At 46.4% G+C, this 71,927-nt stretch overlaps 2 protein-coding genes across 2 annotated transcripts; one reads left to right on the top strand and one right to left on the bottom strand.

Moving 5' to 3' along the window:
- Positions 1-13,972: 13,972 nt before the first annotated feature.
- On the bottom strand, positions 13,973-16,840 carry LOC123105605 (60S ribosomal protein L24). The gene is made up of 6 exons (XM_044527694.1): positions 16,712-16,840; positions 15,927-15,970; positions 15,744-15,819; positions 15,542-15,643; positions 14,844-14,992; positions 13,973-14,311 (listed from the first exon to the last, which is right to left on the bottom strand). Exons 2-6 carry the CDS (start codon positions 15,935-15,937, stop codon positions 14,164-14,166), a joined length of 486 nt encoding a protein of 161 aa, XP_044383629.1. The 5' UTR covers positions 15,938-15,970; positions 16,712-16,840; the 3' UTR covers positions 13,973-14,163.
- Positions 16,841-19,400: 2,560 nt separating this feature from the next.
- Positions 19,401-39,181, top strand: LOC123105604 (isoleucine--tRNA ligase, cytoplasmic). Its single transcript, XM_044527693.1, has 29 exons — positions 19,401-19,761; positions 20,105-20,392; positions 21,776-21,841; positions 21,922-22,065; positions 22,898-23,094; positions 23,574-23,736; positions 24,056-24,190; positions 24,657-24,754; positions 25,097-25,175; positions 25,614-25,772; positions 26,043-26,132; positions 26,884-27,017; positions 30,409-30,568; positions 30,764-30,847; positions 31,129-31,341; positions 31,445-31,535; positions 31,743-31,777; positions 32,124-32,261; positions 32,356-32,459; positions 32,861-32,924; positions 33,229-33,317; positions 35,015-35,156; positions 35,476-35,539; positions 35,623-35,690; positions 36,117-36,236; positions 36,320-36,385; positions 36,790-36,895; positions 37,033-37,124; positions 37,201-39,181. Exons 1-29 carry the CDS (start codon positions 19,492-19,494, stop codon positions 37,582-37,584), a joined length of 3,843 nt encoding a protein of 1,280 aa, XP_044383628.1. The 5' UTR covers positions 19,401-19,491; the 3' UTR covers positions 37,585-39,181.
- Positions 39,182-71,927: the final 32,746 nt, after the last annotated feature.

The following is a 71,927-nucleotide window of genomic DNA, read 5'->3' as shown; positions in this document are numbered from 1 at the left end:
GACCTAGATCTACACTTCCACCAAAGGATATTTGCTTCCCCCATACTTTCTTGTGTGGATTTTGTTACTCTTGGGTGTTTGAGCACCCTAGACGGTTGAGGTCACCTCGGAGCCATATTCCATTATGGTGAAGCTTCGTGGTTTCGTTGGGAGCCTCCAATTAAGTTGTCGAGAGAGCCCCAACCTTGTTTGTAAAGGTTCGGTCGCCGCCTTCAAGGGCACCAATAGTGGAATCACGGCATCTCGCATTGTGTGAGGGCGTGAGGAGAATACGGTGGACCTAGTGGCTTCTTGGGGAGCATTGTGCCTCCACACCGCTCCAACGGAGACGTACTTCCTCTCAAAGGGAAGGAACTTCGGCAACACATCCCCGTCTCCACCATCTCCACTCTTGGTTATCTCGTGCCTTTACTTGTGCAAGCTTAGTTGCATCATATAGGTTGCTCACCTAGTTGCATATCTAGACAACCTACTTTGATGCAAAGTTTAAATTGTTAAAGAAAAGCTAAAAAATTGTTAGTTGCCTATTCACCCCCTCCTCTAGTCAACCATATCGATCCTGTCAATTGGTATCAGAGCCTCGTCTCTTTATTAAGGACTTTACCATCCGAAGAGTATGGTTGATACCGTAGACGGTGTGGAGGAACACTCCGGTACGAATCCGACCTCGTCTGCGGGCGATGGGGGAACCTCAGTCTCTCGTGAGGAGTTCAATGTGGCCTTGGAGACATTGAAAACCTCCATGACCACCGAGGTTGAAAGCATGTTTACTAAATTCCTTGAGGGGCTTAAACTTTCCACCGCACTGTTAAAAGTGGGTGATCCCACCGACAAGGTGACAGATGCTATCTCCGATAAGGGGGAAGCTAGTAGTGAAAAGGCTCCTTCTTCTAGTGGTAAAAATGGCACCGGCATTTTTGCTCATGTGGAACCACCACTTGTTTATGGTGGACCGGTTCCCTCCACTCATTTGAATCATGCCGGTCCTCCCCCTAAGATTGTGAAAAATGAGGACTTTGATTCTTGGGTTTACTGTTTTAAACGTCATTTAAATCATGTGAACACTAACCTTTGGAGGATCATTGAAGAAGGTTTCTATCCGCATGATCCAAGCAACTTCACTCCTCGAGAAGCCGCGGATAATCAATTCAATGAGAATGCTCTCTTCATAATTCAAGATGCAATTCCACCTGAAGACCTACCTCATCTTCGTCCCTTCGCCTTGGCCAAAGATGCATGGCATTGTGTTGTCTCTCTCTACCGGGGAAGCGCAAGCATTCAACGCTCCAACTATGAAGTGGTGCAAGATGAGGCCGATGAGTTTGAAATGAAAGAAGATGAAGAACCTCGTGAGCTTTATCGGAGAGTAACCAAACTCGCGGTCTCACTACGAGATCACGGGAGCAAGGACACGGATGACAATTGGATCAAGCGCAAATTCCTCAAGGCAATGATGCCCTATCACAAGGCCATGTCCTCTGTCATTCGTCAAAGACCGGACTTCCACACTTTGACCTCAAGCGAAGTGTTGGATGAGTTTGTGGCCATGAACATTTTGGACAAGACCGCCAACAATGCGATGCTTCGTTCTCAAAGGGCAAAGAAGCCCAACCTTGCATTGAAGGCCAAGCTGTCCATTGAAGAAGAATAAGAGGAAGAAGAGGAGAGCAACCCCGAGGATACAAATTATGCATATCATGAACACATGGCACTCGCTTCAAGGCAATTTTGGAGCAAGAAAAACTCAAGGCCAAACTTTAGCAAAAACAACTCAAGTGGCACGAAGAGCAAGCAACGTGTAAGGACTTGCTACAATTGTGGCAACGTGAGTCATTTTGTTACGGAGTGCCCGTATGGGAAGAGGGAAGACAATGGTGGCAAGCTCATCCGAAAGGACAAGGCCAAGTCGTTCCCCAACAAGAGCAACTTCACCAAGAAGACTCCTCCCAAGGCATTGGTGGTACAAGAAGAGTACAATGAGGATGATGATGATGATGAAGGTGATGAGTTGGTTGCCATGGCCTCCGTTGCCATTATGACGACTCCACGGGTGTCTCTCTTCGACTCACCAAATGAGAGCATCACCGCCAAGTGCCTCATGGCTAAAGCTACCAACAAGGTAACCCCCAACATCAAAACTACCATCATTAATCATCCTTCTCCGACGGATAGCATTAATGAACTTGAGGGAACTAATGTGGAGGAGAATGAGTTTGAGACCTTTATGGGTAAACTCAAGGGCAAGTCCAAGAAGCACTTTGTTGCTCTCTTGGAACAACTTGGTGAAGCCAATGACATGATCGACGCTCACGCAGATACCATCTCTAAGATGGAAGGGCATAGTCGTGACTATGCCGATGAGATTTCGGATCTTTCCAATGCTCTTGAGGAAGAGCGTGGTCTTCGTTTGGCTCTTGAGGAGTCACACAACGAAGATCATGCTAAATTAAAGAAAGATCTTGATCATGCTCTTGTTGTTTCTCGTGTGCTAAATTCTGAGAGGGCCGAATTTGGGGTTGATCTTGCTAGACTCAAAGAGGAGTATGATATACTTGACAAGGCCCACAAGGCCTTGAAGGGTATTCACGCTAGTCTCAAGGAGTCTCATGATCAACTCCAGGTGAAGCTAACTAAGGAGAAAGCCACATTTCCTCATATGGTTTTAATTGATAATGCAAATGCTACTAACCCGTGTTGTGAGTATATACATCTTGTTGAGGAAAATGCTAAGTTGAAGGAGCAACTTGAGAAAGGCCTTGTGTCATGTATACAAGGTGAGAAGAACCTCAACGACCTTTTGAGTAGTCAAAAGGAAGTCGTGGCCAAGGAAGGGATTGGGTACGCACCCAAGCCCAAGAACAAGAAGAAGAATGACAAGGCCAAACGACCTCCCCCTCTCAAGCAAACTTTTGTGAAGGAGGGAGAGGGTGCATCCAAGGAGAAGAAGAATGATGCGAAGGGTGGCGGCGCCGAGAAGGGCAATGCCACCCCTCCAAACAAAGCCGACGACTTTAATCCTTCTTATGTGTTATGCCGTGCTAGTGATGGGCATGTTTATGCCAAATTTGTTGGTTCTCCCTATGAATACATTGAATGGTCTATCTGGGTTCCTAAGACCCTTGTTACTAACATCAAAGGACCCATTACAAAATGGGTACCTAAAACCAAGCATTAATCTCTTGTAGGTGTTTGCTTCCGGTGGGGGATCATGGTTGCTCGATAGTGGAGCTACAAATCATATGACCGGAAGCAAGGACTTGGTGGTGGACGTGCACAAGATTTCCTCTATGCCCACCAACGTCGAATGGGGTGATGCCTCGTCCTCTAAGGTATTGGGACTCGGCAAGGTTGTCATTTCTCATGATCTCATGATCGAGAAGGTCATGCTTGTAGAGTCCCTTGCATACAATTTACTTTTCGTTCGTCAACGTGCAATCATGGGCTTTGCCACCTTCTTTGATATTGATACCGTGGCCCTCTTGTGGAGCAAGACTCTTAAAGTAGCCTTTGTTGGGCATGTCAAGAACAGTCTATATGTGATTAACTTTTCAGAGCGACCCACTAAGACCGCGACATGCCTAATGGCTAAAGTTGATGTGGGATGGCTTTGGCATCGCCGTCTAGCCCATGTCAATATGAGATCTTTGCAAAGTCTTCTCAAGGGGGACCATGTCCATGGACTAACAAATGTTAGTTTTGCTAAAGATCGTGCTTGCAGTGCTTGTATCGAAGGAAAGCTACATGAGAAGGCTCACCCTCCCACGACTATCATCTACTCAAAGAGGCCTTTGGAGCTCCTTCACATGGATCTCTTTGGGCCTCCATCCTTCGATAGTCTTGGGGGTAGGAAGTATTGCTTGGTGATTGTGGATGACTACTCAAGATACACTTGGGTGTATTTCTTCAAGAGGAAGAGCGAGACCCAACAAACCGTCATTGACTTTGCAAATGAAGCACAACATCAACACAATGCAAAGATCTTGACAATAAGAAGTGACAACGGCACCGAGTTCAAGAACTACACCTTGGATGAGTTTCTTAGTGATGAGGGGATCAAGCATCAATACTCCGCACCTTACACCCCTCAACAAAACGGTGTTGCGGAGAGGAAGAACCGGACGTTGATGGATGCGGCAAGGACCATGATGGCGGAGTTCAAGTCTCCGTACAACTTTTGGGCCGAAGCCATCAATACCGCGTGTCATGCATCCAATCGGCTCTACCTCCGCAAGGGCTTGAACAAGACTCCATATGAGATACTCACCGGTAACAAGCCCAACCTCAAGTACTTCCGGGTGTTCGGGTGTAAGTGTTTCATTCTCAAGAAAGGTGTTCGGTTGTCTAAATTTGAGGCTAGAGCTTATGAGGGCATATTTGTTGGTTATGCTACAAACTCTCATGCTTACCATGTCCTCAATAAATCCATGGGACTTATTAAGGAGGCGTGTAACGTGGAGTTTGATAAGAATAACGGCTCTCAAGTGGAGCAAAGTGGCACTTGTGATGTAGGTGATGAAATTCCTCCCCAAGCCATAAGAAGAATGGGTGTTGGCTTTATCCTACCCATTGAGGAACCCCTTGTGGTCGAAGGAGAAGGACAAAGCTCCACTCAAGTGGAGCCATCACCAACCCAAGGCCCACACGCTTCCGAAGAACAACATGAAGGCCCTCATCCTCAAGAACATGACCAAGGGCAAGATCACGCTCAAGATGGTGTTGACACATCAAGTGATGCCCAAGGTCAAGTACTCTCCTCCGAGCAAGTCCAAGAACAAGAACAAGCCCAAGACAACGCTCAAGATGATCAAGTGACCACTCCTCGTCTCACCCCCGAGGAGGAATTAGAGCGTCGTGCGCCAAGGTTGCTTCCAAGCTCTCCACCAAGGATCATCTCATGATGAATGTGCTTGGAAGCTTAAGAAAGGGGGTAAGCACTTGTAGACAATTAGTAAATTATTGTGAGCATCACGCGTTTGTCTCTTGTGTGGAACCCCACAAGGTCTATGAGGCGCTAGAAGATCCGGATTGGCTCAATGCCATGCATGAAGAACTCAACAACTTCGAGCGCAACAAAGTGTGGAGATTGGTGCCAAGACCGACGGAGAACCACAATGTCATTCGAACCAAGTGGATATTTAAGAACAAGCAAGATGCCCATGGGATTATCATTCGCAACAAGGCTCATTTGGTAGCACAAGGCTACTCCCAAGTCGAGGGTATCGACTACGGTGAAACCTTTGCTCCTGTTGCTCGTCTTGAATCCATTCGCATGTTGATTGCATATGCTTCTCATCATAACTTTAAGTTACAACAAATGGATGTGAAGAGTGATTTTCTTAATGGTCCCATTAATGAATTGGTTTATGTCAAGTAACCCCCCGGGTTCGAGGATCCCTACTTTCCCGATCATGTGTATCAACTCGATAAGGCACTCTATGGCCTTAAACAAGCCCCACGTGTGTGGTATGACCACCTTACCAAGTTGTTACAAGATCGTGGTTTTGAAGTTGGGCTAATTGACCCCACTCTTTTTACTAAGAAGGTCAAATGGGAGTTGTTTGTGTGCCAATTATATGTTGATGATATTATCTTTGGTTCCCCTAACAAAGCTTTCAATGAGGAATTTGCCGCTCTCATGACCTCAAAGTTTGAGATGTCTTCCATGGGAGAGTTGAAGTTCTTTCTAGGGTTCGAAGTGAAGCAAAGAAGAGAAGGAACCTTCATAAACCAAGCCAAATATACTCAAGACATGCTCAAGAGATTCAAGCTAAGTGATGTCAAGCCGGCTTCCACTCCAGTGCCCACCAAGTGCCAACTTGACATAGATCCCAATGGTAAACTGGTGGATCAAAAGGTATATCGCTCCATGATAGGTTCCTTGCTTTACCTTTGTGCATCTAGACCGGATATCATGTTGAGTGTGGGAATTTGTGCACGGTTTCAAGCCGCACCTAAGGAAAGTCACTATGTGGCGGTCAAATGAATCTTTCGATATTTGGCTCATACCCCAAACTTTGGCCTATGGTACCCAAGAGGAGCAAACTTCAAGCTTGTAGGGTATTCGGATTCCGATTGGGCGGGAGACAAAGTGGATAGGAAGTCCACTTCCGGAGGGTGCCAATTCCTTGGTTGCTCTTTGGTAAGTTGGTCTTCCAAAAAGCAAAGTTGTGTGTCTCTCTCGTCCACCGAAGCGGAGTATGTGGCGGCCGGTAGTTGCTGTGCACAACTCTTATGGATGAGGCAAACTTTAAAGGACTACGGTTCATTTGTGACAAAGTGCCTCTTTGGTGTGACAATGAAAGTGACATTAAGATCTCTCTCAACCCGGTGCAACACTTCAAGACGAAGCATATTGAGATCCGGTATCACTTCATCCGGGATCACATTAGGCGAGGAGAGATCGAGCTCAACTATGTCAACACTCATGATAACCTTGCAGATATCTTCACGAAGCCCTTGGATGAAGCAAGATTTTGTGAGTTAAGGCATGAGCTAAATATCATTGATTCGAGCAATGTTGCTTGAACCCTTGCACACCCCACCATACTCGACGTGGTGTCTTGTTAGATGTAGGCATGGACATAGGGGGAGTGATGTTCTCTCAATGAACTCTCCCTCCCCCCATTATGCATAAATTGATCAAGTCTTTCACATTAGCCATGTTTGATGGTACTTGTGCTTCAAAGACGAGTTTTGGTCATGGACCCAAGGATAATTCTTCGCGGTGCCATACCAATTGACTCAAACATGGGTGGCTCCGGCCACCGTCCTCTCTTGGGGAGGTTGGAGTTAGCTTTTTGTTCTCGTGTTGTTTTCTCTCGTTCTTTCTTTGCTCTTTGTGTTGGGTTCTCCTAGGGTGTTGTTTCTCTCCTGTTTCGTGCTCTTTCTTCCCCTCCTCGGATTGCACTCATTTGATCTTGGCTTGGGCATAGGTGGTCGGGCGGTACAACCGGGATCACAGGCGGTTCTACCGCTGGTACCTAGTTGTGCCGTCCCAATGGGTCTCCGTTCGGTGCTTGGGCGGTTCCATCGCTCAAACCCATGGTAACCTACGTCCGGTACTACCGGTGGACGCCGGGCGGTACTACCGCTGCCTTCCAAGCACCGGAAGTATTGCCTCCAACCACCGGTCTGTACCAGACGAGCGGTACAACCACTCCCCAGAGCGGTACTACCGGGGCGTGTCTACGGGCCTATATATACTCGACGGGGCTGAAGGGTTTTCTTTTTCCCTTCGCCCTCGTTCCTCTTCTCTGTGCCCTAGCCGCCGGCCCTCTTTGCCCCTGCCCCGGAGTGCGTCTCGCGCTTCGGATCCTTGGGCTCTCCGTGGAAGCCTCCCGATCTCTTCCCATGGATGGTGGTAATGCCTCGTGTTCTTTGCTCCTAGATCTTTCTAGGGTTCTTCCTTTGTCTAGGGCATTACTTCACTTTCCACGATTAGTGTTTGAACTATGGAGTAGAAGAGATCTTTGTTTGCCTCCTGTCTTGTTTGCAGCACTTAGAATTTGGAATATTACTTGTGTGATTAGTATGCCTTGGTTAGATCTATCTCCCCTGGTAGTGCCATTGTCAGCGGTTCTACCGCCCCTACGGGCGGTACAACCGCTGAAGTGGTACTACCGGCGGAGGATCCGGTACAACCGGAGTATATCAACCACCCAGTATTGTTCTATCTTCTCTGTTGCCGCAACATGTTCCTTTTCTGCTAGTGTGTGCAATCCTCTCATCCTTGCTGGTTTTTGTGTGCTCTTTTCGTGTGTGTGTGTGTGTGTGTTCAGGTGGCTCTAGTTCTCGCTCTGCTCCTCGCAAGACCAAGAAGAGTGAAAGAAGGACCTTGCGCCCGGTTGCGTCTGATGATGAATAAGAAGTTGTGATTCCCACCAAGCCCACTCACCGTGAAAAGTCTGCAGCTGCTAAGCAACGTGTGGTTAGGCCGTTGCATTGTTGGAAAGCCAAGGAATGGGAACCCTTCCGATCGAAGAATCCGTATGAGGTTCCCATTGCTCCTCGTTGGACCACCGTTCAGTTCCAGAATGAGATGCAAGTGTGGATTATTCATGAACTCTTTGAGCACAACAAGAACAGATATGCCAAGAAGTGGACAATTGATCTTGATCATTGGAGGAACAACCTGGAGTATTTTGGTGAGGCGCTGGCTCTCTGCGAGGAGATCTTGTCAAGCTCATGTCAGTCAACTGTGACTTTGATGTTCAACTCATCCATCAGTTCTATGCCACGGTTCATTTTGGGGAAGATGACGCGCGCACTCTCACCTTCATGTGTCATGATGAATTGTTTCAAGTTCCCTCGAGGGCATTCTGCAATGCTATTGGGTACGAGGATACCGGTCTGGAAGGAAGGGGTGGCATTCGTCCTCATGACTTTCCTGAGTCCATGCTTAAGGAGAAGCTTGTCCCTCTGTACATTCAGGGCCGTGGGATTATTGGAGAATCCAAGGATTTGGAGAAGGTCTATGACATCATGCACCAAGTGTTCCGCAATGTGCTCTTGCCCAAGGTGGGCAATCAAGATGAGATTCATGGTTATCTGGTTGATTTGATGGTTGCTATGAAGACCATGGTGGGGACAGGGGCAACGTTTGATGTGTCCAATTGGATGTGGCATGAGATGTACAACATGGTCATCTACCGTAAAGTCCCAATCTATGCTCCGTTTGTCATGTGCTTTCTGAACTCTGTGTGGGCTGTTCGTCGTCCTGTAGAGCTCCTCACTTCTCCAGACAACCTCACTGTTCATGAGGTCAAGCTCCTTAAGAAGAAGAAGCATGCCGAGCCTCGCTTCCCTGCCAATGATCCTGAGGATGTCTATGCTACTTCTGACGATGAGGACTTTGAGCTGGAGCCAGGGGCCAAGCCTTCATGGGTGGCCAAGCTCACTGCCAAGGTGAAGAAGACCTTTTGTCTCCAGGCTGACATCCAGAAGAGGATGTATGAGGCACATGTCAATGAGAAGCTTGCACGACATTGCCAAATTGCAATGATGAAGCACCTCAACATGCCGGTTGAGAGTGGCTCTGAGAAGAGCATCACCCCGGAGGAGCGTTGGATATCTACCCATAGCACCTGGACTGATGATGAAGCCCCTCCCCAGTCATCCTCCTCGTTTGCAGCAGCTGCCAATGCCATGGAAGAATCCGATCACGATGACGATGATGACTCTGATGATGAGGATCCAGATGCGACCGAGGAGTCAGAGGAGGACGCTTGAGCTTTGGGACGCTAACTTCGCTCTTTTCCTTTTTGGTGTCTTGATGCCAAAGGGGGGAGGGTTCTATAGGTCTCGGGGATTTGCATGGGTTTTTCTTTTTCTCGTTTTTTCGTGTTGGTCTTTGTTCGTGGACTTGTTTCGTTCCTTGCTGTGTGTGAGACTTGTTACTCCTGTTACCTTTCCGTTCATTGGTCATTATCGTTATTATTGCACTCTAAGTATTATATTGTCTCTCTTTTTTATGCTCAGAGTGGTGAGTCTATAAAATCTAGGGGGGAGTCTAGTCTTGAAAGTGTGCCCATGCTTTTTAACAGCTAGTTCCTATTGGGGCACATATTCAGGGGGAGTTCTGTCTAGATTTCATTGACTTATCTCTTGCAAATCGTGTTGTTGTCATCATCCACCAAAAAGGAGGAGACTGAAAGGGCATTTCCCTACTTTATGTTTTGGATGATAATGACAACCCTTTGTTGGTCTAATCGTGTGCTATATGTTTCAGGTTCTCGATGCTTAGGCTTACATCGGATTGCTATTGCCTCTCATAGGAAAAGATCGAAGACGTGTCCTCTACGCTTTTATTTTCTTTGGTCGTAGAGTACCCGTACTATCAAGAGGGAATCCTCATTAGGAAGCTCTGGGAGAATCTTTTCACGTACACTTTCCTCACCACTCATTTGTCTTCCTTAGTTGTGAGAGAGAGTGTTCCCCCTATCTTTCCTTCTGTTTTCTGCTCTTCCCAGCGGTTGTACCGTTGGACCTTGTCGCTCTCCAGCTTTTACCGAGCGGTTGTACCGCTGCCTCCGGGCGGTGGTACCGCCACCTTGCTCAACAAAGGCTAGGGCGGTGGTTCCGGCCATGCACCGCTCAAGTACCGCTCAAAGTTCTGTTTTGATGCGGTTCTCTGGCGGTGGTGGCCCGGTTGATCCGGTCGATCCTCGTTGACCGGTACCACCGGTGGTCTGAGCGGTTCTTCTGCTCAGAACTTCGCCGTCCAAGAGCTCAAGGCCATGTGGTTGTTCCGGTCTTGCACCGCTCAAGTACCGGTCGCGTCTTTGTTCTGAGGCGGTAGTTGTGCGGTGGCTGTGCGGTTGGTCCGGTCATTTTTCTTAACTGGTACTACCGCCCAGTGGCCCGGTTGTACCGCCTGGTAGGGTTCTGCAGCTACACCGTGAGTCCCGGTTGTACTGGGACAAGGACCGGTTGTACCGCTGCGGGGCTGAAAACGCAGCAACGGCTGGATTTTTAGGGTTGCTATATAAGAGTGTTTCTCCCACCTACCACTCTCACCTTTGACCTCTCTCACTCCACCATTAATTCACTTCAAGCTCTCTTGCCTGATCTCTCTCTCTAGCCACTCAAACTTGTTGATTTGCTAGGGATTGAAGGAGGAGACCTAGATCTACACTTCCACCAAAGGATATTTGCTTCCCCCATACTTTCTTGTGTGGATTTTGTTACTCTTGGGTGTTTGAGCACCCTAGACGGTTGAGGTCACCTCGGAGCCATATTCCATTATGGTGAAGTTTCGTGGTTTTGTTGGGAGCCTCCAATTAAGTTGTGGAGAGAGCCCCAACCGTGTTTGTAAAGGTTCGGTCGCCACCTTAAAGGGCACCAATAGTGGAATCACGGCATCTCGCATTGTGTGAGGGCGTGAGGAGAATACGGTGGCCCTAGTGGCTTCTTGGGGAGCATTGTGCCTCCACACCGCTCCAATGGAGACGTACTTCCTCTCAAAGGGAAGGAACTTCGGCAACACATCCCCGTCTCCACCGTCTCCACTCTTGGTTATCTCGTGCCTTTACTTGTGTAAGCTTATTTGTATCATATCACTTGCTTGTTTGTGTTCCTATCCTTGTTGCATCATATAGGTTTCTCACCTAGTTGCATATCTAGACAACCTACTTTGATGCAAAGTTTAAATTGTTAAAGAAAAGCTAAAAATTGTTAGTTGCCTATTCACCCCCCCCCCCCGCTAGTCAACCATATCGATCCTGTCACGCTTGCTGCAGCTCCACCTCATACCTTTTACCCTTCCTTTAAGTTTAAATAGTCTTGATCGCGAGGGTGTGAGATTGCTGAGTCCCCGTGACTCACAGATACTTCCAAAACCAGCTTGCAGGTGCCGTTGAATCATGCAGGTGACGCAACCAAGCTCAAGGAGGAGCTCGATGAAGATCTTGTCCTTTGTGTTGTTCCGTTTCTAGTTGATCAGTAGTGGAGCCCAGTTGGGACGATCGGAGATCTGTGTAGCATTTGGGGTAGTCTTCTTTTATTTTGGTTCCGTTGTCGGACCTTGTGTGTATCTGGATGATGTAATGTTATATTCATGGGTTGTGTGAAGATTACCTCACTTGCGACATTGCTTTCAATGCGGTTATGCCTCTAAGTCGTGCTTCGACACGTGGGAGATATAGCCGCATCGAGGGCGTTACATATCCCCAACACTCTTTCTTGTCAATGATGTGTTTTTCCCTTAACTCGATGTGTTTCCTCGATTATATTTCATTTTTCCTTCGCCAAACGATGAGCCTAAAGCGAAGACATGAAAAGAAAATTATATGATGCTCCCATTTTCCCAAGCTTTTGCTATTTTACATATAAATTACTAGTACGGCAATAGCTATATACCCGTTTGATTATTGTCAGTTGTGGAGCGTCGGGCCTGTTGCCCCATTCGCCTTCCTTGCATCTCATCCATGTACATCCGTGTTCCCTTGTCTTGATGAGGCCCGAGTATTTGGTTGCAAAGAGAACTTATTATATGACAATGCCCGCACATTTCTTTATACTCAACTCCAGTTGTGGTGCACGGCCATTGGTTCTGGATAATCATCTGAACATTGGCTAGGTGCGTCATCGAAATCATGCTCATCGTCATCATCATCATGTCCAATCAAATCATCATTTGGGTCTGTATCATCCTGATCATAAGGGCTATAGGCAGTACTTGTTGGAAAATCATTTCTTGCATTACCATGACTACAAGATGGAACATGTGACATGTCAAAATCACGAGCACATGTACTATAATCCAGAGATGCACCAGACGGGGTTTGTTGCAATGATGAACACATTGCACTTCCGTGTACCTTTTTCCTTCCCTTTCAATTCTAGGTATGTTGCTTCCACCGTTGAGTTGGCTCAATGTACCTCGATTTGGTGTGAACTTAACATATAACTCTATCGCTTGCCATGTTGCTTGGGACCTAGTCTTCTTAAAAATCATGTTCCATCCTCTTTCCTCATATACTGAAATTAATTGAAAATCATGTTCCATGTTGCTCGGGACCTGGATATTCATGTTCTATCACTGCTATTTCCATGTCTAAGTCCTTGACATAGATTCTTGATATCTTGAAAAGTTGTTTCCTCATATGCTGGAAATGTGACTTTGGGAGGAACATTATACTCCACATTCATGGATCCATGTTGCACTTCACCATCAACATACGTTAGAACAATTAAGATGTTCTCGGATTCACCTGCAGACATGAACATGTAGAAAGTAAAGATTAAAATATTAAATTGATTTACTATCGACTCAAGGTTGCATTTTTCACGACCTATCAGTTCTCATAAACTAGACAATTACCAATTATATTACCAGGAATAAAAATCCAATCATCTATACATTGTACGCAGTACACTTGCAACCATGGAACGAATTATACAAAAAAAACTTGATAGAGGAGATGCAATATGGCGTACAACTCACATGCGCCAACTACAGGTCAAGTGGACGATCCTAAATTCCTAATGATGAGCGGCCGGTGAGACAACACGACTCCCATGATGATTGTTGATGTTGGCCGCTGGAGCTTGCTTACGAGACCGCGAGATCAAGAGCGACGGCTGCATGCGTATTAGGGTTTGCATATCAGAAACTGTTACGTATATCAGAGAAACGAAAAAAAGACTCGGTTGAGCCTAATAAGTGAAACCACATAGCTAGATGTCGTGTATAAGAGCGTCTATAAAAGGACACACTTAGCAATGGCGTCCAGGTTTGGACGCTCCTCTTCATAGCGTCCTTACTATTTTGACATTTTCCACCGGCCCTTTACCACTTCCGTAATTACAGAGTTCTTATTTATTATTAATAAAAAGATCAGGATGTTTTATCTATAAAGTTAGCACAGTGGCCCTCCTAAATGCGAGGGCATCCTACCTCTTCGCTGCATAACACATGATAATTTAGACACTGATACATTTCTATATGTGTATATAGACATCTGTATTACCTATTATTTTCATATATCTTTTGTGGATATTATTTCCATATTTCTAATCTTATATACGTATATACAAAGAGACATACATTGCTTGAAGTCACTGAAATGTATTGATTTTTAATAATTGTAACTATCTTCTTTTTGTTGATAAAAGAAATACAATCAACCCTAGAGAATCCAATAAAAGAGCATGATGTGTTCAACCATCTTGAAATTAGTAAAGTTGCAGTTAATTATTAGAGTTGTGATTGCCGATGGATTTTTTCAATATCTTGAAAGCAAAATCCACGGGGTCAAACTTTCACTTAATCATTCAATCTTAAAGGCACGATCGGCGGCCACGGCCGTTGAATTAATAACCAGCTCAAGGTCGCGTTATGACGGCCGTGCGCCATATCGATTAACACCCAGTTACAAGGGCATGAGAAAGGTTCTACGGGGACGACAGACAAACATGCACAATGTGGTGCGGAAAAAACACCAACTAGACAAAAGCTGAAACAACAACCAGATAAGCATAGAACAATCTCACATTGATGAGAAACATAAAACAATCTTTCACACTGATCCACCACTGGTTTGTGCACCCAGATGCTGCATACCGACAGCAACAGCTGGTTTGAGCAAAAAACTTCCTAAAAGATACGGGGTAAGACATCATGCAACTGGTTCAAAATTTCACATTGATCGTAAGGGACTCCATCTAGCGCTTCCCGCCACCACCGCCAAGCTTGGGGGCCTTTCCAGGTTTGGGGGCGTTGCCTCTGCCGGTGGTCTTCTGGGATTTTGTCACCTCCACCTTCTTTGCTCGCTTCTCATCCTTGGTCTTCTTAATCCGCTCCTTGATCTCACTGTTATAGAGCAGTTACCTCTGTAAGTACCTTATATAGATATATTACATTGGATAGAAAAACTAGGTACCAAGACTGCCCAGATGTTGTACGCTTATTAAACATGAACAGAAACACGCAGGTGCATATTACGCGGATGATGTTCAGTTGACAGGTGTGATCTAAAAAAACTAGCCTCTCAAAACTCGAATTAGAGCAAACCTTCTCTAATGCATACCCCCTCCGTCCGAAAAAGCTTGTCCCTCAAATGGATGTATCTATCACCAAGTTAGTGCTGGATACATCCATTTGAGGGACAAGCTTTTTCAGACAGAGGGAGTACATAACTAGGTATTTCTTTCAAATGCTGCATGAGCCATTAGAAGTCAGGCATTAAGTCACCACATAGTTCAATACTAACTGAGCCAGAATATATATAGCTATCCTAGTGTGAGTGTAACATGCAACATAAAAATATGTTTGTTCATACCAAGTTTCTTGTTATAACAAATCACAATATCTAGGAGTCAAAAAGCCATGGAGAAAGTATTACCGCAGAGCTGCTTCCCTGGCTGCATCACGGACCTCCGGCTTCTCAGCTCTCTTCTTCTGGATAACTTCAAGGGAAGCACCTACAATTGACCTGGAATACGGCCTCTTGGTGGTGCGGCGCCTCTTCTTTGAAGCCTCAGCATGAATATCCTGCAACACACCACAAAAAATTATAAGCCCGTTAAAACACAAGTAAGCAGAGATGAGAACTGCGCAGACATCCACTTGCAACAGAGCAAAAGGAATGAAAACTACACATGATTAAGCAATATATATCATTTGTGCTGTCAGCAGAGAGCCGACTAACTGACAATGTGGTAACCAAATTATTCTTAGTCCCGGAGCCTGATTAGATATGTCACTTTCTTTTACCGCCACTAGCTACCGGAAAAGAAACTATCAATCAAGGCAAATATTTAAGCAGGTCAGCAGAGCCGACTAACTGACAATGTTGTAACCAAATTATTCTTAGTCCCTGAGCCTGATTAGATATGTCACTTTCTTTTACCGCCACTAGCTACCGGAAAAGAAACTATCAATCAAGGCAAATATTTAAGCAGGCCAATTAACTACCAGGTCATTGCACTTATACTGCCTAATAAGATCACTCTAATAGGACATAGTATTAAGATTATGAAACATATGCTGAACTAGTATATGGAGTATATCTTTCAAGGGAATTGGCTTATCAATATGTACCTTCTTGTGCTGCTTCCTGTACATGGCCGTCCATGCGAGTTTAGCTGGCTTGAGACGGTTGTGGAAGTAGCTCTTGCACTTTGAGTTGGAGAAAAGGAAGACCTGATTTTGGGCACGTGCGAAGAACGTACAGCACAATGTCAGCGAATTTCCACTTGGTTTTCATTCCATGCACAATAACAACAGGGGCGCACAAGCTTACTTGAGAGTCTGAGCGGATGAATCTGATACCCTTCCCTGGGTATATCTTGGCACCGCTGAAACGGCAGAGCTCTGTCCTGTATGAACACAGTAGCAGGAATAAGTAAGATTGTAGCAAGCAGTTTTACAAATCTTTAACATCGCCCAACTTGACATCGCCACACAAAATCAAAGAGTAGCATACTTGAGAACCATCTTCTCCGCCCTGACAAACCTTCAAAGCTCCTCCTACAAATTAAATGCAAGGACATCAGCACCCACAATATCATTCAATACAAGAAAGCATCGGCCCCTAAGGGCATCTACAACGCCAGGCACTAGAGGCAGGCGCTAGGATTGATTTCCAGCCCGTTTAGCGGTTGTGATGTTAAATCTTGGTGTCGACCATAGCATCGATGCAAAAGCGTGCACCGAGCGCTTGGCTTGTTTTGTTCCCGCACAAAGGGCCCCATTGTTTGATTAACGCCTATAAATTAGCGTCCACCGTTGCAAGGTAAGGCGCTTAGGTGCATTTTAAATTTTATGATACTTATTTATTCCTCCGTAAGCTTCAAAGACGAAACCTCGCTGCCTCGTTACATATTACAGCATATCAAAGAGAGTAACAAAACAAACTGAACTACAGTGCATCATTATGAGTTTTAAACAACAGAACTTATATACAGAGCAGGGTACATTGAAAAACTCTCATGAACAAGTGATTTACACAGTTGAGATTTCTAAGGCACAAACCACCGGTTCGACATTTCTCCACACGCAAAAATGTTGGGGCTAATCGCTGGCAGCTAGAACTGATCTTTAACATGACCAAATGATACGCAAACTACTACTACAGGATCTCAACTCTCAAGTAGTTCTTATACAACGGCATGAACCAACCAACAACGCATGTAATGCGCGCATATGACGCAATCTAGCAACAATCGAGAGGCGCCTTGGTGAGTCGACTGGGGAAAAGAGCTCTCTCACCTTGGATTGGAATCGGCGGGCTCCTGCTGCGGCGGCAATGGGGGCGCGCGCGCGCGAGCTGCCGCTCTCCTGCTCTGCCTCCGCCGCCTCCTCTGCTAGGGTTTTCGCCGGGCACCAGCCCTGTTGTTTTATACGGTCCTTGGAGAGGATCCAGGCCGTCCAAGCCCGTATGGGCCGATTGGTGGAGACCTACCTTGCAGTTGGGCCAGGCCAGTTTGATGTCAGAGCTACTGGGCCTCCGTCCACGAAACGGCAAAAACTATAAAAAAAAGCTGCAGGTAAAGCTCGCCTAAAAAAAACTGCTGATAAAGTATTTCTCCTTGCCTTAAAAAAAGGTAAAGAATTTCTAAATTTTTTTACTATAGCTACAGTACATGTGTGTTTGGTTACCTACATCGTTTTTGCCACTTTGCATACTTGTTTTAGTTGGGCCTGGTTGAACATATACAAGAAAAAAAGCATCATCTATATGTTGATTGGTTGTCTGCATCCCATTTCACTGCATCGTAGCAACGCCTCTACGCATTGTGTTTTATTGATCACATTGAATATGTTCATACTGGTGCATGTTGTTTGGTTGCATACACTGGACATGATCAAAAGTTAACAGCTACACATAACACAATGTCACGTTAGAGTGCCTTGGCTACAGCGGTAGGCGGTGGTCGCGGCGCCGCGTCTGACACGAAGACCGCAGAGTTGCGGTCGGGCGAGCGATCCCATCGACGGCGCAGTGAACTAGTTGCCAGCGTCGTTGCCGCAGAGAATGTCCATGTGAAGTAATGAACAGTAGGGAGTTGAACGGAGGATGATGGAGAAAAAATGTAGTGTGTGCGCTGTGGCGGCGTCAGTGTAGTAGGATGTGGAGGAGGAGGCCGAAAAGAACGATGATGGCGACGACACCAGTGTAGTAGGGCGCGAGCGAGGAGGTTGAGAGGAACGGCGTTGACGATGGCTTCAGTGTAGCAGGACATGGGAGAGGAGACCAAAAGGAACGGCGACCGCACAAGTGTAGTAGAACATGGGAGAAGAGGTGACACTAGTGCAACAACATGCAGGAGATGATGACAATGGGGACGGCGCCAGTGTAGTAGGATGCGGGCGAGGCAGCCGAGAGGAATGACGCCGACGATGGTTTCAGTGTAGTAGGATATGGAAGATAATGTAGAGAGAAACGACGATCACATGAGTGTAGTAGGGCATAAGAGAGGAGGTTGAGAGAAACGACATCGGTAATGACACTAGTGCAAAAACACGCGGGAGAAGAGACCGAGAGGAGCGACGCATGTGGTGACACCGGTGTAGCAGTACACGAAAGAGGAGACCGAGATTAAAGAATGTTATTAACACATATCACATGCATGCGTGTATATTTTTCACGAGAAAGAAGTCAAAGTAGAAAATGTGCAACATGTAAGTCGTGTGAAATTGTAAGATGAAGCTACTGGTCAAAGAAATTCCCAATGATCCACCGTGCGCGATGAATTTGACAAAATTTATTCAAAATAGCTTCAAACATGAGTTGGAAATTGAACATTTACATTTGACGAAACTACGAACTGATCGTAAAATTGAAACTATCACATTGATGTGCGTCTTTTTTATATAAAGTTTATCTCAAATCGAAGCATTGTTATGTAGATTAGAAGGAACAAAGAAAAATGGATTAGAGAAAAAGTTAAAGCATTACTTTATGTCAGTTCCACTTAGTATGTAGCCGCCTTCTCCCCTAAGAAAAAATACAGAATACTTTTGTCTCCCACCTACGCCATCGTCAGTCCATCTCGTCTCCGGTCGCCTTAGGACCATGGCTGCGTGGAGGATCCCAGCCCTTGCCGACGGGGGGGCTTTGTTTTTATATGTTCCTTCGAATTTTGTTAAGACTTGTGTCTTGTTCAGAAAGACGAGATGACGACGGCTCTCTGAAGATGGAATAAGGTTTTCTCTGCCTAGCCTTGTTTCGATGGTGTGTCTAGAATCGTCGGTGGGCGTGTAGAGGTATGTCTCTGGTGGATCTATTCTTGATGGATTTTCTTGGTGGATCTGGTCGTAGTTCATTTATGTTTGTGTGTCTTTCGGTTGAATCTTTTCAATCTACGCTGCTCTTTATCGATGATAGTGGTTGTTCTACTGTGCTGGTCCTATGGGGCCTTAGCACGACAACTTTTTGTTTGTTTACTATAAAATATTTTGCATGATTTCAACGAGGGAAGGGTGCTAAAGGCGGCGCGTCCTCGTCTTGCTTTCATCGGAAGTTTTCCCCAAACAATTATTAGAGAGAAAGCTTACTGGTGTTAATACAGAAATCAAGTACTCCCTCCGTCCGGAAATACTTATCGGAGAAATAAATGTATCTAGATGTATTTTAATTCTAGATACATTCATTTTCATCCATTTATGCGACATGTAATTTCGGACGGAGGGAGTACATGGTGTACATTAGCTGACATCCTCCCGTGTCCACCATATACCCTCCATTGTGGCTCGATCCAGTCTGGCTCGCTAAAGTCGATTTAAACGGTTTTTTAACGCTTGCGTTTGTACTGTATTAAAAAAAACATTCATCTAGATGCCGAGTCAGAAATGAAAATTTCATGCGGGCCAATTTTGCAACGCACCAGGCGACCAAACGGGCTAAAAATATCATACCGGGCCTGGCTGGGCCTGGCAACCAAACGCAAGTGTTGAATTCTTCAGAGTTTCAGAGCTCCTGACAAAACCCTAAGCCATCGTCGTCGTTCCCGCCGCCGACGAGGAGGGAGGAGGGTTATCCATCAGCCATGGAGGACGTCTGCGAGGGGAAGGACTTCTCCTTCCCGGCGGAGGAGGAGCGCGTGCTCCGCCTCTGGTCCGAGCTCGACGCCTTCCACGAGCAGCTCCGTCGCACGGAGGGCGGCGAGGAGTTCGTCTTCTACGACGGCCCCCCCTTCGCCACAGGGCTCCCGCACTACGGCCACATCCTCGCGGGCACCATCAAGGACGTGGTCACCCGGCACCAGGCGATGCGGGGCCGCCACGTCGCGCGCCGCTTCGGCTGGGACTGCCACGGTGTCAGGAACCAGACAGTGATTCACTGAATTTAAACACCAACTTATCACAATTTCAGGGGGAAAATTAGGACGAACTAGGGTTTATATTGCTTGAGCAAGAGGGGAAAGTAGTTTGCACGCCACAGGCGGCTTGATGGGATCAACCCTATTACAATAACATGTCCAGAAGAGAAGGGAATGGGTGGCTTTATAACCATTACACGCTAACTGAAGGAAAAAGAAACAACAGAAAGGTAAAAGCACTTTTCGGAAAGTGAACAGCGACGTTGGGTTGCCTCAGGATCGTCCGATGGAGGATCAACGGCTATCAGTATTTCAGGCACGCAGGAACAGGGGAAAGCAGAGGACTTGTAGCCTGACACACGGCCTCCCTGTCGAGCACGAGATCGACAAGCTCCTCGAGATCAAGACCCGGCAGGATGTGCTCGACAAGGGCATCGGTGTGTACAACGAGGCCTGCCGCGGCATCGTCACCAAGTATGTCGCCGAGTGGGAGGCCGTCGTCACGCGCGTGGGGAGGTGGATTGTTTTCAAGGCCGGCTACAAGACGATGGACATCAACTTCATGGAGAGCGTCTGGTGGGTCTTCGCGCAGCTCTGGCACAAGGACCTCGTGTACAAGGGCTTCAAGGTCAGATTTCCAATCTTAGTTAAGCTCGCCTGGTTCATATGTTTAGGACTGTGCTTTGCACTTTACAATATATGTCCGGATTCTGAGCCTGCATTGTGAATTTGGACAAGATTTTAAGCTTCAGGGAGACTGACAGCATTGTGTAGTTCAGAACTTCGGGACTAGAACGTGAAGTGAAAATGAAACACCAGTGTTATTGTTCAGTTTGTACTATTACATTGCTATATCTGTTTATGTCTCAGCAAAAAGATTTGGCAATGTCTAGAAATGGTGCTCTAAAAGACTCTTTATTATAGTGCCGAATTCTGAGCTTGCATTGTGAATTTGGACAAGATTAGGCTTCAGGGGGATGGCAACACTGTGTAGTTCAGAACTAGAGTTTTGTATCTGTTCAATTTGTCCTGCATTGCTATATCTGTTATGTCTCAGCGAAAGTATTTGGCAATGTCTAGAAATTATGCTCTAGATGGCTCTTTATACTTAGTTAATTCTGTTGTGACGACATGGAGTTGCACATAGCTGGGACTGCGGGTGCTTTTGGTACCACCAAAGCTGACTAAACCAAAAAAATTGGCTTACCCATGGAATTTGGCAGTTGTTTGGACTGGTGCCAAAAAATTGGCGCGCGTAGCACACCTGCCGCACGCCCAAATCTCGCCAACGCGCTGGCGAGCGTGGGAAAGCTCCGCCAATAAATTGGCAGCGTGACTTTACCACCTGATTCTCAATGGATCCCATGTACTATTCCTTTTCTATAGTTATCCAGTGCATGCTCGGGTGTTTTGATTGTTTGGCCTGTAAACAATTGGGGGTTCTCACCCTGAATAGCAGGTGCATGCAGCATGGTACTAACTCTGCATGAGAAACAGCTTCCGGCTGTAGCAGTTTCATGTTGGGGCAAGTTGGGGCTTAAACCAAACATACCCTGCATCTTAACTGTCATGCACGGAATGTATCGTTAAACATCGTCGGTTGTGGAGACTTATCTTTATCTGTTGCTTCCGTCAAGAGGATCCTTCTTATTATCCTTATCTGTTATTTCTGTCAAGAGGATGTTCCATTTCTTGTGCGGGGTCGGGAGTGCTGATGGGTGTCACATCATGTACCAAATTATGTACTGATTCTGATGTTGCTGCTGCATTGAATTTTTCTCTTGTGTATAGCAAGTCTTATTTGTGTGTGCAGTTGCTTCACACTTGTTTCCATAAGAGAAATAGAATAAGACATGCCAGTGTTCTGTTTATGAGGGATCTCTGCCTGCTCTGTTTATCAGGGATCTCTACCTGTTCTGTTTATGAGGAGACAACCATTGTTCCTTTCTTGTTTAATGTAGTGCAAGGAATCTCCTGAAAGTCAAAATGTTGAATCTTACTTTTGTTCCAGGTGATGCCTTACAGCACAGGCTGCAGGACTGCATTGTCAAACTTTGAGGCCGGGCTGGACTATAGGGTAGGTTATTGGCTTTGTTTTTGTTCTAGCTCATAACCTGTTGCTGAACTTTTTGTTAACTGACTTTGTGATGGTGTCAGACTGTTTCAGATCCAGCAGTCATGGTGTCTTTCCCTATTGCCGGTGATGTGGACAATGCATCTCTTGTCGCATGGACCACAACTCCCTGGACTCTCCCAAGCAATCTAGCATTATGTGTCAATGCCAATCTTGTGTATGCCAAGGTTAGTGCTCCTCTCTTTTCCTGGGTTATCTTCTCATTTTCTAATGCTATAATCTATTATTGAGTCTTTTTCCTGTTACAAGTAGTTTATACTCGAGAACTTGATTTCACAAGGAGCTATACTGAAAATTTAAATGAAGAATACTGAATACCCAGTGAATATATCGATGAATCTGGCAAACTCTGACAATTGTCTAAATTGGCGCGTTCACCCAAAGTAATGCATAATGCAAGCTTATGAGCCCGTCAGTCAGCTTCTTAGTATTATTATGTTTTATTTGGCAAGGACTTCTCAGACATTATGTTGTAGTCTTGTAGTACATGTTAGATTAACAGCTTGGTCCTTATCTTGCTTCTCAGTTGCTACGCCTTTTTCTCTTTCTCTGCGACATTCTGCCTTTACAATGCAGAAGTCTTATTGTCCTCTTGTTAGTTAATATCTCCTGGAACTGATATGAGTTGCTCACCAATAAATTGATTCCCATGTCTGGCTACTTCCACATGTATCATATGAGTGTGGAGAAGCATGCACCATCCTTTAACGGCAATTGCACATTTTCTTTTTGTTTCACATGTATCAGTATGGAGAAGCATGCACTATTTAACCCTTCTTAGTTGACTTGTTGTTTCGACTCATCTCTTTTTGCTATAATAACTTGATCTCCTTGATTGTAAAAGAGTTGCATGTTTGTCATTCTGCTTTCTATTCTGTCCCATATGACCATATCTATAGACCCGACCTCAAGTCAGTGTCAAAAGAAAATTCTATTGCTGACGCCCTTCTCTGTGAACTGTTTCATGCTTCTGTTCGAGGACATGTACTGTATTTCCAGGTTAAGGACAAATCAAATGGAACAGTATACATTGTTGCTGAAAGTAGGCTTGGGCAGTTGCCAGTTAAGGCCAAAGCTTCCGGAAAGAAGCAAGCAACTTCTAAGGGAAGCATGACTGAAGCTGTTCAAGGCGGTTTGGATACTGAATCGTACGAGTTACTGGCAAAGATTCCTGGTTCATCCTTAGTAGGCCTAAAGTGAGTACCCTTCTTTTTCATTAACCTATATTTCTTTTGTAGTCCATGGTCTCAGTTATCCACAACATATGGAAATTACATTCCCATTATCCCTCAGTTTCCCTTAAACCTAGCTGCTTTCTTTTATCTCTTTGTTAACTATGTCTTTCCTTTGTAGAAGAGTATTTATAACCATGTTTTTGTTTGATCAGACTTTACTGTTATATTTTGCTACAGTTAAAATGATCCGCATCACTTGAGTTTTGGATGTTTATGTGTAATGTGTGAAAAACTTCTCCATTTGGAGAGTTTAGTTTGATCGCTAGTCCACCATTTATTTTATGATGGGTGGATATTATATTTTCAGTAATGGTTACTCTTGATTCTCTATTGCTGAGAGTTGTTTGAGCAATTGCAAGAATGTCAGAGCCACTGATATTTGGACCATGTATCTGTTTTTGTTTATATTTTTACTTATACTTAGTTTTCTCTGGTTGCAGGTACACTCCTTTGTTTGATTTTTTCTTGGAGCTTCAGGAGACTGCCTTTAGGGTCATTGCAGATAACTATGTAACTGATGATAGTGGAACCGGTGTGGTCCATTGTGCTCCTGCTTTCGGTGAAGATGACCATCGTGTTTGCCTTGCTGCCGGGATAATTGAGGTTGGAATACCTCATTTTACTATTTGAATATTTTTAGTAGCTATTATGCTGCCTTTTTGTCAAGGCCTAGAACATGTTTTTTCTTTCTCAAACATTTGATGCCATGCAATGGTGTCATCTGACTCACTTATTTTATTTCTCGGTTTATATTTTGATGACGAATACGATCTACTATTCAATTTTATGAGCCTCTTACTCTAGTTATGCCTTTTAACTGGTGTTTTTACTGTGATCACTGTGATGCATCAGAAATTGTGTTCATTTATGCAAGCATGACTATACATTTCTTGTTCTTTTCCTCATGGCTCCTCACTTTCAGGCTAGTGGCCTTGTTGTCGCTGTTGATGATGATGGTTGCTTTATTGACAAGATATCTGAGTTCAGAGGGCGACCTGTTAAAAAGGTTGACAAGGATATCAGCAGTGTTGACAATGATATCATCAGTGCTGTTAAGGCAAGTTCTGTTTCAGTGTTCATTGGCCTGTTAACTTAGAGAACACTTCTATATCTCGTTGCTTGCTCAGGCTATTTAACAACTGCTACCAACTAGTTTTTGAGTTGATAATAACTTGTATGATAAAACAATGCAGTGTATAGATTTTGGTATGTTAATATTTGCTGGGAAAAATCTTAGAAGTTGTCCGTGCATTATGATGCCTTGCCGTGTTGCCTATCCGGGTACATGAACACTGTTAAGCTGTGCCAATGTGTGCTATCTACAATGGTCGTATGCCTTCCTTTCCTTTCTTAACAATATTCTGCTTTGTTATATTCGATTATATCATGGATAATTTGATAACTAAAACCACGACAAGTATTTTGGAACAGAGAGAGTATTTTTTAAGACGGCCACCCCATAAGTTGGATAGTTTTCATTGTCACGAGGAATGCATTTAGAGAATGATAAACTGCATTCACAGGATAAAGGAAGGCTTGTTAGTAAAGGGAGCATTGAACACTCTTATCCATATTGTTGGCGCTCAGAGACTCCTCTCATTTACCGGCCTGTTCCAAGCTGGTAAACATCTTCTGCTATTGCTGTGTGAATATATTCCGTCGATGTGTTGATGCTTGATGTTTTTACGTGCTGCTTGTTTTAATAAGTTAGTACTAATGTGTTGGTCATTCCTAGTTCTAATAAGTACAATTGACACTCCAGTCCATATTATATCTCCTCTTATACAAAACTGACTGCATCATGCTATCGTTCCATACATACATAAGCATAACAAAGATTGCTGTTGAACCTTTTGGGTTCATTTTTGCTGGCTGGGTTCCTGCCTTTTATGTCTAATGCAGTTTTCTTATAGCACTACTTTTTTTGGTTAAGGAACATATTCCTGAAAGAGTCTTTCTGTAGGTTCATTAAGGTTGAAAAGATAAGGGATCAGTTGCTGGAGTGCAACAAGGAGATCTACTGGGTTCCAGATTATGTCAAGGTTTGTATCCCTGATATAATGCTTTCAGGAAAAAAACTTTTAAGGGGGGATAACTCATATGGAGATGCCACTTCTAGCCACCCGATTCTTTTTCAAGGTCCGTGATATCATGATCGGGCATCTATGAGGGGCATCTTCACGAGGGTACCGCCCCATTGAATTGTCTTTGGCCCTTCCAATTACCTAATAACAACTTCATAAATCTAATGAATGGACTGGTAACTAGAAAAACCATAAGACTTTTGTTATATCAGCTTGGCTTTGCCATGAAGGACATATTATTTTGTTATCTCCATTCTGGTTCCCATCTCCTGTTTCCCTAATCGAATTTAATGAAACTTCTTGGATAGTCTAAAGGGCAGACACCAATATGCAGATGAAGAATGATGTTGTAACGTATATTTTACTTATTCCTTTGTTGACAATCAATTCATGCAGGAAAAGAGATTCCATAACTGGCTAGAAGGTGCCAGGGACTGGGCTGTTAGCAGAAGTAGATTCTGGGGTACTCCACTTCCAGTATGGATCAGCCAAGATGGTGAAGAAATTGTAGTTATGAATTCCATTGAAAAACTTGAAAAATTATCTGGTGTCAAGGTTAATATCCTCTGTGCAATATATATTCCATTTTTTAATGTTATCTGCGGTTGATGCATGCATATTCTTGTGATTCTGTGGTATTTTTGTTGAAAAACAGTAGAAATCTTTATATGTTTGTGTTACTAACTGTTGCTTGGGTATTCATTTGTTTTCTGTCTTTTTGGTACACAATGCATATCCATATCAGTGGAAGCTTATTATCGTTAGACATCCTGGTACCAAACCCCGGGGTTATATCTTTTAATTTTTCAAAATTTCTGTGATCAGGTTAGCGATCTTCACCGACATTATGTTGATGATATTACGATTCAGTCTAGCAGAGGACCAGAGTATGGGGTGCTCAAACGGGTTGAAGATGTAAGTTGCTTTTAGACCCACCATTAGGGATCACATTTCTTGTATCTTATGTAAAATTCATGTGGATGTCCCAAGCACATTTTTCAATAACTTCGACTGCATACCTTTCCATCGTGTTTTAATCTATAGCTTCTAATAGAAATTTTTGTTGTGCTCCTTGCTTATGTATAATCAAGAGGTGTAGGAGAACAGAGGATTAGGAATAGGTATCCATGGTGTTCTGTAGGGAATATGTCTGAGGTCATCTATGAAATGCAAATTAATCACTGTGTTGTCTGTAATATGAGTGTAATCCTGCAATTTCGGTCTTAGCAATATATCTGGATTGTGTTTTGAAACAAAATCAATCTATATCAACCAAATCTTTGAGTTACCTTTTAAGGATTGGTGAAGTAATCTCCTTTAAATGTCTGTGAATGACCCTTATGCAGCCCATTTGGTCTTATTGTTGCGTAAATTATCCTGGCAATATATCACCTTCCTTTTGCTCAAGTGATTGTTACTTGCTAGTAGCACAGTTTCCTTTGAGGATTTAATATCAGTAGAAAGTAGGGTGTTACAGATGGCTAAATGTCCTACCAAATTGCCTCATGTTGTAAGCCCTACTTCTGAATGTATAGTTCCGGTCTTATCTGTGTTAAGATTATGTTTGTGAACATCTGACTTGTCAACTGTCATGAAGGTGAATATTTGTAGTGTTCTCTTCATCTTAAAATCTGTTCTCACTCAGCAATTATTGTGGTGTCTTCAGGTTTTCGACTGCTGGTTTGAGAGTGGCTCCATGCCATATGCCTACATTCATTATCCATTTGAGAACCGTGAACTATTTGAGAATAATTTTCCTGGAGACTTCGTGGCAGAGGGCTCGGACCAAACACGTGGATGGTTCGTTATACTTCCTTCAGCATCTTACAGAATTTTTGACAGTGATATTGTTTCTCATTTCTTAAATATGCTCGTACATTCTCATCATCATATTTTAGGTTGTATTGAGCAAAAAATGTACGTAGTTCCGGCTACTTATGATGGTAGCTCCTCATTTAAATTTCCAATGTCATGGTCTTAAGAAACAGTTTGTAGAGACTTCACCCTTCTTTGTTGCTTCATGTGTCCCCTTTCGCAACGCTATAGGCAGTTCAACTGTGACAAATAAGCTTGCATCACTGCCTTGTTACATCCCTGCACTTGTGGCTACCGTCGTGAGTACACGCCGATCCTGAACAGGAACCTGGAGAGTACAATCTGAATAGTACCTACTATTGGCTGGACCTGAGGTTCACATCATCATTCGTGAGAGTACCAACCGGAATTATACCCAATGTTGGCTGGACCTGAACCTGCACATCATCATCAGTCAGGGTACCAACCTGAATTGTACCCACTATTGGCTGGACCTGAGCCTGCACATCATCATCAGTGTTAGTGCCCATAGGATCACCCTGAGTATGAGACACAACCTTCTTCCTCTCTTCACCATTTTCCATAGTGTAGGTGGTCAAGCTCTGCAAACAACAGACTTAGATCTATGACTCAGACTCCCTGAAGGTGACATCCATACTGACCTGTGTTTCTCAGAAGAACACCAACATTTATACCCCTGCTGACTAGAAGAATAGCCCAGAAAAATACACTTCATTGCCCGTGGATCTAGCTTCCCAAAAGATGGTCAGTGATCTTGAACAAAATAGGTACTGCCTAACAACTTTGGGGGAACAACTAACTTAGTTTCTCCAAACAACAACTCGCACGGAGATTTCATGCCTAGTATCCTTGAAGGTGTCTGTTTGATCAGGTATGTGGCTGCTTCACTCCCACAAGAACTTGGGCACATTCATTGTATACATCAATGACCAAGCAACCTCAAGAATATGTCGGTTCTTCCTTTCTGCCACTCCATCTCGAGGGAGGGTGTCTAGACTTGAAGTTTGGTGAAGAATACCTTGGTCAGACAAGAAGGCTCCAAAGGTGTTGTTCACATACTCAGTGCCATTGCCAGTCCTTAAGACCTGCACCTACACTTGAAACTGACACTTCACAAAGGCATGGAAATTTTTGGAAACAACTAAACAACTCGTCCATGTGACGCATCAAATAAATCCATGTCATACGAGAATAGCAGTCGATAAAGGTAACTAAACACTTCATTTCATTCACTGACACCATTGGGCAAGTCCACACATCTGAATGAATAAGCATAATAGGAGATATGCTCATAAGACCGTTACTCACATATGAGGCTCTTGTGTGTTTAGCATATTCTCAAGTATTCACATATTAACTTGCCCTTGCCCTTGCCTATTGCACACATGACATCCAGAAATATTCTACATGCATGCCCTATCCTACAATGATGGTTCATCGCTTGCTTCTCCTTGTCCTCCATAGTCGCAACACACGCCAACATCGCTTGCTTCTACCTCTACCTCTAGGAGTCCTGCCACTTCCTCCGCTGTTATATCCCCTGCCTCTACCACGATTTGGACAGTTCCACTTCAGCTGACCTTTCTCCCCACAAGTAAAACAGTCCCTGGTCTCTCTCCACTCCCTATGTTCAATATCGTCAAACTCAGAGTCGGCACAGCCTTTACGTCTGCCTTCTCAAGAGATAGCCACACGTCCTCCTGAGTTATGGCTGCAATAGCCTCATCAATAGCAGGCAGGAAAGTTTGTTGCAGCAAGGATGCCTTCCTGGCATCAAAATAACCTTTGAGCCCCTCCAAAAGTTTCAGCACATGCCTGCGTGCGATCCACTTTTGACCTAACTCGATGCAAGCTGTGTCATAGAGTTCTAGAGGATCACAGTAATCCTGGTCTGCCCATAGTGCATGCAGCTCTGTCACATATGCCATCACTGACATGTCACCTTGGCACAGCTGACTAATCTTCCAATCAATCTGAGCAATGCGCATGACATTGCCCTTACTTGAGTATTGGGTGGATAGAGTCTTCCATATCTCAGCAGATGTGGATAGGCCCTCGACAGAGCGTCCAATGGAGGGCACCATCGAGTTCAACAACCACCCAATAAGCAAAGAGTTGATGACCTTCTACCTCTTTCCCTCTGCACTAGTTTTGTCTCTTGGTTCTTCAACAATAATACCCAACAAGTACCCACCAAGCTCCTTCTGCTCCACAGCCCGCATTGCCCTCCGAGACCAACTCAGATAGTTGGTAATCCCCTCAAGTTTGCCAGCATTTCTCTCCGAGACCAACTCAGATACTTGGTAACCCCCTCTAGCTTGATGATAGTGGGCGACAACTCGATCTTCTGAACCACTTCCTGTCGAGGAATGATGGCCCGCGAGCCCTCCGTCGTGGAGGTGAGAAATAGGGTGATCTCTCGAGAGCCTCGGTGAGGAATTTTGAATCAACCATCTTGGCTGCTGCTTGGACGTCAGCAACATGTGGTCATTGATGCAACCCCCGACCAGCTGCACCCAGCAGCAAAGTCCCCATCTCCTGGCAAGCAGCTGCACGCAGCAGCTACACTTCCAGCATGCTCGGCAACTGTCGCCCTTCACACAGCAGCAGCAGCAGCAGAGAACCAACCTCAGGACTCAGGAGGATTAGCAGCAGAAGACACTGCCACCTTCTTCCATGCAATCAGCAGCAGCAACGAACAGCTTCAGGAAGCAGCAGCCTCAGCAGTAGCAGCAGCAAAGAGCCAAAGATACATAGCAGTGCAGATGACCACCAGCACTTTTGTCTTGCTCCAGATCGAGGGTGAGCAGCCGCACCTCGCCTTCTTCCTCTGCCGCAGCAGCAAGCAGAAGCCGCACCTTGCCTTCTCCCTCTGCCACGTAGCCACACAAGCAGCGGCCGCACTTCACCTTCTTCCTCTGCCGCGCAGCTGACGAGCCGCACCTCATGCGCAGCTTCGCCGTGCCTCACATCGCGCGCGCACAGCCCGCACGGCGCCACCTCGCCTTCGCCGCTGATTCCCCCCGGACTCTGCCGCCTTCCCGTCAGGACCCATCGTCACCGGCATCTGATACCATTTAGAAACAGGGAGCTTATGTTGTGGCTTGCACTCTGCCTTAGACAACGACCAGCCCTCCCCCTCTTCTAGGTCTTCTACATGGTCTGGGCCTTATGGGCCAAGGGAGATGGGCCAGGCCCATGCCAGTTCAACAGTATAGAATGTGTTTGAGTATATGGCACTGAAAATGTCCAATCTGACTACTCTACTTCATGCCTATTCATTAATTGGTCTAAAAAAGCCTATTCATTAATGTTGATATGGAACTCACTTGTATGATTCCACTTCATCCTACAGGTTCTATACTTTGATGGTGTTATCAACATCATTGTTTGGGAAGCCTGCTTTTAAGAATCTTATTTGCAATGGTCTTGTCTTGGCCGAGGATGGTAAGAAAATGAGCAAGAGTAAAAAGAATTACCCTGCTCCAACAGAAGTCATTGATGAATACGGAGCAGTATGTGGTATTTCTTCGGAAGTCGATGGCTTTTACTCATTTTTACATTATATGATTGATGCTTTAGTCTACACACTGTAATATTGTTTGGTCTGCATATACATGCATTTCGACTTAGCAAGGCTTGTGAATTGTGTTCGCCTTATTATTCCGAGTTAGAATTCATAATTAAGTTGTTGTTTCTCTTCTTTGTAGGATGCGTTGACGCTGTATTTGGTAAATTCGCCAGTTGTACGCGCAGAGTCTCTACGATTCAGAAGGAGTGGTGTTTTTGGTGTTGTACGTGTCTTTCTTCAATTCTTCAGGCTCCGTTATACGATGTGGTTATGCTTGTTAAACGGTATTATGGTCAAATTTGATTATGGTCACTTCCTAGTGTCTAGGGTTTGGGTGTGTCCTGTTCAGTCCTCTTGTACTGTATATAGATTTACATTGTCAGTTAGTATATTAACAATGCTAATGGTCTGTGTGTAATACACATCAATAGCCAAATGCTTCAGTTATGCTCTTTCCTTGATAAAAGTGTATTCACCCAATTTCACATGTTTTAAATTGACCAGGTGAAATATGTTTTCCTCCCATGGTATAATGCATATAGATTTCTTGTCCAAAATGCAAAGAGATTTGAGGTTGAGGGCCTCGGAGCATTTTCTCCGATTGATCAAACTTCACTTCTGAAATCATCCAATGTGTTAGATCACTGGATAAAGTCCGCAACTGAAAGTCTGGCCAGCTTTGTTCGGCAGGAGATGGATGCCTATCGGCTTTACACGGTTGACTGCTCAACAGATTATATTTCAATATTAGTTTCATGGACATATATGCATTATATGTGATGGTCACTTAGGTAATTTGTTCGCTTGCCTACCTTTGCAGGTTGTGCCATATTTGGTAAAATACATTGACAATCTTACTATTATATACGTGCGTTTCAACCGCAAACGGCTAAAAGGACGCACTGGAGACAGTGGCGGAGCCAGGAAATTTGAATTAGGGGGGCCGATTGCAGTCAAAATAGGTTGAGGAGGGCCAAAGCATAGAAAAAATAGACTTTAAGCATAAAAAAATTGCTAATCATGCACTGTTCATCAGTGAATTAGTAGCAAACTCCTAATGTCAAGGGGGGCCAGGGCCCCTGCTGGTCCCCCCCTGTCTCCGCCACTGACTGGAGAAGAAGACTGTAAAGTTTCACTTTCAACTCTCTACCATGTAAGTATATATAAATATATCCGGTGAAGCACAATTTCAAACTTAGTCTAGGAGATAGTAATGTTGCAAATTGTCTATGGATTGATGATTTTATGTTATCTTCTAGTGATATATGAAATATTCCTGTATCAGAAAATCTTAAGGTGGCATTTGCATCTCTTTCCACCTTGTATGACCGTATCATGACTTTCTGTTTTAGCATTTTTTACATACACCTTTCCGTTACTAGGTTAGTTTAGGTGATGATTTTATTCCTAGTGTCCTCTTAATTTTGATAAGGAAATTAGCTATACCTTCTTGGTGGTTCTCTCTACAATTCTCTAAGGCATGTTAACCTGCATTTTAGGCACTTGTAACAACTTGTGTGGCGATGGCTCCATTTACACCTTTCTTTACTGAGGTTCTTTATCAAAATCTGCGAAAGGTTTCAAGTAAATCAGAGCAGAGCATTCATTTTTGTAGTTTCCCATCGACAACTGGGGAGGTAACTTTTTATATCAAAAATAGTATATACTATTTTTTGTTCCATTGAAATTGCATGTAACTCCATGTTATGCTTTGTTTCCACACATGATCAGAGAGATGGGCGTGTTGAGCAGAGTGTAAGCAGGATGATGACCATCATTGATCTTGCTCGCAATATTCGAGAACGGCGCAACAAAGCTCTCAAAACGCCACTTAAGTATGTCCGTACCCTGCTTGTATGATCTTATTTTCTGTAATATTATTTTTATGTAGGGACATTTAGTTAAAGTTGTTGACATCGTATTATATGATTTGTATTTCTCTAAATATAAATGCAGTAGAAAGGCAAGTGACAACTTCAAGGAGACTTTCGTTTTTGTTTTTTTGTCTTTACAGCCATTAAGTTGAATGAACCTTTTTTGGTTGTAGTTGTGCTGTAACATATTTGCTTGGTTTTTATTTTGCTTTTGCATTCCCTGTGTTTATCCTGCTTGAAGAATAGTATAAATATATTTGTTGTAACTCTTTTTTCTCATTAGACCTATAAAAACGGATGTGTTCATTAGTATCATTGCTGTCATTCAACTCTGCAAATGGGTTAATTAAGTTGAATTTCAGGGAGATGGTGGTCTTTCATCCTGACAATGAATTTCTGGAAGACATTGGTGGAAAGCTAAAAGAGGTTTGTTTAAAAGGCCAAACTTATTATGTGCCCGTAAATCTTGCCATTCTGAAATTATGCAACTACCTTCTATAATTATTTGTAAATATTCTCTTCCTTTATGTCAATAATTCATTGTTACTGTCGATCTGTCTGCTTGAGATCATTATTTAATATTTATCAAGAATTTGCATATTTATATGTGTAGTGCTTGTATATAGTCGTATCTATTGAGCAAGTAGATTAATTAGTTGTGCTTTAGTACTTCCTAATTAGTTTCGTTATATCTCAAGTGTTGATATTTTATCTATTTTTCAATGTATAGTATGTCATGGAGGAGATGAATGTTAAGATTGTCACAACATGTGATGATCCCATGAAGTATTCTGTTTCGCGGGCAGAACCCAATTTTAGGTATGTGTTCCTAAATGCTCAAGAATCGTTGCACACTTTTACCCATGGCTTAGCCCTTCATATTTATTACCGAAAAAGGCTTTCGCCCCGCTTTATATATAAAGCACCAAACCATAAGCATCCAGTACAACCACACGCCACGCCACCGTAACACACACACACCCGGGACAGGATACATAGGCGCTGAGCGCAGCAACACCACTCCTAGCACTACCGCCCCGAAGAGATGAAGCTACATATGACGAACCATGCGCTCCAAGGCGGCGCGTTCAGGAAGGATACGACGCCGGAGCGCCGCCACCGCCCTATCCAAGGATCAGAGTTTCCCCCGGAGCCGCATGACGGGCAATGAGAGCCGCGACGACGCCTTCAAGAAGGGAACAATCTTCGCCGCCGCCGGTCCGTCCGAAGATAGAGCAGGTTTTCACCTCGGCCAACATTCACCGCCACCGAACGCCACACCCCGGCAACCACGCCGCCCACACGACCATGGTGTCCAGGCAGCACCAATGCACGGGCTCTGCCCAAGAGCACCGCGCAACCACCACCAGGGCCGCCGCCCCAGCATCCAAGACCTCGACACCACCTCACCCGAGACCCGCCGCACCCCAACGAAAGAGACGAGCGGAAAGGTCCCACCTTTCGCGCCCCTGGGCAACCCCCAGCGTCGAGACCCAATAGGTCGGCCAAAACTGGCATCCACCAACCCATCCTGCTGCCCCAAGCGCGAGACAAGCTCGGTCCTGCAGCAATGAGAGGGGGACGAGGTCAGTCCTGCTGCACCGTGCGCGAGACGAGCTCGGTCTTGCTGCATCATGCGCGAGACGAGCTCTCTCCTGCGGCATCGGGCGCGAGACGAGCGGTGGACCGCAACTGGGAAAGGACCAGCCCTTTGATGGAAGAAGCGCCTAGGCGACGAGGAGACGGGGTGAAGGTCAAGACGGCCCAAACGCAGACAAACCGACGCCGGATAAGCCGGCCGTTGTCGCGGGCAGATCCATCGAGCCACCGTGAAGCCGCCACGGCACCGGTAGGCCACCACCGAGACCTACCCATGCCGCCGCCCACGGCCGGAGCAGCAACCACGCCCGGCCGCTACCCTACCCGCGTCGCTCGGTGAGCTCCAAACGCCGGAGCCGCCGGGCACGCACCACCGGAGCCAGGCGCCACCAGCTGGCCCCCGAAGCCAGATCCGGCAAGAGATCGGTCGCGCGCCCCCTCCCGAGACGGGAGCACCGCAGCCGCCCCGCCGCGCGCAGAATGAGGATCGCCGGAGCGCCGCCACCAGCAGGCCACCCCGCCGCCCCGCGAAACCGCCGCCGCACCGCTGGATCCCGCGGACGTCCAGCGCCGTCGCTCGAAGGGGCCGCCCTGCGCCGGCGCCCACAAGCAGACAGGGAAGGAGGGCCCTGCCACCGCCGCGCCCCCCTGGCTTTGCTCGACGGAGCTCGCCGGCGACGGCGGGGGGAGGGGAGGGAGGCGGGGCCGAGAGCCGCGGCCACAAGAGGCCCCCCAGGCGCGCGCGGGCGTGCCGCAGGAGGGGAGGAGAGAGGGGGGAGGGGGGGAGGAGGAGCGGGGCGGGCCGGGAGCCGCGCGCCCGGCGGCCGGCGGCGGTGGGGAAGCTAGGTTGGCGGCGGCAGGGGGGGGGATGGAAACCTAGCGGAGCGGGGGAGCGGGAGGCGCTAACTGTTTTTCAGCGTACTAGGCAAAAGACTGGGAAAAGACATGGGCAAAGTATCAAGTGAAGTTAAGAAAATGACTCAGGACCAAATCTTGGCATTTGAACGAAGTGGAAAGGTTTCATTCCTTGGTCATTGCTTGACGGTAGACGATATTAAGGTAATAGTCCATGATTCTAGTGGTTGTTGATTTTAGAGTTCGGTGATTTTTATCATAAAGTTTTAGTTTGTGTCAAGAAGGGAAATTATGTTACTTTATTTTGTATATCCATTAGATTAAAAAATAAAGTCCCCTAATACTTCTTCAAATGACAAGATATATTTGGCATGTTTTGGTATTCTTCCTGAATATCACAAGCTCATGTCTCATGATCCTTCATGAATTTACATTTCAGATTTGCACCAGTTGGCACAGAACCTACAGATTTTACTGTGTTTTGATTTCCTCGAAATATACCTGATAAAATTTGTATATTTAGGTGGTCCGACAATTCAAGCGTCCAGCAAATATGTCAGAGAAAGAAATGGATGCTGCAGGAGATGGTATGGCACTAATTATATTAAATCATGGTAGCAGTTGCGCTTCTTTCAGACGATAACATTGATATGCTGTTTTTTGGTTGTAGGTGATGTTTTGGTCATATCGGATCTTACAGCTGATCAATCGTTGTTTGAAGCTGGAGTGGCTCGCGAGGTAGTGAACTAATTCTTTCTTTGTGTAGAACTGGTGCTCTATGTTTTTATATAGATTGTTTGACGAAAAAGGGTTTCCCCCCGCTTTATATTATAAAGCAACGACCACAGCAACAACCACATGGTTCAGGTAGCAGGATACAATACACGCACACCACAGGGATATGTTGTTTCAGTATTTCCTGTAATGAAATTTACATACGATGGATGTTCGCTGTCTGCCGTCACATAGGTTCATTTCTTGATGCCTGAATTCACTAATTTTGCTTGACCCATGTCATGATGGTTTAGTAATAGATCAAAGGATTACCTGAAACTCCAATAATGTGATAATGGAGATCTAAAAGATAACACTGTCGCAGGAACCATGATGAGCTGTTTTGATGAACACACAGTGTGGTCTCATAATTTTACTTTATCTATCCAGGTCGTAAACAAAATCCAGAAGTTACGTAAGGTTGCTCAGCTGGAACCTACGGACCTGGTTGATGTGTATTACAAATCTGAAGATGATAACAACACACTTCAAGAAATTTTGCAGTCACAGGTAAGCTAGTTTAGTTTAAATAAAGGTTTATTGTTTCAGAGATCAGAATATTGCTTCATGAAATCTACTGTTATTATATGCAGGATCAGTACATTAGGGATGTGCTTGGTAGTTCACCTATCCCAAAGGCAATGGCGCAATCATATGTGGTGAGTTTAGATCTTATACAGTTTCAGCTTCCTGACTTCAACCTTAGTCAGCTAGGAACCCATGAAACTTTGCTTCATTCTGAGAGATTTCTGTACTGTGGCACATTCCAGTATGGTAGTTAGCCTGCTTTAAGATGATGTTCTCACATCTTCATAAAGCCCACAGTATGAAAAGAAAAACAGTTTTTTTTTTGCTTACTTTGTTAGCATAAGAAGCTGTTTTTTTAGAAACAGTTTTCATGCAGCTTGTGTGCTGTGTAAGTTTTGAAGTTTATGTTGCAACTTCCTTGTAATGCAATAAATTTGACTTCGTGAATAATTTGAATGTAATGTGGTTTTGGGACTTTGGGTAACTTGAGTTAGTCAGAGAACTTCCAGTTGTGATGTTATGATGTGGTTTGCAGGTTTTCATCTGTGAGGATTCCCACGTTGTACACGGTATGTCGTTTGTCATCTACATAGCAAGGTGCATCCCCGTGGTCACATCTGATCTCCTTCCCCATGCCGTAGGTAAACTGTTACGCTTCTGCTCTAGAGCGCAAATGCAAATCTTTCATGCATGTACTCACTCTTTTCGTTGTTCATTCTATACCGTTCTTTGGGAGGAATTTTGCAAGTGATTTTATGTGTGTGCTTTGATGGAACAGGCAACAGTGACCACGTCGATGCATTACGAGCTTATTTGCTGTCAAGGTCTCTGGCCAGACTGAAGAGCGAATTCCAGGCTGGAAATGGCAAGGTAGGGCTGTCTAACAATGTTCTAACAGCGTTCAGGAAGTTATCGTTTGGCTCTTATACGTTTGCCTTTGTTTCAGATTACAGTGAACTTGCCAGATCCAGATCCATCTCGTCCTCGGCTCTCCGGGCGTGCTCCGGGCCCTGCTGCGCGTCGACGCTCCACCACCTCCCTGCTACTGCCTCGCCCCATTTGCGCTGCTGCACAACGTCCACTTTCACAGTGGCCATCGGCGTCCTCCTCCGCTCAGATCCGGCCGGTGCTCGCCGCTCTCAACCTGCGCCGCCATCCTCCATGTCGACCCTCCTCTGCTGGCGCTAGGTGGGCGGGCGGCTTGGCACCTGGCGCCGGCGGCGCCCACGGCTGCGTTTCGGCCTCCTGGCCGTCCGTTTCGGCTGGCCGGCGACGGATCCGGCGGTTCCGGGTCCGGATCCGGCTCTCCTTCGGCTCGCAGCTCCCATAGCTCCCCTAGCCACCCCCATCCTCTCCGGCGGACGATGCACCCCGCTCCACCTCGCCTCGCTCCCCACGGATCCTCCTCGACCCCGTCCTCCTGTGCGACCGAAGCCGGGCGGCCGCAGATCCGGCGCCGGCGTCCCCTCCCCTCTACATCGACAACCCGTCCTGCGCCTCCACCCCGCTCGCCCTCCCCGTCCCCGCCCCCTGCGCGCCCGTCATGAACGGGCTGCGGCTGGTCTGGTGGATCCAGCGACGGACCCCTCCTCGCCTCCGCCACCGTCGGTCCCTGCCGGGAAGAACCTCCACTCTGGTGCCCCCACCCTCTGTCCACCTCCCACGCCGCCCCACCTCGTCTCCACCCTCCTCACCGGCGGCCTGCTCCACTCGTCCTTCCTCGGTTCACCATCCGCCTCACATGTCCGTCTCGGTCCTATCCTCTGTCGCCCTTCGACTCCACTTGGATGGCGGCCCACCATTGACGGATGTGCTACGGGAGAAATCCCCGCTGACCTTGTCAGCTGACCACGACGGCGCTACTCCAGCGTCGCTTACCCTCTTGGGGGCGTGGCTCATGTGCCACTCCTGTCTCTCGGTCCGGATTCGCAGCTCTCGGCTCTGCCCGTCCACCTTCTTGAAGGCGTCGCTAGGGAGCTCCTTGCGGCCATTCATCCTCCGTTGCCCTTGGGGGTTGGTCATCCTCTGCTCTGCTAGCTCAAGACCCTCTCATGCATGTCGTCTGTTTTGGTGAGCTTCGTGCTCTTCGTGCTATCTCGGTTCATCTTTGCTCAACAACGATGCAACGATGCCTCCCCACCTTGTTAATCGTGTCAACTTGCTGTGGCGGAGTTTCCAGTTAAGGTTCGTGATGGGTCACTCGTTGATTGGTGCTGCTCCTCTGTTGTGCCAAGGGGTTGGTACGCACGCCGGTGTGGTGCGTTAGGATAGTTGATTAGTGTTGGTATTGTGTTTCCTCGATGACACACCACTTCCACTCGACTTTTATGGTGGTGGTCTCTTGGCTTGCTGGCTAGGTAGTGCCTTCTTCGGGGCGCCCATATGCCCTCACCCTATGTAATCTTTCCCTCCTGTGTGGTTTTTTCGGCCCGGTTTCCCTTATAAACGGGGTCAACCTGTTAAGGTTTTCGATCCGGTTTTCCTTATAAACTGGATCAAACACTTGGCATTTTGGCCACTTTGAGCAATATATTCAGGTGGGGAATCTCTCCCCCCGGTGACCGTTCAAAAAAAAAACCCAATCGACCTGCAGCTAGGAAAACATGTACTTCTGAGCTGCAAATAGAGTAGCTTGGCGGCAGGCTAGTCTGGAAAATTATTGTGGACCAGCCTTGGTCATCCTTTCTTAATGGAATATTGGAAGCAACGCAACGGCAAAATGTGCGAGCATATTCATGTTTCCTTTCAAGGTTGGAGGTCTGGTTTGAATGATGTCCAACTTCTTCGACATAGATTTACCGAGCAGGGTTTTAACGTATAAATAGATGGAGCAGCAGCTTGTTGTAACCTCTTGTACAGGTTGTTTTTCGGTTTGCCTCATGTGCAGTTCTTAGTTTTCCTCTTGGTAGTTTGTATAGCCACCTTTTGTAACCTCCTTTGGTAGTTTTATTTCAAGGAAGAAAAGAAAAATAGAATCTGAATCTTTTGGAACTTTGCTCTTTTAGTTGTTATTATCATCTGTTCTATTTACAGTAACAAGAACAGATGATGCTAATGATGGCTGAATTGCTCACAGGAAAGATGCTCGATTAGCTTGCCTCAAATTAATAACTGCAACCTATTGTTTGTCTGATAATATGGCTGTTCTTCAAGCAATCAATGCTACAGATTCCTATATGCCGTTGAATGGCTACTCAGGGCAACCATCTCTTTGATCAAAGAAGTTTGTCATGCCATTAGTGCAGATTCCTTCACATATCTAGATATTGAAATAAAGAGGGTGATAGATCGGAAAAGGAAGCGATGATTGAAAATAGGAAATCCATGCTTCTTGCCCTCTTCTCTCTGTTCCGTGTAATCATGCTTATGTCATAACAATCATACGTGTAACAAGTCTATCTAATCAATGAATACCCTTGAGGGCGAAATTTTATATTAACTCTCACATGAGAAAAGAGTGAAAAGGTCTGGCTATTAGACGTACCTAGTAAATTGTATGTGCTTTGCATGCCATTTAAATATATAACAAAATGGAAAAATACATTCATATATTTATTTCCTTTGCTACGTACAATCATATTGGATAAGATCCAGCTCTATCCCAACTTGGTTCTTAGTTCTTACTCCTCTAGAATTCAGTTTTCATTTTATTATTATTAGAGAATCAGATAAGCTCACCATCATAACAGTATAATCGACGATGTATCTAGGGATTCTAGGACGGACACCGATCACACCTGTCCCGTTCTGTTGTGTTTGATTTTCGTTTCTCCGAGCAGTACGCATTGGTGCGATGTGAAAGCGATGTCCAGTTGGTGACGTGACTCTGACTGCATGACAACACACTACACAGATCTCGCTCTCTCAGGCAAATGTTACTTTCATACTTGGCAAACTGGGCATCGGATCATGAGGTAAAGGTGTTGTGCCGGCGATGTCAGCTCTCCGAAACTGTTAATTATTGGTAAAACTTACACCAAATGAACTGCAAAAACGTCGTACATTAGTATATACAGGTACTAGTACTTTATTTTGAGGTTTTGGTAAAACTTATTCCAATTCCTCCACCATTCCTTTCGATCTTCGCTGCAAATCAAATCAAACCACTGGTTTGACATGCACACAATTGCTGCATTTTTGTAGAATAGTACCAGTGTTCAGTTTTGCTTCGGAGAATTAACATGGATTTTTAAGCATAATATTCTGAGGTACTAATGGTTCAGTGCACATTTACCTTTTTTCCTGCTAAAATCTGGTATATTTGTATGCCTAACATGACCGCGGTATATCGACCAACCACTATTTTGAGGCGCTCAAAGTATCCTGGAACTTGGACCAGGGATTATAACCGCAAGATGTGGTGAGCTGAACCATTCATTAATTACCTTATAATAATCAAAAGCACATAGTATCAGAGCAACTATAGTCATGATATAAAGTGACAAGAAGCATCACCATAATACAAACATTCTGGATACTCTAATCTGGCACCTGTTCGTTTACCGTTTGAAATTTATCCCCTCTTCCGGTAATCTCATGCCATTACGTAACATCACCATCTAGCAGCAGGATTATGTCACGCTATTGCAGATTCTGTCACATTTTGTAACAACAACAACAAGGCTGCCATCACTCAACAAAAAGATCAATCTAACTTTTCGGAAAAGTAAAATAAAAGGCGTAAGAAAATGTACAACAATCTGCTATTCTGCTCTGTTACTCTAAGCCCTCGGCATTCACAATAAAGTAAACCCATCTACAGTATCTGCAAAAGTAGCAGTTGAAACCAGACGTGCAGACAAATGTTACCTTCACACTTAGGCATGCCACAATTGGCATCTCAGGTCATGAGGTAAAGGTGATGTGCGCGACGTCAGGTCTCCGAATATATATGAAAGATTACAATTACCTATTCCATGTTCTCAAGCAACATTCCTTTCAATCTGTGCTGCAAATCTAATCACTAGTCTGACAAGCTTACAACTGCTGCATTTTTGCAGAACGCCTTGCTTGGGAGCAACACAGATTCTTCAGCATACGATTTTGAGGTAAGTTGTCTTTTTTCCTTACTTAATCTAGCACATTTGCATGCCTAACAGTAATATATCGACAAACCAATGATTGAGGCGCTCAAAGTATCCGCAAGATATAGCGAATTGAAACCATTCATTACCTCACAATCCAAAGCATATAGTTATTGGCAAAACAACTCTAGTAAAAAAGAAGAAACACCCATTGCTATTTCTGTTACGTGTTGGTTCCCACGGCACGCACACAACGAGGCTTGGAACAGCAAAGGCGGTCATGTACCGTGCAGGATTGTGCATAAGACCAGGAGGCTCATATTGATATGATCCGACAACGTCTTATTTCCCTGGTGTCTACCTCTAGATGTGAGCCATGATCGTCAGTGCCAAGATGGTTACTATGGTAATGTTGATGCTGCAGTGTTTCATCGATGATCAAATGATGGCTTGGGGTGGCGATGTCCCGGCTTGCTCTTACCAGACTCTTCAAGGGGTCACCATCCCAGAACTGACTGAAGCAATAGCGATTTGACCAAAGGTCTGCATTTTGCTCTGTCAGACAGCTATCGTCGAGTGATGATTCTGGCTTCAGATTGTCTGATGGTGGTGAACAAGCTACAGGCCGCAGCTAGTTGCTGGTTCGACTTCCATTGCTCTTCAGATTTAGAGTTATTTTAACTCTCATGTTAATCATATCTGCAACGAGGATGTACAAGAATCTGTGTGTTACTCCAAGCCCTCAGCGCATTCGAAACCAGACGTGCAGAACTTGAAAGTGGCCCTTCACTCTATGATCGCTACCGACTCTGTTCAGGAGGTTTACGCCAAGTACCGTATCTTCGGAATTCACCTTGGAAGTGAGATTCAGTGGTTCCGAGGTACGTCCTTCCGCAACAACGGTGATTAGGTAGGGCTTTCAAGTGCTCAGAATCTCGCTGCTGGGTTGCCAGCATAAGCTGGAGGCGTCGTCGATGCCGAAGGTCAACGACATTTCCATTGAAACTAGGGAACATTGGCGCTACGAGTACTTTTGACACAAGAGCCTGGGCTACTGCAAGGTTCTTTTTTGTGCGGTCTGCACTCTCTTCGGTGTGCTCATGCTTTTGGAGATGATCCTTGAAGGTGCAGCTGTTGCAATTCCAACAGACTTAGTTCTAACACATATAGTCGGAAAGATAAAACACACCAAGTCTAATGTTGTGGTCAGAAAATGGTCAAGCAACTGACCTTGTGAGCCAGCAAGCAAGGAATGAGGGAAATAACAGATCAAATACATATACCATTTCATGATGTTATCAGCAGAATTACACGAGTTTCTGATGTTGTAGACCCAGGTTATGCAATTAATTCATCACGATGATGAACAATCAGATACTTTAGTACACATGAAAATAATATTAATTCCTAGCCAAAAAAAACTTAATTTGGATTTGCATTCATACGCATGCATGGTGCACACTGCAAAATAAGTAGCATGTGAAGGAAATATGCCCTAGAGGCAATAATAAAGTTATTATTTATTTCCTTATTTCATGATAAATGTTTATTATTCATGCTAGAATTGTATTAACCGGAAACATGATACATGTGTGAATACATAGACAAACAGAGTGTCACTAGTATGCCTCTACTTGACTAGCTCGTTGATCAAAGATGGTTATGTTTCCTAGCCATAGACAAAGAGTTGTCATTTGATTAACGGGATCACATCATTAGGAGAATGATGTGATTGACTTGACCCATTCCGTTAGCTTAGCACTTGATCGTTTAGTTTGTTGCTACTGCTTTCTTCATGACTTATACATGTTCACGTGACTATGAGATTATGCAACTCCCGTTTACCGGAGGAACACTTTGTGTGCTACCAAACGTCACAACGTAACTGAGTGATTATAAAGGTGCTCTATGGGTGTCTCCAAAGGTACTTGTTGGGTTGGCGTATTTCAAGATTAGGATTTGTCACTCCAATTGTCGGAGAGGTATCTCTGGGCCCACTCGGTAATACACATCACTTAAGCCTTGCAAGCATTGCAACTAATGAGTTAGTTGCGGGATGATGTATTACGGAACGAGTAAAGAGACTTGCCGTTCACGAGATTGAACTAGGTATTGAGATACCGACTATCGAATCTCGGGCAAGTAACATACCGATGACAAAGGGAACAACGTATGTTATTATGCGGTTTGACCGATAAAGATCTTGGTAGAATATGTAGGAGCCAATATGAGCATCCAGGTTCCGCTATCGGTTATTGACCGAAGACGTGTCTCGGTCATGTCTACATAGTTCTCGAACCCGGAGGGTCCGCACGCTTAAAGTTCGATGACGGTTATATTCTGAGTTTATGTGTTTTGATGTACCGAAGGTAGTTCGGAGTCCCGGATGTGATTACAGACATGACGAGGAGTCTCGAAATGGTCGAGACATGAAGATTGATATATTGGACGACTATATTCGGACACCGAAATGGTTCCGGGGGTTATCGGATATATACCGGGGTATCGGGGGGTTACCGGAACCCCCCGGAGGTTATTGGGCCTCATGGGCCCAATTGGTGGAAGAGGAGAGGAAGCAAAGGGGCAGCCGCATGCCCCTCCCCTCCCAAGTCCGAATTGGACAAGGAAGGGGGGCGGCGCCCCCTTTCCTTTCTTCCTCTTTCTCCTTCTCTCTCCTCTCCTACTCCAACATGGAAGGGAGGGGGGGAGTCCTACTCCCGGTGGGAGTAGGACTCCTCATGGGGCGCGCCAAGGGTGGCCGGCCCCCTCCCCCTCCTCCACTCCTTTATATACGGGCAGGAGGCGTCCCCTAGAGACACAACAATTGATCCCTTGGATCTCTTAGCCGTGTGCGGTGCCCCCCTCCATCATAATCCACCTCGGTCATATCGTAGCGGTGCTTAGGCGAAGCCCTGCGTCGGTAGAATATCATCATCGTCACCACGCCGTCATGCTGACAGAACTCTCCCTCAAAGCTCAGCTGGATCGGAGTTCGAGGGACGTCATCGAGTTGAACGTGTGCAGAACTCGGAGGTGACGTACGTTCGGTACTTGATCGGTCGGATCGTGAAGACGTATGACTACATCAACCGCGTTGTGCTAACGCTTCCGCATTCGATCTGCGAGGGTACGAAGACACACTCTCCCCTCTCGTTGCTATGCATCACCATGATCTTGCGTGTGTGTAGGAATTTTTTTGAAATTACTACGTTCCCCAACAGTGGCATCCGAGCCTGGTTTTATGCGTTGATGTTATATGCACGAGTATAACACAAGTGAGTTGTGGGCGATACAAGTCATACTGCTTACCAGCATGTCATACTTTGGTTCGGCGGTATTGTTGGATGAAGCGGCCCGGACCGACATTACGTGTACGCTTACGCGAGATTGGTTCTATCGACGTGCTTTGCACACAGGTGGCTAGCGGGTGTCAGTTTCTCCAACTTTAGTTGAATCGAGTGTGGCTACGCCCGGTCCTTGAGAAGGTTAAAACAACACTAACTTGACGAACTATCATTGTTGTTTGATGCGTAGGTAAGAACGGTTCTTGCTCAGCCCGTAGCAGCCACGTAAAACTTGAAACAACAAAGTAGAGGACGTCTAACTTGTTTTTGCAGGGCATGTTGTGATGTGATATGGTCAAGACATGATAATATATTTTATTGTATGAGATGATCATGTTTTGTAACCGAGTTATCGACAATTGGCAGGAGCCATATGGTTGTCTCTTTATTGTATGCAATGCAATCGCCATGTAATTGCTTTACTTTATCACTAAGCGGTAGCGATAGTCGTAGAAGCAACAGTTGGTGAGATGACAACGATGCTACGATGGAGATCAAGGTGTCGCGCTGGTGACGATGGTGATTATGACGGTGATTTGGAGATGGAGATCACAAGCACAAGATAATGATGACCATATCATATCACTTATATTGATTGCATGTGATGTTTATCTTTTATGCCTCTTATTTTGCTTTGATTGATGGTAGCATTATAAGATGATCTCTCACTAAATTTCAAGATAAAAGTGTTCTCCCTGAGTATGCACCGTTGCCAAAGTTCGTCGTGCCCAGACACCACATGACGATCGGGTGTGATAAGCTCTATGTCCATCTACAACGGGTGCAAGCCAGTTTTGCACATGCAGAATACTCAGGTTAAACTTGACGAGCCTAGCATATGCAGATATGGCCTTGGAACACTGAGACCGAAAGGTCGAGCATGAATCATATAGTAGATATGCTCAACATAATGATGTTCACCATTGAAAACTACTCCATTTCACGTGATGATCGGTTATGGTTTAGTTGATTTGGATCACGTGATCACTTAGATGATTAGAGAGATGTCTATCTAAGTGGGAGTTCTTAATTAATATGATTAAATGAACTTAAATTTATCATGAACTTAGTACTTGATAGTTTTTTTTGCATGTCTATGTTTGTTGTAGATAGATGGCTCGTGCTTGTTGTTCCGTTGAATTTTAATGCGTTCCTTGAGAAAGCAAAGTTGAAAGATGATGGTAGCAATTACACGGACTGGGTCCGTAATTTGAGGATCCTCATTACTGCACAGAAGAATTACGTCTTGGAAGCACCGCTAAGTGCCAAACCTGCTGCAGGAGCAACACCAGATGTTATGAACACCTGGCAGAGCAAAGCTGATGACTACTCGATAGTTCAGTGTGCCATGCTTTACGACTTAGAACCGGGACTTCAACGGCGTTTTGAACGTCATGGAGCATATGAGATGTTCCAGGATTTGAAGTTCATATTTCAAGCAAATGCCCGGATTGAGAGATATGAAGTCTCCAATAAGTTCTATAGCTGCAAGATGGAGGAGAATAGTTTTGTCAGTGAGCATATACTCAAAATGTCTGGGGTATCATAATCACTTGACTCAACTGGGAGTTAATCTTCCTGTTGATAGTGTCATTGACAGAGTTCTTCAATCACTGCCACCAAGCTACAAGAGCTTCATGATGAACTATAATATGCAAGGGATGAATAAGACAATTCCCAATCTCTTCGCAATGCTAAAGGCTGCGGAGGTAGAAATCAAAAAGGAGCATCAAGTGTTGATGGTCAATAAGACCGCCAGTTTCAAGAAAAAGGGCAAAGGGAAGAAGAAGGGGAACTTCAAGAAGAACAACAAACAAGTTACTGCTCAGGAGAAGAAACCCAAGTCTGGACCTAAGCCTGAGACTAAGTGCTTCTACTGCAAACAAACTGGTCATTGGAAGCGGAACTGCCCCAAGTATTTGGCAGATAAGAAGGATGGCAAGGTGAACAAAGGTATATGTGATATACATGTTATTGATGTGTACCTTACCAGAGCTCGCAGTAGCACCTGGGTATTTGATACTGGTTTTGTTGCTAATATTTGCAACTCGAAACAGGGACTACGGATTAAGCGAACACTGGCTAAGGACGAGGTGACGATGCACGTGGGAAATGGTTCCAAAGTCGATCTGATTGCCGTCGGCACGCTACCTCTACATTCGGGGTTAGTTTTAGACCTAAATAATTGTTATTTGGTTCCAGCGTTGAGCATGAACATTATATCTGGATCTTGTTTAATGCGTGATGGTTATTCATTTAAATCCGAGAATAATGGTTGTTCTATTTATATGAGTAATATATTTTATGGCCATGCACCCTTAAAGAGTGGTCTATTTTTGATGAATCTCGATAGTAGTGATACACATATTCATAATGTTGAAGCCAAAATATGCAAAGTTGATAATGATAGCGCAACTTATTTGTGGCACTGCCGTTTGGGCCATATTGGTATAAAGCGCATGAAGAAACTCCATACTAATGGACTTTTGGAATCACTTGATTATGAATCACTTGGTACTTGCGAACCATGCCTCATGGGCAAGATGACTAAAATGCCGTTCTCCGGAACTATGGAGCGAGCAACTGATTTGTTGGAGATCATACATACTGATGTATGTGATCCAATGAATGTTGAGGCTCGCGGCGGGTATCGTTATTTTCTCACCTTCCCATATGATTTAAGCAGATATGGGTATATCTACTTAATGAAACATAAGTCTGAAACATTTGAAAAGTTCAAAGAATTTCAGAGTTAAGTTGAAAATCATCGTAACAAGAAAATAAAGTTTCTACGATCTGATCGTGGAGGAGAATATTTGAGTTACGTGTTTGGTCTACATTTGAAACAATGCAGAATAGTTTCGCAACTCACGCCACCCGGAACACCACAGCGTAATGGTGTGTCCGAACGTCGTAATCGTACTTTACTAGATATGGTGCGATCTATGATGTCTCTTACTGATTTACCGCTATCATTTTGGGGTTATGCTTTAAAGACGGCCGCATTCACGTTAAATAGGGCACCATCAAAATCCGTTGAGACGACACCTTATGAACTATGGTTTGGCAAGAAACCAAAGTTGTCGTTTCTTAAAGTTTGGGGCTGCGATGCTTATGTGAAAAAGTTTCAACCTGATAAGCTCGAACCCAAATCGGAGAAATGTGTCGTGCGAGGGTACGTAGACACACTCTCCCCTCTCGTTGCTATGCATCACCATGATCTTGCGTGTGCGTAGGATTTTTTTTTGAAATTACTACATTCCCCAATAGCATGTACATTGCTTTCAGTCTGATGGTACTCATATGTTAGTAAGATGAAACTTGCTGGCACATTAGAAGTCTTGAAATATTTTTTGTGGGAGTGGTTGGACTTAAGATAAAATTGAGAACATATTCCTACTTTCTTACTTCATTTTTCTGCGCACTATCAATTGAAAACATCATGAAGATAGTATGATATATCAGAAACACTGCTCTTTGCTATAGTTCCTCATAACGTTTTTTGGCGTTATTAGTGACCAGTGACCACAAAAATGATTTGCTTTGTTACTGTATTTATTTACTTTGCTGAGATCATGAACAAATTTCTCATTTTTAAAAGGTAGGACAGCGAGCATTTAGCAAAGTAGCCGGGAGATCTTCTGCACTTGTTAACCAAAATTATCTTCGACAACTATTTCAAATTACTTTTGAATTGATCAAATATACATATTGTCGTGGATTTAACACAGCAGATGCCCTGGCAAAAGGACTTAGGTGTGGAGCCATCACAACTGGGTTGGCTTGAAGGGGTTAAATGGGACAAAGGACACAAACTTTACCCAGGTTCGGCCCCTCTCAGCGAGGTAAAAGCCTACTCCTGCTTTAGGTTGTATTGCTTGGGTTTCGATTAGCAGGGAGCGAATACGCTTGGCCTAGTTCTCGTTTGATTGTTTCTTGAGTTAACCCGCCGCCGGGTCACCCCTTTATATACAGGTGGATGCCCGACGGCTTACATAGTCCTGGTCGACTCACACAAACGTGACCGTCTCGGTTTCTAACTAAGCTTGCCTTACAAAACAAGTTAAACATATGGCGGCTCATCCCTTTGGGCCTCAAGTCACCTCTGGGTCTTGGGCCTCCAATGAACTTGCTTCATGAACTGCCATCTTCATATCTTCTTAGACCTTGTCGGGCTTCTTTATCTTTAAGCCGCCAGTGGCGTGACCCGGCCCCTCCTGGGCGGGTCATAGCCAGTAGTTATATCCCCAACATTAGGCCCCAGGTTGATGTGAACTTGTTCACATCAATCTTCATTACTTGTCTTAGCAAAATCTTCCATCGTCAATTCCTCATGAGCCTGCTATAACCCACCATGATGTTACCTCATAAAAACGCGGTAACCCGCCATGACATTAGGTGCATTAACTACGCACAAAGCCCAGAATATCTTAATAGATCCTTATCTTTAATGAACCTTTGAAAATCAAGGGGTCTTTGTAGCCACACAATCATTTTCGACCTCCTTGATTCCCGCACATGCCATCTATTCACTCCCTTATAAATAGGGACAGGGGGTCCTCCCTTTCACTTTTACCTTGCCCCCTCGTCTTCATCTTCCTCCTTGCGACGCCTCAGCCGACCTGAGCTCCACCGCCGCCGTCTTCCTCCAGCGTCCTCAACTCCGGCCGCTGCACCAACCTGAACAGACCAGAAAACTGTGGCGCGCCTCCGCTGTTCATCAGCATCAGTAAGTATTCCTTTTTTCCCGTAACAGATCTGCATTAGGGTTCTGCCGTTCGTCGACGTTCCTCGTTGTTCTTCATTCCTCCCCTTAGAACGTGTGGTTTGATCTGAACACAACACTGGACTTGTGCGGTAGCAGTTGTAGCATCCCTTTTCAATTGTAAGTAACACCTTCTCTGTACAATAGCTCATCTGAGCACACGAGTTCTTCTGCTGACGCCACTTTAGGTTTAGAATTTATTTTCTTTTCTGAACTGCTGTAGATCCAAAATCATACAACTGATCTGTGGAACCTGTTTGTCCGTCACTTAGCAAAATTTCACTTATAGATCTATCGCACTGTTATTGTGTGGGCGGCTTATACAATAAGCCGTATCCCGCCATATAGCATTAGTCCCCTTTTTAAGCCGCCGTATATGTTCACCATCTGTATAACCCGACATCGTCTTCCGGTTTAACCAGGCTGATCTTTATAGCACTTATTCTTCTGCATATGAATCGGCCTTGCATAATGCACTTACTTTTTGATCACTGGCCGGCTTAATAGCATAACCTTAATCCAGCGATATTTTCCTTTTTAGGCTTTCATCAACAAAATGACCAAAACTGTTACCTCATGCAACTGGGTCGCCTCCCGGGTTACCGAGCGGACACTGAATGAGCATGTTCAAGTGGGTGTCTTAGCCGCTAAGAATGTTATTCACTGGAGAGTCCCAGGAACTGAGACCATCCCACACCCAAAATAAGGCGAAGTTATAGTCTTTACTGATCACATGCTCTGGGGGTTCACTCCACCCGGCTCAAAATTCTTTCGTGATGTGTTGCACTTCTTCCAACTCCATCCACAAGATATTGTGCCCAACTCTGTTTCAAACATCTGCAACTTCCAAGTCTTTTGTGAAGTGTATCTTCAACAGGAGCCCATAGTCAAATTGTTCAGGGAATTCTACTACCTAAACCGCCAGACTGAGTTCACGGACGGGCCCAACTTAGACCTAGGGGGCATTTCAATTCAGAGGCAGAAATAAGCCACGTTTCCTGATGTTGCACCTCCCAGCCATCCCAAGGACTGAAACCAGACTTGGTTCTACTGCAAAGACACCTCTCCGGAAGGCAAAAATCCTCTGCCGGGTTATCGTGAAAGCTGGCTTAGCAACAGACATCCTCTCCCAGAGCGGACCAGCATAGAAGAACCGTCCAAATATATGCCGGTATTTTCAAAGGTCAGAGCCTTGATGGCCAATGGCTTGACTAGAGTCGATCTGGTTCGTTGTTGGGTCGCATGGAGGATCTTGCCCTTAAGCCGCCAATCCGTCTTAATGTGCGAGTATACCGGCAACGTCAAAGATCCGCTGCGTTACTCTCCAATCCGTCTCAAAGATAAATAGATCAACGATATGACCAAGACTTTGCTCAATGAGAGCTTAGAGACTTGTAGCAAAGTGGGGCTAAACCCCTTCTGCACCCTCAACAAGCCGCCAGCTGTAAGTATCACTACAAAAAAAGACACATACGTGACATTTTGGGCCGAACGAATTTTTTTTCTGTCATACATATGACACTTCTATGACGATAATTGTGACAAAACCCGGTATCATCATAGATGTGGTGGGCTCCTACTTCTATGACAAAAATCATAACAGAAAATGGGCTTTTCGTCCTGGGCGGGTCGGAGACGCAGCTGCATGACATTCTTTGGGCCGTCCATGACGGAAAAAACCGTGGTAGAAGCGAGGGGGAGGAAAATTTCGGGGAGTTCCCGGTTACGGTGGGAGGTCGGGGGCCGAGCGATGCGCGTTTCTCTCGTACACATACACGCGTGTGTGCGAGGCGTTGGCTCTAACTGAACCCGAACGAGGCGTCGGGCTCTAACTGAACCCGAGCGATTGCAGTGCAGGCTACGCGTTACTGAACCCGAGCGATCGATCAATGGCTGTTAACTGAACCTGATCGAGCGATTCCTTGGCTACTACTGCTAACTGAAGCCGATCGATGGGATGAACAGTGAGCGTTGCGGGGGGTTTGGATGAACTGTGAGCGGTGGCGTTGTCTCTGGATGAACAGGACCCCGTGGTGTGGTGGAGGGCTGGATGAACAGTAGACAGTGGAGGGGTGCCCGTGGAGGGGTGGATGAACAGGACCCCGTGGTGTGGAGGGCAGGATGAACAGTAGACGGTGGAGGGGTGCCTGTGGAGGGGTGGTTGAACATGACCCCGTGGTGTGGATGGCTGGATGAACAGTAGACGGTGGAGGGGTGGTTGAACAATAGCCGGTGGAGTAGCGCGCGGTGGAGGCTGGATGAACAGGAGCCCGTGGAGGCTGGAGGAGGTCGACGGTGGATGAACATTAGCTCGTGGAGGCTGGAGGGGGTCGACAGTGGAGATGAACAGTATCCCGTGGAGTCCCGTTTTGCAGTACGCCACACCCCTCCCGATGAACAGGACCCCCGTTTCGACCGTAGCGCTCCAACATGTAAGTGCATCTACTGCCCCTTAGTGATTTTGGTGTATTGAAGACCTATTGGTTAAGGGACTAATGCGTGTGTGAGTATACACAGGTCTATAAGTCTATGAGGAGTTTGATATTTACAGGAAAAGTCGACCCCTAAAAATGAATATCTTCGAGTGAAGATTTTGGTATTTCTGAAGACTTTCATGAAGACTTTGAAAGTGAAGAAATTGGTGTGTCCGTGAAGACTTGATATTCATGCGAGAAATATGAAGCTTGAAGACTTTCGTTTTCATAGTTTTGTTTTTCTCTTGCTTGAGTCATAGGAAACACCGTACTATTAAAGGGGGTCGAGGAAATACTAAGGAAAAATTTCCATGTGATGCTCAACTCAAATCCTACACCTACCAATCCCTTCGAGTGAAGCCATTGGAAATCTCATACAGTTTAGTCAATTTCTTCAGTGACAGAGACGAAGTTCTTCCTGACTGAGGAGTTAGGAATTCACCAGTGCGGATTGCCTACACAGTGAGGAACATGATAGCCCTGAGGATTTTGCTACTCAAAATTCCGACCGTTGCTGTGCTATGCGCCAGCTGTCCCAAAATATCTATCCACCTAAGAGTCATATCATTGAAGGGCATTTATGTCTTATCATGTCGGGCTGCTCCCTAGGCTATAAATAGCCGCCCCCTACAACCACTAGCTGGTTGGCTGCTCCGAGAGAAACTGACACTTGTCATTTGAGAGCAACCCATCCTCCGAGGACTTTGAGCGAAAATCATCAAGTGAGGAAAAAGCAAAAACCAAAAACCCAAACACCTACAAACCCCAAGTGATTGAGCATCACTGAAGAGATTGATCCTGAGTGGATCCGACGCTTGTTACCTTTGAAGACTGTGCTTCTTCCAGACGGTTAGGTGTCATGGTCTAGAGCATCCAAGAGGAATTGTGGATCGCCGAGTGACCAAGTTTGTGAAGGTTTGGAAGTCGCTTGAAGACATACCACGAGTGATTGGACGAGGTATGTGTGACCTTAGTTCAAGGAGAATACGGTGAGGACTGGGTGTCTTGGACTAAGTGTCCTTGACTGGATGTCCGGGACTGTGTGTCCTCGAGTTTAAATACTCAGCCGCTCCAACCAGATGTACAACTGAGACAGCAGTTGGAACTGGTCTACCAAATCATTGTCTTCACCGACCTTACTGGTTTTATTTCCTCAACTCTTTCATTTCCTCATAATGGTGCTGTATGTTTGTTCATATCTGTGTTTGAAGACTTTGACTGGAGACTTTCTCAATTTCCTCAGTTCAATTTCTTCAGTCTGTTTGCCTTCATCCTGAGTTATCCTGTGATTACGCTTCCTGTACTCTGTGCCTGTCTTCATTTCATCATGATGACTATGCTTGTATTCTGTTGTGTTTACTTTTGAGTACTTATTCCGCTGCTAGTAGTTCTTTGCTAAGGAATTTCCTCACCAGCAAATTCCTTAGTGAAGAATTTCATAAAAATCGCCTATTCACCCCCCCTCTAGTCGATATAACGCACTTTCACAACACAAGTCCATTTCCTCCGTTTTGCGGTATGCCACACCCCTCCCGATCAACAGGACCCCCGTTTTGACTGTAGGAGGTCCGTTTCCTCTGTTTTGCGGTATGCCACACCCCTCCCGATCAACAGGACCCCCGTTTCGACCGTAGGAGGTCCGTTTCCTCCGTTTTGCGGTACGCCACACCCCTCCCGATCAACATGACCCCCATCTCGACCGTAGGAGCTCCGTTTCCTCCGTTGTGCGGTACGCCAGGCCTCGTTTCCATCGCCTCTTCCGTCCAAGCCCTCCCGATGAACATGACCACGCATTTCGTTCTGACCCATGAACACGACGACGACGCTGTTTCTCCGTTCTGACCCAGCCATATACACGAGCCCTCGCCGTACGTATGCGCGAGTAGGCGTTCGAGACCCCGCCCATATGTACACATACGTGGCCGTATTTTCTTTCCTGCACCCTGGCCGTTGTACGTACGTGTACATGCTACATGCGCGCCTCTACTAGGACACGTGCACGCCTCTACTACGACACGTGCGCGCCTCTACATCGACCAGTATGTACGTACACGTTCGCGACCAGTATGTACGTACACGTTCGCGACCAGAATGACAACGCTACGGACGCTTCGACCAGGTGGTTCCCGACTGTCAGGCACTTCCTTGCCTGCGAAGATGTAGCTGGTGGGTCCCAGCAGTCAGGGGGCGAATCGTTTTTTGCCCGGACGCACTTCCTTGCGTGCGAAGATGTAGCTGGTGGGTCCCAGCAGTCGGGGGGCCGGTGGGTCCTAGCAGCAGGGGGGCGAATCGTTTGGTTTTCTTTTTCTTTGCCCGAACGCACTTGCTTGCGTGCAAAGATGTAGCTGGTGGGTGTAATGCCCCGAGACCGTTGCGCCAGGTGTCTTCCAGTTATTCGCTGTTGTTGCCATGTCATTCGCTTGCATGTTGCATCTTGTCATGTCATCATGTGCATTGCATCATCATGTTTTCGAAACTTGCATCTGTTCCGGTCTCCTCATTCTCTCTGTTGTTCGTTCTGAGCCCAGACACACTTGCACGCGCCCGCGGCATGCCCGAAATAGTATTTTTAAGTGGCCGGAAAATGTTCTCGGATTGGGTTGAAAGTTGGCGTGCGGTCTTATTATAGTGTAGATAGACCGCCTGTCAAATTTCATCGCATTCGGAGTTCGTTTGACGCCCCAACGGATAACTATAGCGGCATTATAGCCGGTCTAACGTCAAACGTTTTCGGTCTCCGGAAACAGATGTCGGGCCCTCTCTCTCTCTTCTCCCCCTCACAGTCTCGCCACAGCCCACCTAGTCCATCCTCCTTCCCCTCTTCACTTCCGGAGTTGTCTGATGCGACCGCACGGTCCGAAACCCTCTCTGCACAGTGCATCGAACCCCTCACGTGCGTGTCCGAAATTGTCCCGGACCCGACCCGGGCAGTCGTCACCGTTGTGTCCGGATCATTCCCAAACATTTACAAAACGTCTGCGTTTCTTATTTAGACTTTCCTAGCCTATCTATTCTCGACCGTCGGATTTTGATCGGATGAGCCAACTCCCTTCTTTTCCATATATATATACTCCAACCCCTACCCAAATCAGATAAATCCCTAATTTCTAGGGATCCTCCCGAGAGCTGCCACTCTTCCTGTCTCCTCCTCATCGGGATCCTCCCCGATCCAAAATCCCTCCTCTGTTTTCCGTGTCTGTCCAACCCCGCTCCTCCTCCCGATCCCCATGAATCCTTCTTCCTCGCCCTCGCGCTCCCGGAGATGGTCAGCGCTCGCAGCCCCTCGCGTCCGCGCGCCCGTAAAGCAGCAGTAGCAGTCGAGCGCCCCGTTCCCCTTCCTGCACCTCGATCCAGAACGCCGCCGGCAGCCTCTACCACCACGCCGCCGCTGCTGGACCAGCAGGTCCCCTGCCTTGTTGTCCGGCCAACGCCGGCGATCGGAACCCCGCCGAAGATGAGCACCTCTACCCTTTTCCCTCCCCTTCTTTCTCCTGTCTTCTTCTCGTTCCTCTGTTTTCCTCCTCTTAGTATCTCATCTCTCTCTCGTTCTCTCTCTCTCTGTGCCAGGATGCAGCGTCGCCCATGGCCTTGTCTCCGGCCAGAATGAGCCTTCCCCGGTGCTCCCTCGACCCACGCCGCCTCGGATCGATCGAGCCAGACCGGTTCCAGCCGTCTCCTGCCGTCGATGCCGTCTACTTTAGGTCGTTGCGCGGCACGCCAAGTCCCTGCCTCGCTGCCAAGACCTCGCCGGAGCCCTCGATGTCCGCAGCCGCAGCCCCTTGCTCCTCCGCAACCCCGAGCTTGGTGCCGTCCTCTGCTCCCGCATCGCTCGTACCTAGACCCGTCGATCTCCATGCCCCACCGCCGGCCTTTGCTCGCTCTGCATCGAGCAGAGGAGCTTGAACTGCTCGCACTCCTGTACCCGCGCGAGGACCGCATCACCATTGACCGCAGTTCTGCGTGTAGGACCCGGTCGCGCCATCGCCTCGCCTCTGCAGCCTGCCTCCCGAGCTCCTCCCACACCGATCCCCGATGCCAGCGCCCTTGCCTGTGCAGCTACGCTGCCGCCTACCTTCGACCAACACTGAAACGAGATGACGAGTGCCGCGTCGTGTGCGTTGACCTCTCCAGCGAGGCCCGGCAGCATCCTCCGTTCCCTGGGCCGGCCCTTCTCCTCCTCTGCTCCATCCAGCTAGGCCGAGGCCCATGGTGAGAGACCCCCCAGCCCCTCCTGTGCTCTGAGGGGCCAACCAGATCCGGCCCGTATCCTGTTTTTTTTACATAGAACATTTTCCTATTTTCCCAGAGAACGTCAGTTTTGCAGAAAAGACCCTCATGTTCATGCATTTAATATCTCACAAACCATGCATCGGATTAAAATAAGTTATATATGAAACTTGCTTAGAATTTTGTGTAGATTAATAATATGCCACTTTCATCCATGTTTAAAATGTCTAAAATGATGTTTGTTTAAATTTGCTCCTATGTCATGCTAAAATGCTTTAATTCATAACTAAATAAACGTAGCTCCAAATTTAATAAACTTTATATGTAAATGGGGTGGAAAAATGCCTAGTTTATCATGGTGGATTTACTTTGCATGTTTGACAACTCTAAAATATGGTTTAGGGCAGAACAGGACCTAACCTAATATATGCACATGAGGAGTTTCCGGATTTGTTGTTTGTTGTTCCCGGCCTCATTTAAACTTGACTAGATAGGTAGTTTTGCTTTACTTCACCCCTTGCCATGATAACCAACATTTAATATTGTTGAGTACCTAAACGAGAGAGAACTAAATAAGTCATGTGGTGTTTTCTTCAATATGCAACTCCGTTGCATGTTGAGCTCCACTTAATTTGTAGGATTGTTTGTGCATTTTGTCATGCCATGTATCTTTAAACCGGACATGCATCATACTTGTTGTGCATCATGCCATGTTTATGTGATGGTTGTTTACTATGTTGTTTGCTTCTTTCCGGTGTCACTTCTTCGGGTTAGTTCCGTTAACGTCGCGTTTGTGAGGACCCGTTTGACTATGTCCGTTTGTCTTCTTCATGGACTCGTTCTTCTTCCTTGCGGGATTTCAGGCAAGATGACCATACCCTCGAAATCACTTCTATCTTTGCTTGCTAGTTGCTCGCTCTTTTGCTATGCCTATGCTGCGATACCTACCACTTGCTTATCATGCCTCCCATATTGTTGAACCAAGCCTCTAACCCACCTTGTCCTAGCAAACCGTTGTTTGTATATGTTACCGCTTTGCTCAGCCCCTCTTATAGCGTTGTTAGTTGCAGGTGAAGATTGAAGTTTGTTCCTTGTTGGAACATGGAGATGTTGTTCCTTGTTGGAACATGTTTACTTGTTGGGATATCACAATATCTCTTATCTAATTAATGCATCTATATACTTGGTAAAGGGTGGAAGGCTCGGCCTTATGCCTGGTGTTTTGTTCCACTCTTGCCGCCCTAGTTTCCGTCATATCGGTGTTATGTTCCCGGATTTTGCGTTCCTTACGCGGTTGGGTTATAATGGCCCCTTGATAGTTCGCCTTGAATAAAACTCTTCCAGCAAGGCCCAACATTGGTTTTACCATTCGCCACCTAGCCTTTTCTTTCCCTTGGGTAGGCCTGCCCAAGGGTCATCTTTATTAAACCCCCGGGCCAGTGCTCCTCTGAGTGTTGGTCCAACCTGTCAGCTACCGGTGGCCACCAGGGGCAACTCTGGGCTGGCCTACCGAAACCTTGGACAATCCGGTGTGCCCTGAGAAAGAGATATGTGCAGCTCCTATCGGGATTTCTCGGCACATTCGGGCGGCTTTGCTGGTCTTGTTTTACCATTGTCGAAATGTCTTGTAACCGGGATTCCGAGTCTGATCGGGTCTTCCTGCTAGAAGGAATATCCTTCATTGACCGTGAGGGCTTGTGATGGGCTAAGTTGGGACACCGCTGTAGGGTTTTGAACTTTCGAAAGCCATGTCCACGGTTATGGGCAGATGGGAATTTGTTAATGTCCGGTTGTAGAAAACCTAAAGTTGATCTTAATTAAAATACATCAACCGCGTGTGTAGCCGTGATGGTCTCTTCTCGGCGGAGTCCGGGAAGTGAACACGGTGTTGGAGTTATGCTTGACGTAGGTTGTTCTAGGATCACTTCTTGATCATAGTTGTTCGACCGTGCTTTGCCTTCTCTTCTCGCTCTCTTTTGCGAATAGGTTAGCCACCATATATGCTAGTCGCTTGCTACAGATCCACATCATACCTTTACCTTACCCATGAGCTTAAATAGTCTTGATCGCGAGGGTGTGAGATTGTTGAGTCCCCGTGACTCACAGATACTTCCAAAACTAGCTTGCAGGTACCGTTGAACTATGCGGATGACGCAACCAAGCTCAAGGAGGAGCTCGATGAAGATCTTGTCCTTTGTGTTGTTCCGTTTCCGGTTGATCAGTAGTGGAGTCCAGTCGGGACGATTGGGGATCTGTGTAGCATTTGAGGTAGTCTTCTTTTATTTTGGTTCCGTAGTTGGACCTTGTTTGTATTTGGCTGATGTAATGCTTTATTCATGTAATTGTGTGAAGTGGCAATTGTAAGCCAACTATGTATCTTTCCCTTATGTATTACATGGGTTGTGTGAAGATTACCTCACTTGCGACATTGCTTTCAATGCGGTTATGCCTCTAAGTCGTGATTCGACACGTGGGAGATATAGCCGCATCGAGGGCGTTACAGTGGGTCCCAGCAGTCAGGGGGTAAATCATTTTTTTTGCCCGGACGCACTTCCATGCGTGCGAAGGTGTAGCTAGTGGGTCCCAGCAGTCAGGGGGAAAACGTTTTTTTCGCGAAATACGGTGGCCCGTCCGGTGGGTCCCTACTGTTAGGTGGAGGAATCATTATTTTCCGCGTAATAAGGAGGCACTTCCTTGCTGCCGCGGTGGACCCAGCTGTCAGCCTCTCCACGTACAGTCCACGTTCGATGGAAGTCGTTCCTTGACCATGTTGACCACACCGCGCCGAGAGCACCAGGGCGGTGGCCGACGGCGAGGCCTAGGAAGGGGACGACGGGGAGCCGGGGAAGACACGGCAGTGGAAGCCCCCGCGCGCACGGAGAGGAGTACGAGGGTTCACTGGTTCGGCTGCGGTGTGAGGCTGCCACCGCCGCAGGGCCTGGCCAGTGGTGGGAATAGTAGGGGGCGGTGAGGCCTCCGCGGCAGCACAGCCGGCCACGGGAGGCAGGAGCATGCGGCACGACCGGCGCTGCTTTGGGCGGCTGGAGCAAGAAGACCAGAGGTTGAAGAAGCAGTACAGCCGTTGGATGGACATCGTACAGTCAGTGGAGCTAGAATCATTCATATTGACTAAAGTTGACAAAGGTCCCCGTCCTACTCAACTTAGTAGGCCCACAAGTCAGCCTCCCACCATGGTGGGTCCCGGCTAGCAGGGGAAGTATTCATTTTTTTGTGCGTAATAAGGAGGCACTTCCAATGGGTCCGAGCTGACAGCGGGGGGAACGTTTTTTTCGCGAAATACGCTGGCCCGTCCGGCGGGTCCGAGCAGTCAGGGGGGAAACATTTTTTTCGCGAAATAAGGTGGCCCGTCTGGTGGGTCCCTACTGTAAGGTGGAGGAATAATTATTTTGCGCGTAATAAGGAGGCACTTCCTTGCGGCCGCCTGGACCCAACTGTCAGCCTCTCCACGTACAGTACTCTTCCGATGAAAGTCGGTCATTGACCACGTTGACCACGCCGTGCCGAGAGCACCAGGGCAGTGGTCTGGACGATGACGAGGCCTAGGAAGGGGATGACACGGATCCGGGGAAGACGCAGCAGCGGAAGCCCGCGCGGAGAGGAGTACGAGGGTTCACTGGTTCGGCTGCGGTGTGAGGCTCCCGTCGCCGCAGAATAACAGGGGGTGTGGGTGAGTAGAGGGATGGCCTGGCCAGCGGTGAGAGTAGTAGGGGGCAGTGAGGCCTCCGCCACATCGCAGCCAGCCACGGGAGGCAGGAGCATGAGGCACGACCGGTGCTGGTTTGGGCGGCTAGAGCAAGAAGACCAGAGGTTGAAGAAGCACTACGGCCGTTGGATGGACATCGTACGGTCACTGGAGCTAGAATCGTGCATATTGACTAAGTTGACAAAGCCCTCCGTCCCCGTCAACTTAGTAGGCCCACAAGTCAGCATGCCACTATACTGGGTCCCAACTAACAGGGGGAGTATTCATTTCTTTGTGCGTAATAAGGAGGCACTTCCTTGCGTGCGAAGATATAGTTGGTGGGTCCGAGCTGTCAGCAGCGGTAACGTTTTTTTCGTGAAATGCAGAGGCCCTTTCGGTGGGTCCCAGATGTCAGGTGGAGGAATCATTATTTTGCGCGTAATAAGGAGGCATTTCCTTGCGTGCGGCCGTGGACCCAGCTGTCAGCCTCTCCACCTAAAGTCCACTTCAGATGCATGTCGGTCGTTGACCACGTTGACCAGGCCGCGCCGAGAGCACCAGGGCAGTGGACGACAGCGAGGCCTAGGAAGGGAATGACACGGAGGCAGGGAAGACTCGACAGCTGTTTCCCATGCGGAGGGGAGTACGACTGTATGTGGGTTTACTGGTTCGTCTGCCATCGCCGAAGAATAACAGCAGGTGTGGGTGAGTAGAGGGATGGCTAGGCTAGCGATGGGAGTACAGTGGGGTGGTGAGGCCTGCGCGACAGCAGAGCCGACCGCGGGGAGGAGGGAGCAGGCAGTCCTGCCGGCGCCTCTTTGAGCGGCTGGAGCAGGAAGAGCAGAGATTGAAGAAGCACGATGGCGTTGGATGGCCATCCAACAGTCACTGCTTGTGCTTCAACCATTTTTTTAGGAAATCCTCAAATCTGTGGGAAATAGCATACAACCCATCTGCCATTATTTCTAATAATTTACAGCCCATTTGCTAATTATTAAGGTTTTTTTGGAGCCCATATTCTTTTTGTTAGCATTACAGCCCATATTGTGGCCACGGTTAAAAAATTATATGAAATTTTGCATATTTCGGTGCGGTCCGAACTGTTTTTAATCCCGAAATTTCGACTCACATTCAAACTGATTTTAAAAATAAATGTATATCAATATAAAATCCAACAAATTCTCCACGCATAAAAATTAACGTAATTTAAAATCTCGAAATGAAAAAAAAAGATATTTGAAACTAATTGCTAGTTTGATGTGTTTTAAAAATGTACAACCCATTTCTCATTACCGATGGGCCATTTTCTCGACCAGCCGAATGAAAGCTCTCCTCGTCTTGAAAGATTTGCAGCTCAACAGGCCTGACAAAGAGACTTGCTTGGCAAATCTCAAAAAGACTGGGGTGTGGCTGTGGACCCAGCTGTTAGCCTCTCCACGTACAGTACTCTTCCGATGGAAGTCGTTCCTTGACCACATTGACAACGCCGCGCGGAGAGCACCACGGCGGTGGACGACGGCGAGGCCTAGGAAGGGGACGACACGACAGTGGAAGCCCGCGGAGAGAGGAGTACGAGGGTTCACTGGTTCGGCTGCGGTGTGAGGCTGCCGTCGTCGCAGGGCCTGGCCAACGGTGGGAATAGTAGGGGGCGGTGAGGCCTCCGCGGCAGCACAGCCGGCCACGGGAGGCAGGAGCATGCGGCAGGACCGGCGTTGCTTTGGGCGGCTGGGGCAAGAAGACCATAGGTTGAAGAAGCACTACGGCCGTTGGATGGACATCGTTGACCACGCCGCGCCGAGAGCACCAGGGCAGTGGACGATGGCGAGGCCTACGAAGGGAACGACACGGAGTCGGGGAAGACACGGCAATGGCTGCCCACGCGATGGAGAGTACGAGGGTTGACTGGTTCGGCTGCCGTCGCCGGAAAATAACAGGAGGTGTGGGTGAGTAGAGGGATAGACATGCCAGGGATGCGAGTATGATGGGGCCGTGAGGCCTTCCCGGCAGCACTGCCGGCCACGGGAGGCGGGAGCAGGCGGTTCCGACGGCGCTGGTTTGGGCGGCTGGGGCAGGAGGATCAGAGACTGAAGAAGCACGATTGCCGTTAGATTGACATCTAACGGTCTGACGCTGGTAGAGTCAATTGTTGACTAAGTTTCTTTTTTGAGAAACCTTGTGTACGCATGAACTTAGTAGGCCCACAAGTCAGCCTCCAAATCTGTGGCACACAACATAAAGCCCATTTGCTATTTTTTATAATTTGCAGCCCATTTGCTAATTCTTAAGTAATTTATTACAGCCCATTTTCTGCCTATGACCACGGTCAAAAAGTCCAACCTTATTTTGCATATTTTTTTGAGTAACTACTGCAAGGCACAACCTCACAGTCTTTTATTCCAAATGGAGCAATAGTCCAGTACAAGTTAACTATATACAGAAAGAAACAAAAGAGAGACAAGGGAGGCAAACTTACCTAAACCTACCTATACAAAGGAGAACTCAAGGTAACCCTTCCAACCAGGCTAGGAGGAGGGGTCTAACATGAGCCTTAACTCTATGAGAAAGCAAAGTTAGGTCATGTACAAATTTACAACGCCAAGCACTAAACGTAGGTCGTTCCCCTCTGAAAGTCCTTCCATTCCGAAGAATCCACATGTTCCAAGCTGCTGTGAACACCACCTCAAAGAAAAAGCATTTAGCAAATCTTTGTCTGGCCAAAGAAATGCATTGATGGACATTAGAACCACCAGACCAGTCAATCTGCAAATAAGTCCAGATCCTCATACTGAAGTTACAGGAAAAAAACAGGTGTTGACGATCCTCATAAATATGCTGGTGGCACAACACACAAAGATTATCAGCATCCCCAGCCCGCCAGTGCCTCCTCACCAGCAGGTCCTTGGTGTTGAGTCTGTCAAGAATAGGAGCCAAGCAAAAACCTTGATTTTCAGCGTACATCGACTACTCCATAACCATTTGCAAGGCTGAATGGTGACCATATGAGAGTGCATGATGGTGCAGTAGCTCTTTGATGTGTAAGATCCCGTGGGTCCTACCCAAGACCAAACATCATTAGCCAACGGGTCCCTATCCAAATTGTTCACCCAGACAATGAGCGAATCAAGTTCAATAGCAGCCTGCTGGGAAATAGGCAACTGAAAGAAAGAGGCCCTATCGTGACTGTCAATGAAATCTGCCACAGAAATCTTATCATCCAAAGCATAAGAGAACAACCGAGGCAATCTATGTCTCAAAGGCATGGTTGAACCACCCAAATTCCAAGCATCAGACCAGAACAAAACTGAGTCCCCTTTGTTAACTGAAATAGAGGCAACAGCTCTGTAATTATCAGCTAACTTAAAAATATCCTTCCACCAAAAGGAGCCACAAAGAACAGTGGCATGAGGGACAACTCCATCATAGTATGAATCCCACAACAAGGATACCCAGGGTATATCCGCTTTATTGTAGAATTTATGTAAGTGTTTAATGAGGAGCCCTTGGTTCTGAAGCTGCAAGTTGATGACCCCCAATCCTCCTTTTTCCTTGGGTCTACAAACCATATCCCATGCTACAAGGGATTGCCTCGGTGTATCAGAGTTTTCTCTCCAAAGACATTGGCGCATAATCCGCTCTAATTGCTTGATGATGCCAGGTGGAATGGATAGGGAGCAGAGGAAGTATATAGGCATGGACGAAAGAACCGATCTCAGCAACTGGAGTCTGCAACCTTGGTTCAACATAGCTGAACTTGCAGTCAAACGCCTCTCAAGTGAATCCACCAAAGGCATCAGATCAAGGATCGTGGGCTTGGTCGTTCCCAAGGGGAGGCCAAGATAGGTGAATGGCAGTGATCCTAGAGTACATTGAAAGACCTGAGAAAGCCGAAGAGCCTCAGCTTCAGGGACATTAATAGGTACCATCATGGATTTAGCAAAGTTTACTCTGAGACCAGTAGATTCAGCAAAAACCTGCAACATATCTCTGAGGGCTACGAGCTGGGCTTCATCCGCAGGGAGTAGCATGATAGTATCATCAGCATACTGGATTATTGGAAAATCCTTATCATTGCAATCAATCGGCAGAGAGAGAGTACCATCCAGCAACATCTTGTTAACAACCGACTGCAACAGGTCTGCTGCCAAAACAAAAAGCAATGGAGAAAAAGGGTCCCCTTGCCTAACCCCACGCTTACACTTAAATTGATTGCCGGGGATGCCGTTAAGAAGTACATGAGAGTCACCAGAGGACAAAATTTCCTTGACCCAACCAATCCATTTGGGGGGAAAACCTTTTGCCATAAGCAGAGCTAGAATGGCCTCATGCTCAACAGTATCAAAAGCCTTAGCAAAATCCAACTTTAAGAGAATGATTGGTTTCTTTGATTGCTTACACTTATAGATGTACTGAAACGCCCATGCCAAACAATCCTGAATAGACCGATGTTTCAAAAACCATATTGGTTCTTGTGTATGCACTTGAGGATTACCTTTTGCAGTCGATTGGCCAACAGTTTGGTGAGGAATTTGAGGCAGGTATTAGTTAAGGAAATAGACCTGAAATCATTAGGGCCCATTGGCGCCAACATTTTGGGGATGAGGGTGATGAAGGAAGAATTGATATTCTGCAAGCTGATCCTCCCCTCAAAAAAGTCCTTAACTAACTTTCTGAAATCTGTCTCAATAATAGTCCAACATTTCTTGACAAACATACCGTTAAATCCATCAGGTCCAGGTGCCCAATCAGTAGGCAAATCTTTAAGTACCGCAGAAATCTCGTCATCAGAAAAGGGAGCATCCAATTCCTCAAGGCCCAAGACAGGGGCAATGAGAGAGGAGAGATCAAAACCCATGGAGATACCCTGCGCTTGGCCCATTCTGGACTTAAAGGAGTTCCATAAAATTCCTGCCATTTGGTCATGATCACTGACAACAGAGCCATCCTCTCTCTGCAACGAGGAGATCGTGTTTCGTCTAAGCCTCTCCGAGGCCATAGCATGAAAGAACTTGGAGTTTTCGTCCCCCACCATGATATATCTGATGGTGCACCTCTGCTTCCAATATATATGATGCAGTTTCAGTACGCGTTCATACTGAAGCTTGACCCTTTTCCTGAAGTTGAACTCAGGTCTGGTCAGGGGTCTGAGTTCCTCAAGGTTATCAAAATACAAAACCACCTCTGAACATTTAGTGGCCAACCTTTTTAAGGAGGAAAGATTAGTGCTCCACTTCTTGAGTGCAAGTCTCAACCTCTTGAATTTAACAGACAAAGTGGTAGGTGCAGATAAGCCCATAGCAACGGGCTCCTCCCAAGAGGTCTTAACACAGTCAAGAAAACCAGGCATTTCCACCCAAAAATTCTCAAAGCGGAAGATCTTCGACTTCGGAATAGTGGTATCGATTGACACAACACAAGGCACATGATCGGAGGAGGTTTTAGCCAAAGGAAATACTACTATATTCGGATAAGCAGATATCTAGTCAGCAGTAGTAAAAAACCAATCCGGCTGCTCCAAATGAGGATGTTCCTGCATATTAGACCAGGTGTAGGCTCTTCCTTTCAGTGGTAACTCAAGCAAACCTAGATGGCCGATGATCTCATTGAACAAAAAAATATCATTAACATCTCCCCCAGGCCTATTCCTATTATCCAATGAACGGATAAAATTGAAATCTCCAAGTAAGAGCCAGTTTTGATCCAGAGGTATAGGAAGGTCATACAACCATTGAACAAAATCATCCCGTTGTGGCCCATGGCATGGGCCATAGACAGACACCAAAGTCCAAGTTTCAGAATTATGCACAGACTTGAAAGATATAACTAGGCCAAAGCGTTGTACCTCAACCAGAGTGCCACTAAAAACTGTTGAATTCCAAATAACCTGTATACCACCTGAGGCTCCCACAGAAGGGGAAAACGCAAAGCGATCGAACCTACGCAGAAAAAAAGCACGTATCGATCTCAGATCAAAATGCTCGACCTTAGTTTCTTGCAGACATATGATAGAACATTTGCTCGCTTCAATTTTAGCCCTGACATCCCGTTGCCTATCCTCAGAGTTCAGGCCACGCACATTCCAGCACAACACTCGCCAATTATGATAAGATGTATGATCCATAAACGCAGTAATAAAAGCATAGTAAACTCATAACTGCATAACAGAATGAGTAGCAGAGCATAACAAAGTTCACCCAAACAACAGATATACCCAACACACATAAGTCTAGAATAATAATGACCCAAAAGAAACGAGGTCTCTGAACCCATCCCCATCCGAAATAAACAAGATCAATCATCATTGGGAGGCTTGGTCGATTCATCAAACTCCGGGCCCGCCATAAGCTTGGCCACCGTAAGATCTTCAGGAGGGATTTGCAGCGCCTCATCCAGCAACTGTAGAGTAGGGATAGGCGTCAGAGGTGGAAGTGCAACTCCATCTTCGTTCGGCTCCGGCACAGGGAGGCGTGGCTTCTTGGCCCGCGGTCGATGTAGGTCTGAAGTCCTCATCGGGATGGCAGAGATGGGCTTGAAACCTGTCGCCTTGGCGCAGCTCCGAGTTACCCGTCTGGTGGAGAAGTCTGGCACTACAGCAACCAACTGGGCAGTCTTGCGTGATCTGCTGGATGTTCACTTCCCAAGGATAGGAGGAGTCTGAGCCTGGAACTGAAAATCCCCCGAAGAAATATCCTCGCTCGGCGGCTGCTCCTCCACGTGCTGTACCTCCTGAGTAGGCTGCTCTGGTTCTGCCATGGTAAGTGGTTGCGGCTGTAGCGGCGCAATTATAACTGAAGACCTGTTCCTGGGAGCGCACCGGGCCGACGAGAAGAAACCAACAGCTGCCATCTGATTGATAAATTCTAGCTCAATTGCCCACGGACAAAAGCGTGTGGGCAAGACAAAAGGTGGGAGCACTGACAAAGAAAGAGAGCAGGGGATCCGTGCAGTAACAATCTTAGGTAGCATCATACGGAAAGTTCGTTCCCAGATCATCTGTGGCGGCAGAACCGGCCCGTAAACTACACGCACAATGCCCAACTGAATTGGGTCAACCACAGGCTGGTGCAATTGCTGCTGGACCTCCAAATTGAGACCCTGATGGTCATTCATTGCCACAGAGCCAGAGGAACCAAAAGAAGGCGCGTCCATTACCATGGAGTTCTGTTCAACCTCTTCCTCATTCTGCGCGGCGTCCTGATTATCATCCACAGGCTGATTCTGAGCTTGATCTTCCCAAACACCCCAGCCCTCATCCTGCTGAACATTCGGTTCCCAACCATTGAATCCTTGTTGAACTGGCTAATGATGTGGCGGGACGGCATTCCACCCTAAAGCTGGGTAAGGTGGCATAGCCCAAAAAGGTTGCGGGGGGTTTTCTCCAGGCATCGGATGTGGATTGCCATCCAACGGCATCGGATCCTCATCCGCCCCAATGATGGCTTCAGCAAACTTAGCATACAGTATATAGCATGCAGACGTCCAAGACACAATCGTACCACCCCAATTGGCGAACTCGCGGAAAACCACATCGCAAGGAACCAGAGCATTATCCGGAAAAGAAGCGCGGACAAGGGAGCGGGCGCGTTGACGGTCAATGTGGTTCCAATAATGAAACTGACCAAAAGTCCCGACCACATCAGCAAGTCCCTGCGTGTTCCGATAATCCAAAGGGATTCCAATGAACATAAGCTAGCCCGTACGATATCCATGCAGTGCACGAAACCCCTCTCCATGATCATGCGGAATAAATCTAACAAAGAACTCTTCTCCCTCCTCGTCTAGGCCCAAAGGAAAAGGCGGATGCAAGGTAAAGGATCCATGGACGACTGGGTCATCCATCTCAAACAGGCCAACTCCATGAACCCATGGCTGAGCGGAACGTACCGGAACTTGCAGGGACTGGGTGATGAAGTGCAGCACCTGTTCCCGCCTGATGGCCACCAGATGAGCGGGTGGCACTGGCTCAATGATGGCCACCATGAACCGCTCATGCATGCGCGGGGGAGGCTGCTGAGAGGTGAAGTAGGTGCGCGACAGTCTGTCTCCACCACTGTCGATGATGTCGTAGCCGGCCGGAAGAAAACGCCGTGGATCGAGAGCATAGACCGCCATTGAGAGATCAGGCGGAGAGACCACAGGAGGTTGCAATGGAGGCGGCGACGGCGATGAAGAAGTAGCAGATTGGGGTTTTTTGGGGGCGGCGGTGGATTGGAAGGCGGAGAGGCCAGCTGCTCTGTTCGGACACGAGAAACGAAACCTGGCGATGGGACTTTGGGCACCCAGATGGACGACTCGGGCGGCTGGCGGACGCAATCTTTTTGAATGTGACCAGACCTAAAGCACTTGTGGCACCGGACCAAATTTGTGCAGGTCGCTGAAGTGTGGGCCATACCCAAACAATGCTGACAGTCCCAAAACTTGGCAGCGAGGTCTTCAATCATCTCATCAAAACTCTACAGATCAGAAACAATATCCTGTGGGGATGGAATATGAGCAGCTTGAGGTCCAACATCAATAGAATCATCATCAAATACGTCGATTGGGGCATTGAAAATATCTGGGCCCAGGGTGTCAGGGCTAGGTGGGCCAGCGGTATCTAGATCAATAGGAAAATCTGTTGAATCCGAGAACTTTGGCCCAACAATAACTTTCAAAATCCCTGAAGATCCGGACGAAGAAGGAACCGAACGCGGAGATACAGGAGAAGGTGGCAAAGATCCAAATTTGATGGCCACCGGCGGCGAGGGGGTGTGTATCTCCGGCGAGGAAGGCTCCTCATCAGAATTAACCACATAACCAGCCTTCCAAATAGTTAAACAATCTTGAGAGGAGGCAGGATAATGATAACCTTTGCACGCCTCATAGTTAATGAAGGTGGCAAACCTAAGCTTCTTCTTGGCACCCAAAGAGGTTTTAAGAGATGATTTGGCCGGAGGTTTTTTCATGGCTAACAACCCTAATTTGGCTCTAGCCTTTGAGGGACTAACCAAGATCCATTCCTGTTGACACTCTAATTGCCAACGCTTAAACTCTTGCTCCCAATCAGGACCCCCATGTCCCCAAAGATGAAAGAAACACTTAAAATGGTCGCAAACAAAGGATCTTTGGTGCAGAATGAAAAAACCCAACATCCTTGCAAGAGACATGAAAGGAGAATACACGGTCTCGTAGGCAAGATACCTTAAGTGAAGAACAATACCCTCCAAGAGCAGCTTCAAGAGAGAGACCAACATTATCCTCATCCAGTCGGAAAGAACTCCGAGCAAAAGAGACCACCATGATGAAGTGGCCAGATCGTTCCGTAGGATGCACCGTCCTCCGAAAAGAGCGCCAGATCTCCTGAGAAAGGTCCATTCCGGGGGGAAAATCCAGCCCAAGCGAGATGGATGCATGCACCGCCATGAAGATGATAACCAAAGGAAAGAGGAAAGGACGCCGGAGCGAATGAGCGGATCAAAAGTCCTGCCCCACGGTTGAACATGGAGATCGCCGACGTGGAGGGAGGCTAGGGTTTAGGTCAGTGGTGGGAGATGGGAGGCCATCTATTTTGGTGGAGTCTGAACTGTTGTAATCCCGAAATGATAAACATTTTTTAAGAATTTATTGATTTGCCAAAAAATCGTTTTGTTTTTGTAAGCAAATAAGATGTGGGACAAATTTAGTTGGTTTAAGGGAAAACCAGTGGTAAAAAAATCAGCGTTGGGTGGGAAAAAACAACAAAAATAAGGATGTAAATATGAAAAGGGAATTTTATGTGTTTTCAATATAATGATACGTGTATACGAACTAGTAAAACTATAGGTAGAGCTTAGAAAACGGATGTAGGACATGCGTTTCAAGAGGAAAATAGAAGTGGGCTGTGTGTTTGATTCAGTAAAAAACTGCCTGCGGATGTTGTAAGACAAAATATAACTAACGCTGGCGGGCTAGAGGCCAGTAGATACCTGCTGGATCTTTGTGTCTAGTTGTCGTCATGGGCTGGCCCTATTAAAAACAAAACAACCCTGGCAATCTACAGCACAGTTGAAACTTGCTCGACCTGAAAAAACAATAAACATGCTCAATAAACGAGAGAATTCTGCAAGTACAGACTGATAACTGGGATGCAGCATGGATTTTTTTATCGTGATAATAAGTGCATGCACTTGTTTTGAAAAAATTGGAGAATCGAGAATTCGAACGGCAGGTGCTTATGCTACCCATCAAATAAAAAACAGATGCCTGAAAATTCGTTTCGAAAAAAATGATTCAGCTTTATATCCACGTCGACCCTCGGCATGATGGTTGGAAGCAAATGCAAGTTCATACCAAAAGATCGTTAACAACAATACCAACTTGCGGATGACAAGGTAGTACAACTACCAATACAAAACTAACTTATAATCTTTTTACTCCGGCCCTAGTGTTCGTCTGGTAGAAAATCTTGCAGAGGACCAGCTGTTGGAAATATGCCCTAGAGGCAATAATAAATTGGTTATTATTATATTTCCTTGTTCATGATAATCGTTTATTATCCATGCTAGAATTGTATTGATAGGAAACTCAGATACATGTGTGGATACATAGACAACACCATGTCCCTAGTAAGCCTCTAGTTGACTAGCTCGTTGATCAATAGATGGTTACGGTTTCCTGACCATGGACATTGGATGTCATTGATAACGGGATCACATCATTAGGAGAATGATGTGATGGACAAGACCGAATCCTAAGCCTAGCACAAGATCATGTAGTTCGTTTCCTAAAGCTTTTCTGAGTGTCAAGTATCATTTCCTTAGACCATGAGATTGTGCAACTCCCGGATACCGTAGGAGTGCTTTGGGTGTGCCAAACGTCACAACGTAACTGGGTGGCTATAAAGGTACACTACAGGTATCTCCGAAAGTGTCTGTTGGGTTGGCACGAATCGAGACTGGGATTTGTCACTCCGTGTAAACGGAGAGGTATCTCTTGGCCCACTTGGTAGGACATCATCATAATGTGCACAATGTGACCAAGGAGTTGATCATGGGATGATGTGTTACGGAACGAGTAAAGAGACTTGCCGGTAACGAGATTGAACAAGGTATCGGGATACCGACGATCAAATCTCGGGCAAGTACAATACCGCTGGACAAAGGGAATTGTATACGGGATTGATTGAATCCTCGACATCGTGGTTCATCCGATGAGATCATCGTGGAACATGTGGGAGCCAACATGGGTATCCAGATCCCGCTGTTGGTTATTGGCCGGAGAGTTGTCTCGGTCATGTCTGCATGGTTCCCGAACCCGTAGGGTCTACACACTTAAGGTTCGGTGATGCTAGAGTTGTTATGGGAAATAGTATGTGGTTACCGAAGGTTGTTAGGAGTCCCGGATGAGATCCTGGACATGACGAGGAGCTCCGGAATGGTCCGGAGGTGAAGATCGGTATATTGGACAAAGGGTATTGGAGTCCGGAAGTGTTCCGGGGGTATTAGGCTATGGCCAGCATGACCGAAAGGTGTTTCGGGAGCCCCGACAAGTGTGGGAGGGCCTCATGGGCCAAAGGGGAAGGGGCAAACCAGCCCACTAAGGGGTGGTGCGCCCCCCACACCCTTTCCCATGTTACTTGGGGGGTTGGGGTGCCTCCACCTGGCCTGGGAGGCAAGCCTCCACCTGCTTGGCTTGGGGGGCAAGTCTCCCTAGGATTTTCCCTAGGGAGATCCAATCTGCCTAGCCGCCGCCCCCTCTCCCCTTACCCCTATATATAGTGGAGGGGTGGGAGGGCAGCCGTGACCTCTTCCCTGGCGCAGCCCTCCCTCCTCCAACTCTTCCTCCTCCTCCGTAGAGCTTGGCGAAGCCCTGCAGGAATACCACAAGCTCCACCACCATGCCGTCGTGATGCTGGAGTTCTCCCTCAACTTCTCCTCTCCCCTTGCTGGATCAAGAAGGAGGAGACGTCCCCGGGCTGTACGTGTGTTGAACGCGGAGGCGCCGTCCGTTCGGTGCTAGATCGGAATCAACCGCGATCTGAATCGCTGCGAGTACGACTCCTTCATCCGCGTTCTTGCAATGCTTCCACTTAGCGATGTACAAGGGTATGTAGATGCACTCCCCTTCCCCTCGTTGCTAGATTACTCCATAGATTGATCTTGGTGATGCGTAGAAAATTTTA

This window comes from Triticum aestivum, chromosome 5A, assembly GCF_018294505.1.
Source record: "Triticum aestivum cultivar Chinese Spring chromosome 5A, IWGSC CS RefSeq v2.1, whole genome shotgun sequence".
Lineage (NCBI taxonomy): Eukaryota > Viridiplantae > Streptophyta > Magnoliopsida > Poales > Poaceae > Triticum > Triticum aestivum.
This window is presented reverse-complemented; position numbering and strand designations above follow the sequence as displayed.

Coding starts and splice junctions, on each gene's coding strand:
- LOC123105604 (XM_044527693.1), top strand. CDS start 19,492: ATGGAGGACGTCTGCGAGGGGAAGGACTTCTCCTTCCCGGCGGAGGAG. Junction 32,262..32,355: donor TCCCATCGACAACTGGGGAG/GTAACTTTTTAT, acceptor ACACATGATCAG/AGAGATGGGCGTGTTGAGCA. Junction 35,540..35,622: donor AATGGATGCTGCAGGAGATG/GTATGGCACTAA, acceptor TTTTGGTTGTAG/GTGATGTTTTGGTCATATCG.
- LOC123105605 (XM_044527694.1), bottom strand. Junction 15,644..15,743: donor TCATCCGCTCAGACTCTCAA/GTAAGCTTGTGC, acceptor GCCCAAAATCAG/GTCTTCCTTTTCTCCAACTC. Junction 14,993..15,541: donor ACAGGAAGCAGCACAAGAAG/GTACATATTGAT, acceptor GGTGTGTTGCAG/GATATTCATGCTGAGGCTTC.